Source organism: Balaenoptera acutorostrata, chromosome 3, assembly GCF_949987535.1.
Source record: "Balaenoptera acutorostrata chromosome 3, mBalAcu1.1, whole genome shotgun sequence".
NCBI classification, from domain to species: domain Eukaryota; kingdom Metazoa; phylum Chordata; class Mammalia; order Artiodactyla; family Balaenopteridae; genus Balaenoptera; species Balaenoptera acutorostrata.
Genome location: NC_080066.1, coordinates 12785783 through 12857871, shown reverse-complemented (window position 1 = coordinate 12857871; position 72089 = coordinate 12785783). Strand labels below are relative to the sequence as shown.

The window sequence follows — 72089 nt, the reverse complement described above, 5'->3', positions numbered from 1 at the left end:
AGTCTCTTAGGATGCTTTGTATATCTGTGGTGTCAGTTGTAACTTCTCCTTTTTCATTTCTAATTTTATTGATTTGAGTCCTCTCCTTCTTTTTCTTGATGAGTCTGGCTAATGGTTTATCAATTTTGTTTATCTTCTCAAAGAACCAGCTTTTAGTTTTATTGATCTTTGCTATTGTTTTCTTTGTTTCTATTTCATTTATTTCTGCTCTGATCTTTATGATTTCTTTCCTTCTGCTAACTTTGGGTTTTGTTTGTTCTTCCTTCTCAAGTTCCTTTAGGTGTAAGGTAGATTGTTTATTTGAGATATTTCTTGTTTCTTGAGGTAGGCTTGTAGAGCTATAAACTTCCCTCTTAGAACTGCTTTTGCTGCATCCCATAGGTTTTGGATCATCGTGTTTTCATTGTCATTTGTCTCTAGGTATTTTTGGATTTCCTCTTTGATTTCTTCAGTGATCTCTTAGTTATATAGTAACGTATTGTTTAGCCTCCATGTGTTTGTGTTTTTTACATTATTTTCCCTGTAATTGATTTCTAATCTCATAGCATTGTCAGAAAAGATGCTTGATATGATTTCAATTTTCTTAAATTTACTGAGGCTTGATTTGTGACCCAAGATGTGATCTATCCTGGAGAATGTTCCGTGCGCACTTGAGAAGAAAGTGTAATCTGCTGTTTTTGGATGGATGTCCTATAAATATCAATTAAATCTCTCTGGTCTATTGTGTCATTTAAAGCTTCTGTTTCCTTGTTAATTTTCTATTTGTATGATCTGTCCATTGGTGTGAGGTGTTAAAGTCCCCCACTATTATTGTGTTACTGTCAATTTCCTCTTTTAGAGCTGTTAGCAGTTGCCTTATGTATTGAGGTGCTCCTATGTTGGGTGCATATATATTTATAATTGTTATATCTTCTTCTTAGGTTGATCCCTTGATCATTATGTAGTGTCCTTCCTTGTCTCTTGTAACATTCTTTATTTTAAAGTCTATTTTTTCTGATATGAGTATTGCTACTCCAGCTTTCTTTTGATTTCCATTTGCATGGAATATCTTTTTCCATCCCCTCACTTTCAGTCTGTATGTGTCCCTAGGTCTGAAGTAGGTCTCTTGTAGACAGCATATATACGGGTCTTGTTTGTGTATCCATTCAGCGAGCCTGTGTCTTTTGGTTGGCGCATTTAATCCATGCACGTTTAAGGTAATTATCGATATGTATGTTCCTATTAACCATTTTCTTAATTGTTATGGGTTTGCTTTTGTAGGTCTTTTTCTTCTCTTGTGTTTCCCACTTAGAGAAGTTCCTTTAGCATTGTTGTAGAGTTGGTTTGGTGGTGCTGAATTCTCTTAGCTTTTGCTTGTCTGTAAAGCTTTTGATTTCTCCGTCGAATCTGAATGAGATCCTTGACGGGTAATCTTGGTTGTAGGTTCTTCCCTTTCATCACTTTAAATATACCATGCCACTCCCTTCTGGCTTGTAGAGGTTCTGCTGAGAAATCAGCTGTTAACCTTATGGAAGTTCCCTTGTATGTTATTTGTCGTTTTTCCCTTGCTGCTTTCAATAATTTTTCTTTGTCTTTAATTTTTGCCATTTTGATTACTATGTGTCTCGGCATGTTTCTCCTTGGGTTTATCCTGTATGGGACTCGCTGCGCTTCCTGGACTTGGGTGGCTATTTCCTTTCCCATGTTAGGGAAGTTTTCGACTATAATCTCTTCAAGTATTTTCTCGGGTCCTTTCTCTCTCTCTTCTCCTTCTGGGTCCCCTATAATGTGAATGTTGTTGCGTTTAATGTTGTCCCAGAGGTCTCTTAGGCTGTCTTCATTTCCTTTCATTCTTTTTTCTTTATTCTGTTCCACAGCAGTGAATTCCACCATTCTGTCTTCCAGGTCACTTATCCGTTCTTCTGCCTCAGTTATTCTGCTATTGATTCCTTCTAGTGTAGTTTTCATTTCAGTTATTGTATTGTTCATCTTTGTTTGTTTGTTCTTTAATTCTTCTAGGTCCTTGTTAAACATTTCTTGCATCTTCTCAATCTTTGCCTCCATTCTTTTTCCGAGGTCCTGGATCATCTTCCCTATCATTATTCTGAATTCTTTTTCTGGAAAGTTGCCTATCTCCACTTCATTTAGTTGTTTTTCTGGGGTTTTATCTTGTTCCTTCTTCTGGTACATAGCCCTCTGCCTTTTCATCTTGTCTATCTTTCTGAGAATGTGGTTTTTTATTCCACAGGCTGCAGGATTGTAGTTCTTCTTGCTTCTCCTGTCTGCCCTCTGGTGGATAAGGCTATCTAAGAGGCTTGTGCAAGTCTCCTGGTGGGAGGGACTGGTGGTGGGTAGAGCTGGATGTTGCTCTGGTGGGCAGAGCTCAGTAAAACTTTAACCCACTTGTCTGCTGATGGCTGGGGCTGGGTTCCCTCCCTGTTGGTTGTTTGGCCTGAGGTGACCCAACAGTGGAGCCTACCCGCGCTCTTTGGTGGGGCTAATGGCAGACTCTGGGAAGACTCTCGCCAAGGAGTACTTCCCAGAACTTCTGCTGCCAGTGTCCTTGTCCCCACAGTGAGCCACAGCCACCCCCCGCCTCTGCAGGAGACCCTCCAACACTAGCAGGTAGGTCTGGTTCAGTCTCCTATGGGGTCACTGCTCCTTCCCCTGGGTCCCGATGCACACACTACTTTGTATGTGCCCTCCAGGAGTGGAGTCTCTGTTTCCCCCAGTCCTATCAAAGTCCTGCAATCAAATCCTGCTAGACTTCAAAGTCTGATTCTCTAGGAATTTCTCCTCCTGTTGCCAGACCCCAGGTTGGGAAGTCTGACGTGGGGCTCAGAACCTTCACTCCAGTGGGTGGACTTCTGTGGTATAAGCGTTCTTCAGTTTGTGAGTCACCCACCCAGCAGTTATGGGATTTGATTTTATTGTGATTGCACCCCTCCTATCATCTCATTGTGACTTCTCCTTTGTCTTTGGATGTGGGGTATCTTTTTTGGTGTGTTCCAGTGTCTTCCTTTTGATGATTGTTCAGCAGTTAGTTGTGATTCTGGTGCTGTCACAAGATGGAGTGAGAGCACGTCCTTCTACTCTGCCATCTTGAACCAATCTCCTAGTCGATTATTTTTTGACTGTTGAGAAGAAACTTCTTATCAAATTCATCACATTTGCTATAAATGTCTCTAATGTTTGTTTGTTTGTTTTTTTAACAAAACAGAAATCTTCTCTGTTTTATTCTGGGGTAAATTGCAATTGTCATTCACAGTAAAGTTTAAAATATTTTTCTTCCAGTCTCTTCTTTTGTATTCTGATCATAGTATTAGTTTTGCCATCTCCATTCAATTCTGCATCAGTAGTCTGCTTCTGTTTTAAATTTTAAAAATTTGTCCATACTTATTTTTGTACTAAAATATAATTTCATTGTATTAGAATTAAAATATTAGCAAGTATTTCAATGTAATTATTAAGATTTACATAGTTGTCACAGTAACTGGAGGTGTCAGAATAAAGTATTCCAAGAAACACACACACACAAAAATAAATTAAAAATAAAATAAATAAGTAAATAAATAAATGTGCATGTCTTTCCTATGTTAATCTGAATTTTGCCAGTCCAATTTATAGGGTCCCTGCCAGAAAACCTAGGAAGGTAGTGTAAAAACACTTTTTCCTCCCTTGCACTGAACTGGGCTGACTTAAGTGGGTTTGCCCACCTTCTTGTCTTTATAGATTCATGCCATTGGGATATTTAATCACTAAAATCCTTAGACGTTGAAAATATTTAGATGACGGGCTTCCATTAGGCACCAGTATTCATTGGTATGCTATTTTTATTCTTGCGATTTGGGAATATGGTTTCCACAGGGAGTCATATTTGTACCTTACCTTCTCAAGCAACAGAATCCCTCACTCCCCAGTCTCCTAATTACGGATGTAAATTGTTAGCACATTATAATTAGCATAATGCCTGGAAAGGTATTCCATTATAATTATTTTTTAAGACTTCTACACACAGATGTAAGCAAAATTTGAAATGACCACTTGCAGACACCATGGTGGGAGACATTGTGTGTCATGGTCATAACTGAAGGCCATCACCGAACACCCAGGTTTGTATCCTGGCCCTGCTACTCACTGACTGAGTGGTCTCAGGCAAGTGACTCCCTGGCCCCCAGTTTCTTTGCCTGGAAAATGGCAATGACAGTGGCTCCCTTCTCACTGGGTTGCAGAGAGAATTAAGTGGATGAATAAACGTAAAGCAGTTAAAAGAGTGCCTGGCACAGAGGAAGCACCCGATAAACGTTTACCCTCCTCGGCTCATTCGTGCCATGCCCTGGGACCCAGATTTTCAGACATAAACAACATAAAGGGGAATGTGTGGATAGAAACAATTCACAGCCTCCTTTCATTCAGTGAGGGCTGCCCTGGATATAACGAGAACAGTCCATCAAACCACCTCCCAGACCAACCGGAAATCCTCCTTTCTCCCCTCAAGGAGGCTTGTAAGGGTGAGTTGGGGTGGGGACAGGTATGCCCTCTTGCTTTTGCATCTAAAAATGAGACTAGCAAAACCTGCTCAAATGGTTTCTGACAGCCCCAGGAGTATGATAAAAGGTGTCTTTTTTCTTAAAAGAAAAATCACTTTTAATCACTCAGGGTCAGGAGCTGGGACTCTCTGTTGTCAAACACCTGGAGACTCTGGCTTCCTTTTCTCCCCCCTGCAGAATAAGGACAGGAGAGGGTGAGAACCTCGACAGAACCCTTGAAGCTCGAGGGCAAGGGGGGTTGGCCAGAAAGTCCAGTGTTTCCTGATCTCTAGGGTTCCAGACAACAGCCAGGCTTCCCAGGAATTCAGCCCTGCAAAAGGGGGCGTGTCCTCACATTTGTACTGAAGATTCCCAGGTGCACCCCTGGCAAACCCTGTGGTGGGCAAAGCTGGTTTCCTTCCACTCTTTTCTCCTAGCCCCCCAGCCCTCACCCCTCATCAGAGCCTGCCCATCAATTCCAAAGTCTTCTTTCTAGAAGAATGAACTCCTCAGCCAGGCTGTAAAAGACGTCTTCTAGAGAATCTGCATTTTAAAAGCATAAAAAACTTGAAGCTAAATGAATGACTCTTTAATTGTGGAATTTCAAGTATTGGTGAATACATACAAAATGTATCATTTTGTTTTTAAGAGATATGCTCTCAGGACTTCCTGGTGGCGCAGTGGTTAAGAATCTGCCTGTCAATGCTGGGGACACGGGTTTGAGCCCTGGTCCAGGAAGATCTCACATGCCACGGGGCAACTAAGCCCGTGCACCACAACCACTGAGCCTGCACCCTAGAGCCGACTAGCCACAAATACTGAGCCTGTGCGCCACAACTACTGAAGCCCACTCACCTAGAGCCCATGCTCCACAACAAGAGAAGCCACCGCAGTGAGAAGCCCATGCACCGCAACGAAGAGTAGACCCTGCTCATCGCAACTAGAGAAAGCCCGCACACAGCAAGGAAGACCCAACACAGCCAAAAATCAATAAATAAATTTATTTTTTTAAAAAGTGATATGCGCTCGTTCTAGACAGTATGGAAACTATCGCAAAGAAGAAAGCATTTTTTTTATCAACCAGAGTATTTGTGCTTTGATATATTTCTTTCCAGTCTATGCAGATTTTGTTCCTACCCCCCCAACACAGAACACACTTATTTAGGAAGGATATTGGGGAGCAGGGCGGGGACAAGAGAGATCCTCCCAGCAGCAGGCAGTGTGGCATCCAGAAGTCCCGCTAGGATCCGCAGCTCCCTGACCTGGATGCAGCCGCTGTCCCTCCCCCTACTCAAGGGAGCGCTGAGCAGGAAGAAGCAAAGTGGGGAGAAAAGAACTTGAAAGTGGGGCTTCCCTGGTGGCGCAGTGGTTGAGAATTTGACTGCTAATGCAGGGGACACGGGTTCGAGCCCTGGTCTGGGAAGATCCCACATGCCACGGAGCAACTGGGCCCGTGAGCCACAACTACTGAGCCTGCGCGTCTGGAGCCTGTGCCCTGCAATGGGAGGGGCCGTGATAGTGAAAGGCCCGTGCACCGCGATGAAGAGCGGCCCCCGCACCGCGATGAAGAGTGGCCCCCGCTTGCCGCAACTAGAGAAAGCCCTTGCACGAAACGAAGACCCAACACAGCCATAAATAAATAAATAAAGTAGCTATTAATTTAAAAAAAAAAAAAAGAACTTGAAAGTGTTACATTTCCTAAGTCCTCTTCCTGTGCTTTCAGTCACTGGCCCCTTCTCAAAGGCCCTGGCTTTATGGAATAGCAGCCACAACCTGTGACAAGCTGGGTGATAAATAGGATATTGATGGGCAATTACCTGACACCAAATAGCTCTATAAATCAATGTGCTAGAAGCTGGTACCCCAGTCAAGGGCAGCTCTCAGCGAAGGCGGGCCCTGCAGCCCTGCGAGGTGAGGCTGGGGAGCAGAGGTGGCCTTCTGAGCACCTTGCGGAGGATGGGAGATTTGCTTGGTGGGGAGCAGACGGCCCCATCCCTGGATGCTGCAGTGTCAGTGTGTGCGGAGTCAAGGGCAGGGTCCAGCCCTAATGGGGCTGCACTCCTGCCTTGGTGCCTTCCTGCAATTACCAGCTCCATCATACCTCCTGACCTCCTCCAGGATGGGGAGCTTTAAAAATAATTACTGTTTTAGGATTCTGAGAGTAATACCTTCTCATTGCAGAGAACTTTTAAAATGTGGACAAATACATAAAGAAGCAACTGTCAGCCACAGTCCCACAACCACAGGTAAACTAATCACTCTTAGCAGGTTGTCCCCTTATAGGCTTTTTAAAAAATGATGTACCTGTCATCCTCGATGCTAAGAAGTGGTACATTTTCATCCTCCCCCCCTCCGCCAAGGACACCCACTCAAGGACAAAGCCTCTCCCCCGACCTGGAGCCAATGCAGCTTTTCCTTGCTCCAAAAGCAGGGAGCTCAATTTCAGGCAGCCACTTTCTTGCTAAAAGAGGGCCCAGAAGCTTCTAGCTTCTACCCTGATGCCTAAGAGGCTAAATCCTCCCTACTCAGTCTTATTCAGGTACGACAGGATGTGTCATCCCAGCCACAGAATATCCCCCCGACAGGAAATATATATTCCCACAAACAAAAACCAAACAGCTTGGAAATCTGGTCTTAAAGGTATACATTTTAGAAGCTCCAAGCAGAACTGTTTACAGAAGAGAATGTCGCCAGAGAAAACCTAGACAGACCTGTCTCCAGTGAACCTCCTTCCGGGTACGAAAAGAAGACAGAACAAAGGCCTGATTCCCTCGCTCCCATGGGAACCATATTTAGAAATAATAAATGAAGTAAGATTGTATGATTTAATAAAGTCCCCTAGTACAGTTATTTTGCAGATAATCACTGAAGGTTTTTTTAAATTCCTTTACAACAATATTTTAAACACATGAAAAGCAGGAATTGCCCCAGATGAACATTCCTTGAGAAGCCCACATCTTCCAGCCAGTCTATGTTAGACCAATACAGAGCACAGATATTTTGACTTGCTGTGGGGCAAGAGCTCATTTCTCATAAGGTTCCTTCCCAATTACAGCCGAGATGGAATTTACCCCTTGCGTTGATAGTCACGCAAGCATGTCTTAATGAAAAACACACCTTCTCGGGCCCTCTAACAAAATCAGTCCCTCAGCAGGAGAGTGAGAGCTTGTCTCCAATCCTGCATGGAAATGCACATTTGCATGCTAATTACCCAAAAAGCTCCTCCAATTCACTGAGGTGTTATAGAAATGCTAGGTCAGAATTCTAGAAGTCCCCACTTTGCCATCCACGTCCACGGAGAGGAACAGGAACTGAGGATGGTTTAGGTGGAAGCAACTGGGACACAGTTTATTTTTAGTCATTTAAAAAATCCACATTAGCTGAATTAATCATGTCCAGATTAAGCAGAGAACCCTCTCTTGGAGTTACTCTGATTGTGGATCAGAGCAAACAGCTTATTTTTTTCCCATCATTTACAGCTTAAGGAAGCCCTTTCACTCTGAGCCCGAATACAAGAAAATACAATTGTCAAAACTGGCAGACCGCTCCACAGAACCACTTGATCACGGCTCCAAAAGCTCTGTTCAATGGCTAAAAATACGTTGTTTTCAAATTGGGTTATAATCGAAAAGAAATATTTTTCGATGGAATAAAATGAAGCTGCATCTCTGCAGCAAAGTCAATCTGTGAATACAATTTGGAAACTGCCTTCTTTCGAGGAAAACAAGGAAAAGATGGGGGACCTACTTTTACTCACGCATATAAATGAGAAGTAAAAGGCTCTTTGGTCTTCTTTTCTTCATCCTCTATATTTGCAGGTATTGGGCAACATGTTTTCCTTTTTTTCCTTTTTAGAAAGGTGCTGTTACTTTTGTTCTCCATTTTTCTGTTTTGCTTCCAGAAGGCTTTGCAACCCTGAGAATGCCAAAGGGAAATGGACATTTTTCATACTGTTTCTTAGACTTTGACCATTGGTGATTTATGTTCTGACTTCTTTCCATTTGTGCCAACCTTTCTTCTGCTAAATGCTCTTTCACCCACTTGTGAGCCCCATGATTCGGTGCCTCTCAGAGCAGTGTTCCCATATTAAACAGAAATTCCTGGAAGGCAGAGCCAGTGTGCCTGCCTTCTCATCCTTATTGAATCCCAAACCAGCCCTACCCAAGCCCCTGGGGCCAGAGGCCTGGATGGAGGGCACAGGAAATAACAGATATCTGCTTTACTGACCCCTAAGTTCAAAATCTTTCTCACGAAATTGTCTGCATTTTCAAATCTTGAATTAAAATAGTGGATTAAAGTCCAGGAAAACATGTTCCCCTTTTTGAACTGTTTCATAGACAGTATCACTGAACTCCCAAAACCAAGGATCCTAAGTATACATGGGGATGGAGCAGTAACGAAGAGAGCAGGGTTTAGAAGCATACAGTGTAGACAGTGTGATATGTGTCTATACTGTGATATTCACTTAGCACTTTCTGAACACCAGTCAACAGTTCACAGGGTTATTCAAAATTTTTTCCCCTACAAAACGGTGGAACCGTGAGCAAGACAATAAATATTCTGACAGTTGTCTTTACATAGTAAACATTATGTAATGGCAGCTATTTTTCATAGAAGTGTAGGGTTTGACCTGGTCTAGGGAGTTGAGTCAGATGTAGTTTCACCCCAAGTCATGTAATCCAAGATTCCAAGCCACCTGCAAATATGAATGCTCATCAAACTGGTGATCTGAGGATTGTGTCTCATTAACCAAAGAGGAACCTATCCTTCCACTAAACCCTTGTCCCCTCCTCCATCATTTAATTTATTTGTAAAACAACTATGGAGAACTTATTATTGGATAATTATATGAAAAATTCACCTTAAAAAAGACTATGCTGTCCTAGAAATTAGATTATTTCTTCCCACTGACAAAGATTCTTTCCTTGACCAAACTTGAGCCTAGTCTAGTTGTAGCAAAAGTCCTAAGTAAGTTTAGCAAGAACCCCCCACCCTTGATTCATCTCCTCTTAAGTGATCCATTGACCCACTCAATCTGCTACTTAACTGTAACTCCCCAGCAGTCTTTACTGTATTGGGAGTTAAGCCCAATCTTTCTCTTCTATTGCAATTGTCCTGAATAAAGTCTTCCTTACCCCTTTAACAACTGTCAAAATAATTTTTTCCTAGCACCTCCCAAATACTCTTAGAGCACACCTTTATGAATTATCCATTGATAGTTCAGTGTTTTTACTTTTTCAGAAAGAACTTTTATGTATTATCTTCCTCACTGCACATAAACCACCATTAAAGATGGAAATGACATCCATAATATGCTTAGAGTAATCAAAGGGTCCCAGAGCAAATGTGTGTTTCAGATCTACAGTTAATAAATCAAAGACTGTTGCCCTAATTAAGTTCAATAAGATTATAACAATAGAGTTTTAAAGCTTGAAGAATTCCTAGAGACCACCTTGTTCAAACTTCTCATTTGACAGCAGAGAATAACTGAGGACCAGGGAAGCAAAGTGATTTGCCCAAAGTTTTTAATAAGTTCCTGGCAATGCTGACTTTGAATTCAGGTCTCAGTAACGCTGTAATCAGAAACAGCATCTTCTTTTTGGTGGCCTCCACCAGAGCCTGTTCCCCTATACACCAAGCCCCTCCCCCAGGAGTCAGCACCATTCTGGGTGCTGTGAGGGTGTCTGCTACATCCTGAGTGAGGTGGTGAGACCTGGGACCAAGTGCAAGAGTGAGGCTCTCGTCTGAGCACTGCAGGGGACTGATTTCCTCACTGATGCGATAAAAGGGCTGGCACACACGCCTGCAGGTGCTTTCTGGTTTACCAAGCTCTGTCATCTTGGGATTCACGTGATGGTTACAGAGACCTGGGGGGCAGAGTAGATGCTGCTCATCCCCATCCACACCTAAGAGAAGTGAGGCTCAGCGAGTTTGTCACCCGCCCTGTTTTCCATAACCACTGGGTGCCAGGAGCACAACAGCCCTTGACTCCAAACCATTTGTTCTTTCCTTTCTCCCATGTGGATACCACTCCAGGTGATTTCCAAGGTCTTCTAGTGCTAGAGACAGAAGATAGAGGAGGACGAGGGGTAGGGGAAAGAGGAGGAAAGAAAAGGGGATCGAATCTACGGCTTTGTGTGCGCACGTAACTCTCTACATCTCCTTACTAAGACGATTTATGAGAAACCCTCCTTATTTCATCACTGGCACAGTCGAAAGAAAATAATTTATAGTGATCCTAGTTAGACTCACGGCACTGTGTCTACATTATATATTTCCCCAAGGAGTTCAAATAATCCGGAAATCATGGCAGACGACTGGCCTTGAGCAGTAACCACAGTGGCTGGCCTCCTCTACTGAGCAGAATATCATGGGGTATGTCCTGGGGCCCAGCTCCTCTTCCTTGGTACCTTCATAGAAATTCTCCCACAGTCCAGCCAAATCAGAAACTGGCTGGTGTGAGGGAACTCTCTTAAGCCAGGGAGAGCGCAATTTCTCTCTGCCTGGAGTGTGTAAAACATGAACAACATAGCATACAGCAGCTCTTAAATCACTTATTATTTCCCCTTCTTATGACGCCACTGCAAATTAGCTATTCCTTGCGTTTGTAATTAGAGGCTAGAACAGATAGGGAGGCCGCAGTTCAGGGAGAAAAATCTACAGGCGCGCAATGGCTGTGCAGGACCTCCTCCCTGAAATTCACCCAGTGCTGCCTCCAGTGAATCCCTTGCAGCCCCACCCCTCCCAGTCGGGGAGAGTCCTGCCTGCCAATGAGAGCACCTTCCCAGCTGCCCAGCGGGGGCCTCCAAAGCAGAAGCTGCATTTCTCACAAAGCCCTTCCCCTCTCAACTTGATTTGGAGCAAGTCCCAAGAACTCTATCCATCACATGTAAACCCGGGACGTTGGTTTGAAAGTCACAAAACTAAGCATTTTCGAACAAGAGCTGATCATAAGTCAAGAAGCACTGGGGAAGGAAGTAGGGATCACTGCTCTTGTCTCCAATGTCTGGTTTTGCCTGGAAAACGAATTCTAAGGAAATAATGCAAACAGCTCCTGAGTGTCTTGTGTGGCTTCGTGTCTGCCACACAGGGGCGTCCTTAATAAATACTCGTGAAAGGATGCTTGGCTGGGGAGATAAAATATATAGGAGCTGAAAGTTCCTTTTGTTGTGCAAGGCTCTTCCTGGAGAATCCAATCAGCCCAGGGATTCTTCCCCCGTCTTGGGCTGAGACCTGGGCCCCGTGACCTACCCCAGAGCTGGGAGCCAGGCAGGGGCACACTACCCCAGGAAGGCTCCCACTCCCACTGCCCCCAGATGGACTGGCCACCCCGTTTCTTTCCCAGGCTATCTCCTCTGCCCTGAGAGCTCGTCCAGCTGCAACCAAGAAATTGGAAAGCCTCAGAAAATGAAAGGTAAACTTTCCAAAAGCCTCGGCCCCTTTTTCAACCCCGCAGGAAGCAGTTTACGTCTGGGATATTGGATAGCAGTTTGGGCCCAGTTAACACATCTCTCCCACCACAAATCACCCAGCCGCATTCTCAGATGACACTGGCCAAATAAACTCTGGGATCATAAGGCACTGCTGCCTTTTGTTGAAATGTAAAACGAGGGAGGGGAAACTGGATATAGGACACTGGCTTGAGAATCAGAAACTGTTCCGAAATCCACTTGGAATCCCTTTCCTGTTCTCTCTGCCGTGAAAATGCAATTTTGGTTACACAGCATATGGGTGATACCACTCTGCCCTCCATTACAATCGGTCCTGTCCAACTTAAGCCAGCCTGCAAAGAGTTGCTGACAGCCAACAGCTGAAGGAAGACGTTTTAACTGGTAGCGGTGAGCAAATGTTTGCATGCTGAAGTCTTGGATAGGTTATGGCATTTTAGGCTTGCTTTGCAAACTAAAACCCTCCATGTGTTACCATTTGGAGAAAACAGTATTATAAAGAAGGGAGTTCTAAGGAAGAATAAACTATGCTCAGGAATTGGTTTAAACTTTTTTTTTTTTTTTTAGTTTTTAAATTGAAATATAGTTGGCGTATGGCTTAAACTTTTTATTGGCCGCCCCTGCGCCTTGTGGAATCTCAGTTCCCCGACCAGGGATCGAACCTGAGCCCTCAGCAGTGAAAGCACGGACCCTAACCACTGGACTGCCAGGGAATTCCCTGACTTAAAAGTTCTTAAGAGCACTCTCCACAATACCCAGAGTAGCACGGAGAAAACTTAAGATTTGCCACTGTGGTTTGATATTTCTTTGAGGGTGATCCAGCATCTTTAGGATCATCTTTTGGCATCTTTCAGGCTCAAGGTGGCAAATTTCTGCCCTGCATTGCCTCCCACCCCATTTCTCCCCAAGATGGCATCTGGGTGGTCACAGGTCTGCAGAGCCACTGGGCCCTCTGAGGGGACCACTGTTGGGGAGCTGCTGGCATCTAGCTTTATTTTAAAGAGGGAGGGAATATTAGCACCATGGTCCCAGCTATTTGACTCTGGTCACAAATTCCACATGTTCTCTGGTTTCTCTGTTCTAACCTGTCTTCCATCAGCCCACTGACCTCTTCAGCCCCTTGCTGGGGCATGCAGTTAAGTTCCAGATTCCTGTCAAACACTTATGAAGACTGGGAGAGCCAGGAGCACCACGTGCCATGGCCACTGGCCCAGACACCTCCCTCTGCCAAAGCTGGATGATGGCTCCCTGGTGTCCTGTATGACAGACTCCTTCATGCTATACCCAGGAAAATTGGCCACTGAGTCCTGATGTTCTCAGGTTTTCCAAAATCCACAGGATGTTCCTCACCTTTCCAAACCCTGATACTCAAGAACAAGGAGAAAATAAGAAGCTTGACATTGACCTCCCCATCTTACTTCTCTGACTCCCCACATTCAACCAATGGAGGGAACAGGCTTTTCTTTTACTGTCATACCTGCCTGCTTCCTTACTCCAGCCTCATGATGGGTGAGTGTATCAGTTAGCTATTGCTGTGTAACAAACAACTGTGTATCTTAGGGGCATCTAACTTGTGAGCATTTATTTAGCTCACATGTTTGTGGGCATGCTGGATGTTGGCTGATCTATGTGTCTCTCACTCTCCTTCTCAGACCAGAGGGCCTGCCTGAGCCATGTTCTCAAGGAAATGGTCGAATCACAAGAGAGCAAGTGAAAACACACAAGTCTTCTTAAGACCTAGGTACAGAACTTGCGCCCTTTTACTTGCACCTTATTCTTTTGGCCAAGGCAAGTCATGTGGCTAAACACAAGGTCATAGGTTTGGGAAATACACTCTGTCCCTTTGGTGGGAGAAATTGCAAAGCCACAGGGCAAATGGAGTGAATAGAGAGAGGAGAAAAGGTCTGGGAGCAATGATAGACTCTACCACGGTACAGTAAGGGGGAGAAACTGGCTTGCTAACAATGGAATATAATTTGGGAATTCTTTCAAAAATATTAGATCCATTACATTCATCTGTACACTGGTGCCAAAAATACATGGTTACTTGACCTACTAGGTAGATTAATTTATCCTTGGGAAACATTTTTGCTTTTTCCTCATCTTGCTGGCAGGTTACAAGTGGGAATCTTCACCAGCCTGCCAAGGTGCACAATTGTTTATGAAAAGTGGTCCACTCCCCCAGCATTGTCCATCACAAAGAGAAGACCGCTTCTCCACAGTGGTGTCCTCCTGGCCTCTGCCCTCTTGTTGCCCACCCTTAGAGGATTTCTAGCCTCCAGACTGTGAAGGAGGCTGCTCATAAAGCTAGACTGTGCACCATTAACTTGTCCATTTAACGGACATGCAGTGATAAGTGCCCACCCCTTCCTCACACAGAGATCATGTATTCTAACCTCACCTCTATATGATAGAACACTAACAGGAGAAATACAGATCTTTTTCTGCCTAACCTGAGGATCCACAACATCTATGTCTTTATCAGAGACTCTGGTATGGAAAGAAAACTGCAAATGATAATACTTAGAATAGACATCATGATCTTCTAGAATTACATATTATACCAGGATGGGTGTTACCTCTGTCTCCAGAATTGCCTAATTATTTAAGATTAAACATACCAACATACAACAAATATTAAAGCCAAAATGAGCATATGATTTAATAGGGAATACATAGGGTGCCAGGAATCATTTAACATGGTGATAATACTAACATTTTGAATACTTACATTCCAGATACTATTCTAGGCATTTGTATACATTCCTCATTTAATCATCACTATAATTCTTTGAAGGTACTATTATTATCTCCCCTGTAGAAATGAAACCTGGGGCTGGAAATTTAAGTAACCTGCCCATTTCCAGGGTCACTTGGATAGTCAACGGCGGGGCTATGATTCCAACCTGTATATGCAGAAATATGAGGTCAAAAGTCACTCACTTTCCCCTCTAGGTCTTAGCTCAGCCTTGAGATATCCTACTCTGATTTTGTATAAATTCTTTAACTGTTGAGATTTAAGTTTACTATTTTTAGTGTCCGGAAGACACAATGTCTGGAATTCATAGTCTTTCCAGGAGGCTAGAACAATATACAAAAAATATTCACAGTGGTTCTCTTTTAGGTGGTGGGATTTCAAGGGATTTTTGTTTTTTTCTTTTCTCTGTGCTTTTCTTTATTAAGTTTTCTATATCAAATAATATTACATTTACATTGAGTAGAAAATTGAAATTTTCTTCTCACAGATTTTTTAATATAAATATAACTGGCATGGAACTTTATATTAGTTTTAGGTGTACAACATGATGACTTGAGATATCTATATATCTATATATCTATATATATCAAAATGCTCACCACAATAAGTTTAGTTAACATCCATCACCTCACAGTTACAAATTTTTTATTATTATTTAAAATTATCTCTAATTTTTAAATTACTTTGGAAACTAGTTATTTTTGGTAAAAATGTGTTATTTATACACATGAATGGGTTTATTACAGTTATTTTTTAATGAACCAATAAATAATTGAATTTCTCAGTTGTAATTTCTAGTACAGTAAAAGGTGATTAATATAACCTACAGAAACAATTACTCTTTAAAATCTTCAGTAATTAGAGTGTAAAGGGGTTCTGAAGCCAAAACATTTGAGGAATGGTGATGGATACAGTACAACAGGATTTGAAGATGAAGGTTCTAAATTCAAATTCCAGTTCCATCACTGAACTGACTTGGGTAGGCTCCAAAGTCAGACTGTCTGGGGTCATAATTTTGGCTCCACTGCCTGCTGGTAGTGTGACTCTGAGTGAGTCATTTTACCTTTGTAAATAGGAATGACTATAATACTCCTTCATCTGGTTGCTGTGAGGATTAAATGGCATTATCCTTCTTAAATGCTAACAACTGTTCCTACCACAGAGTAAGAGCAACTATTATAAGTCTCAAACATTTTCAAATAGGAAAAAGTTCCTTCTTTTTTCTTCATCTTGTGGCTCAAAATTGTCCATCATAACTACGTGCGATTCTCAAGGGCTGGAAGCTATAAAAAGAGTGACCTTCTCCATCTTCACCTCCGTCAGGCAGGTACGGAAGTCGAAACGGGTCGTTGTTATTTTCCAGAAGGAGGACGTGAGCAAAGCAAGTTGTGACTCTAAAGCAACAGAAAAATGATGGAGGTTGCAGGTTGACACAGGGGCTTGGAAGGACCCTGGGGAGACCCAGACAGCGAGGCCCCCAGGATGTCTGAGACCTCCTGTACCTGGGAGACATCCTGGTCCCCTAATTCAGCCCAAAGCTGGTTCTTTCCCTGTTCCCCCGCCGCACCATATGGTCCACAAAAACACCAAATCCCAATGTCTCTGGAGCTCCTCAGTCCTACAAAAAGCATCCTTCCCACCCCTCCTCCCTTCCCTTCTCCCTGACCCCGCTCCACACCCTCCCACCTGGGAGCTGGCAGCCCTCTTCTCTGTCAAATCCATTAATAGACAGATAAAGGCCTTCCCAGAACAGTTCCAGAGCCTCTGGAGTTAGAAGCCTCCCAGCACCAGGGCTGGCAGCCCGCCTTCTCTTTGCACAGAGGTGAACTATTCTGAGGCTCTCAGTGCCCCCTAGCGGGCCCTTCCTTTTACCAAATCCCACAGACACAGCAACCTCTTTATCCACAGGGGAGGATGCCTTTCGTTAGGAGCAAGAGGGTAACAAAATAATGATTCTATTCTAATAATACAACAAAACCCTAGAAACCTTCTCTGCTCCCTCACTCTCCAAAATATTCTTCTAAGAAGGTAGACAGAGGAGAAAGAAAGTTGTTAAGCCAAGAGCCGCCTCACTCTACAATAACGTTCAATTTGTCTAGAGGCCCTAGTAAGATTCCCTAACACAAAAACAGAGTAAAACAGACTATGGAGTAAACAGGGATGCAGAGATGGGACCGGAAAAAACAAAGGCAGGAGAGATGTGGATTCAGCACCAGCTGAGGCTTGACCCAGCTCTGATACTTTGAGCTGCTGGTTTATATTTGAATGCAAGTTCAAGTGTCTGTAAGTTCAAGACCAATGAATGGAAGTTCAAGAGCATTAAGAATGCCCTTTGGGGAGACTCACAAGCAGGACGGTCCGTGTCTGCTTTTCTGCAGTTGCCCTGCCCAGGCAGTAAAGCTATGAACCCCAGATTAGGAGAGAAAATTTCTCTGAGTATAACATCCTGTCTCTGAAAAGCCACACTTTTCCAGGCTACAGCTGCCTCAGGAGGCCCCGAAGGAGTCCCAGCCAGAGAGTCTGGCCCCCTCCACTGTCAGAGACCCCACCCTCTTTAAACGGCAGATTGTTCCAATGGAAAACCTCTTCTGTACATTCAACTCAGGATGAGAGCAGATTGCTTTCACTTGTAACTTTCAAGGTCAGGTTGTTATAACCTAGAACTCTGGGAAGCAGCGTCATGAAATCATAAGAGCTGTGTTTAGCCAAAGTGGTATGTTCTTATATCAATCATTCACGCAACCCTGTACAAATGCAATTTTAACAGATGTTAGTACGTACATGAGCTGGGAGAGCATCTCCATTAATAACTGTCTGCTTGTTCTGGGAGACTGCGGAGACCTCTTCTCAGCTACAGGCTCAAGTTCGGGGTAGGCTGGGAATAGTATCTCCATTTAGACATTTTTAAAGTAACATTAGTAGAGGCTTGAAAGTCCCCGACAAATGGCAGGACATAAATATGTGACCAGTGTGACTGTTTTTTAACCCGTTCATGCAGGGAGTAATTACTCCTTGGTCTTATTTGATGCATGCTAATTGCTACCTTTTTCAAATTGATTTGATTTGAGGTCCCTGGTCTCTTAGTGACAATAGGGAAATTAAGAGGAAAGGTGACATTTACTGAGAAAGAACAGCAATTCCCATATGAAGAGGCTGCCACTGGGGCCGGGTGGTGGCAGCTGTGCCCCCGGCACAGGGACAAACCGAGGGCAGGTGGGCAGGGGCTGAATATCCTGGAGCCAACCTTTTCCTTGGCAATTGCCCATCTCACTAATAGAAGAAAGCTCATGGAGGGGGAAAGATTCTTTCCTGGTCAGGCTGGGTATAAACACTCTTCTGACTCTTCCTAAAGTGAAGGCCCAGGAACATCTGTTAAGTAGCTGATGCCAGCACTTATCTTTTTGATGCAAAGTTCTTGTCATAATGTTATAGGAACCACTGTAAAATGCCGGCATGGACATATGTTTAAAGTGAGAGCCAGGGAGGCTGTGTCAGAAAAATATAGAAGAGACAGAGATTGGGTGATTCAAGAGCTAAACTACCTCTCTCTGCAGTATCGCGTTTACTGCAGTTCAAGAGATAATTTGTGGGACTTCCCTGGTGGCACAGCAGTTAAGAATCCGCCTGCCAATGCAAGGGACACGGGTTCGAGCCCTGGTCCAGGAAGATCCCACGTGCTGCGGAGCAACTAAGCCTGTGCGCCACAACTACTGAGCCTGCACTCTAGAGCCCACGAGCCACAACTACTGAGCCCGTGTGCCACAACTACTGAAGCCCACGCGCCTAGAGCCCGTGCTCCGCAACAGGAGAAGCCATCGCGATGAGAAGCCTGCGCTCGGCAACGAAGAGTAGCCCCTGCTCTCTGCAACTAGAGAAAGCCCGTGCGCAGCAACGAAGACCAAATGCAGCCATAAATAAATAAATAAATAAATAAATAAATAAATAAATAAAAATTTGCAAGGAAAAAAATATATTAAACTTAAAAAAAAAAGAAAGAGGGACTTCCCTTGTGGCACAGTGGTTAAGACTCTGTGCACCCAATGCAGGGGGCCTGGGTTCAATCCCTGGTCCGGGAACTAGACCCCACATGCATGCTGCAACTAAGAGTTCACATGCCATAACTAAGGGGCTGGCGAGCTGCAACTAAGGAGCCCATGTGCCGCAACTAAGGAGCTGGCAAGCCACAACTAAGACCTGACGCAACCAAATAAGTAAATAAACATTAAAAAATAAAAAAGAAAGAAATAACTTGCCTGACAAGATCTGGTTGTTTGTCACCTGTCAGAATGGCTATCATCAAAAAGAACAGAAATAACAAGTGTTGGTGAGGATGTGGAGAAAAGGGAACCCTCGCACACTGTTAGTGGGAATGTAAATTGGTGCAACTACTGTGGAAAACAGTATGGAGGTTTCTCAAAAACCTAAGACTAGAACTACGATATGACTCAGCAATTCCACTTCTGAAAAAAACAAAAACACTATTTCGAAAAGATACATGCACCCCAGTGTTGTAGCAGCATTATTTACAGTAGCCAAGGTATGGAAGCAACCTGTGTCCATCAACAGAACACATGAATGGATAAAAAAAGATGTGAGATATATATATAGATAGATACAGATATAGATATAGATATAGATATAGATACACACAATAGAATACTACTCAGTCATAAAAAAAAAATGAAATGTTGCCATTTGCAGCAACATGGATGGACTTGGAGGGCATTATGCTAAGTGAAATAAGTTGGACAGAGAAAGACAAATACTGTATGGTATCACCTGTATGTGGAATCTGAAAAATACAACAAAGTAGTGAATATAACAAAAAAGAAGCAGACTCACAGATATAAAGAACGAACTAGTGGTTACCAGTGGGGAGAGGGGAGGGGGTAGGGGCAATATAGGGGTAGGGGATTAGGAGGCACAAACTATTATGTATAAAATAAGCTACAAGTATATATTGTACAACACAGGGAATAGAGCCAATATTTTATAATAACTATAAATGGAGTATAACCTTTAAAAATTGCGAATCACTATATAGTACACCTGCAACTTACAAAATATTGTACAGCAACCATACTTCAATTAAAAAAAAGATTTTGTTCTTTATCGCTGATGTGCCCTTGGTCATGGCTGGGGAATTAGCTGTGGGATGTGCCCACATTTAGGCATCTCTCCAGAATACTGGCTACTAACCAGTCAATTTGTTGACATCGTTGTCTAACTGTAAACAGTTAAGTGATTACTGACACCATTAACTTAGGCCAAGGAGTTGTGCCTCCCCCTAAACCACAAACCACTTTAAAAGAAAAGTAATCCTTTATGTTCCATTCATTAACTACTACTTTGCATTGGCCAAACCTGGACATACTCCAGTACAAGAAGGGAAAGTGAGTTCACTGCTCTCATAGCAGGATTCGATTACAAGCACTTGTTCTCACTCTAGACTCAGAGCAGTGGTCTCAAACTTCAGTGGCATCAGAATCACCTGTGCTCTGGCGATTACTGGGCCTCACTCTCAAAGTTCCTCATTCAGTAGTTTTTGGGTAAAACCTGAGCATCTGCATTTGCAACAGGCTCCAGGTTGTACTGATTCTGCTGGTCTGGGGCCACCCTTTGGAAACCACTGACCTAGAACCGGAAGAAATCTCCCACTTAGGCTAGGCTGACTCTCTCCCAATATATGGAAACACAGCAGATGCTACTCACTTCTGAAAAGTTAACTACCATTTTGACTTATAAATGAAGGAGACACGCAGTTTTGAGAATTTCTAAATTAAAGTCTTTTCGTTAATAACCCATGGGGATTTCGATTTTAATCTTCTTCATGCCCTGGAAAGATTGCCACTAGAAACAAGGAAAACACTACATTCAGAAATGGGTCACAGCTGCCACCACACTGAGGGCATTTGAGCCGAATAAAGGTACACTCAACTATTTTTTCCCCTATTCTTTACACCAAATATATTCGAAGTCAGCAGAATTTCTAAGATGTCTAGGACTAAGAATGAAAAGTAAAGAGTTAAGATCTAAATGCAACAATTCAAAAGCAAGGAAAGAGATTCAGAAGCACCCAACAGCTTTATCATTTTAAACTGCCCATTTTAGCACAGGATTTTTAAATTGGAAAAGAGATAGCAAATTCTACCTACAACTGCATCACAATGACTCTTCATTCACTCCTTGGCCCTCAGCTTTGCAGATTTGTAGATTGATGATACAAATGGGCTATTGTTTAATTATATGTGTAACTAATGAGTAACTGTATGCTCAGGGTGCAGCTCTAGCTGAGTCCTTTGTGTCAGGAAGATGCCCTCAACCATGAACTCTGCAGTCAGGGTTCTGAAGGTTTGACAACCTCAGCCAAGAGCTTAGCCCCAATCTGTGTTCATTCATTGATAATTTCCATTGTCATAGTTAATGATGGTGACAATATACCAAAGACCACCTCTATAACTGCCTAGATGGGACTCGGTGATTGGATTGTTTAAAAAGAATGACAGAATGAACACATCCAAATTCAGCTGGAGGCGTAAGTTCCAGTGTCTGTTAAAAATTCTGTCAAACTATTCAGTACTTCACAGTGAAACGTTATATTGTTCCACATATTTAATTACATCGTTGCTATATTCACATGGTGAGATTGGGTTTTTAGGGAGGAATGGCCATGTTTTCCTTGAGTTTCAATACTGTGTATGTCATGGGCTAGTGAGATTATGAAGTCTGGGGTCCTGCTCTTCAGAGCTGAGAGGAGGAAAAGGAAAGAAGAAATCTGAGATTGCAGGAAGAGCATGGACCTCCGAGCTGGGCGTTTTCACGGGTGCAGGCAGGAACTGGGAGCAGAAGACAGAAGGGCATGGAAATCCACAGATGAAACAACTCTGGGTGCTCCTTCCCCAAGTAAGGTGGTTATTTGGAAAGGCCAGACTTACACCTCTTCCCAGCAGGAATTTTCTCAGTATTGAAGGGAACGATGCTTCCTGTCTGAACCCAAAGAACATGAGCCCATCTCTAGGCACCCCCAGCAGTTTATACAGCACTCAATAAAAAGCAGTTGTTATAATGAAACTTTTGCCAGGAACTGATGCTCCAGTGCTTTGCAACATAGCTAAATATAGCTGGATATTCATCCAAGTGCAGGTGAAACAATAGATGGGGTAGATGTTGTTGGACTCAGAACGATGGCTCTGGGGCTTCCCTGGTGGCGCAGTGGTTAAGAATCCGCCTGCCAATGCAGGGGACACGGGTTCGAGCCCTGGTCCTGGAAGATCCCACATGCCATGGAGCAACTAAGCCTGTGAGCCACAACTACTGAGCCCGCGCTCTAGAGCCTGTGAGCCACAACTACTGAGCCCATGTGCCACAAATACTGAGCCCGCACTCTAGAACCCGTGCTCCACAACAAGAGAAGCCACCGCAATGAGAAGCCCGCGCACTGCAACGAAGAGTAGCCCCTGCTCGCCACAACTAGAGAAAGCCTGCGCGCAGCAATGAAGACCCAATGCAGCCAAAAGTAAATAAATTAATTAAATTAATTTTTTAAAAAATGAAAAGAATGATGGCTCTGCCTCCAGAAACCTAAAGCTGTCAAATGCCACAAATTTGCTCTTTTTTGTTGTTGATATATTTATATCCTACCTCGTTCCACAAATAATTTGAAGAGGCTTATAATATGCATGCCACCTTAAAATACGAAAGTGTGAATAAAAAAGGTGAGGAATAATATAGATAGAATGGAAAGACATGATCAGAAGGCCTCATGCAATTTCCAAAATAGGAGACTAGGCCAGAAATTGGGCTCTGAGCTTTACAGCAGCCAAAATAATTATAATTATAATAATAATAGAAATGCAAAATTCATATTGTCTATCAAAAGGAAACATAACAATTCATCAGAAGAAAGGCTTTTTCCCAATTCTTGGGTTGAAAGTACATTCCTATGGGAGATGGCCTGGCCATAGTGCATTAACCTCACCCTTCCAGTCAAGCCCATCAGGGAAAGGACACTGGAATTGATGTCAGAAAACCAGTGTCTGAGTGGCTGTTCCAGTTGATCTTGGGTTAGTCATTTGCCTCTTATAAAGCAGCAAAACATACTCCACAGCTGGCGTGAGAATTAAGATCTTGAGATAAACGAAAATCACAAAGTGCTGTTCAAGGAGAAAACATTTTAAAATCATGTTTTCTTTATTAGTCTTTTAGTTTCCCTTGCCATACGGTCAGGCATGCCCCGCACACATCCTCCTGGGTCTCTGAGGTCCACAGGTGCATCTCTGGATTCAAAACCAGCCGCCTACATCCTGGAGAGCTGATTTACTTCGGGGGCTTGCTCTCCATAATCAGTAACTGTGAACAGTCCCTGATTTATTAGTCCCTTGAGCCCTTCTCAAGCTCAATCTCTTGACAGAAAGTCAGAGATTAATCTAAAAAAACTGTTCTGTGTTCATTTGTCACAATTTCTACTTTTTGCCCAGCTCACTCCATCGTCCTTTCTCACCATCCTTTCTTCATGGTGAAGACCTAACACACATCCCAGGAAACCTCTGCACTTACATAAAATTAAGGCAGAACACTGGCAATGACTACAATTTCATTTTGTATATTCATTTCTTTAAAAGTCATTACCCTTTGTTCCTAAAGTCACATAAGAGATGACATCAAATGCTTAATTTGAAAGGTTCAATATAATGAGATTGTTTTTAATCCCAAATTCTCAAATACCAAAGATAAAATACAAACTACAGAAAAAGTGTTACAAAGCCAAGATGAAAATTTTACCAAATGACCATTAAAACAGAGGCTCAGACTTGTAAGTAGTATGCTAACATTATGGGAATTTGTCTATTTTTACTTTGGTATTGGTGGTGGTGACTGGACCTCTTAAGATGATAAAATCTCTTTACTCAAAGCAAAGGAACTCATACAAAAGGAGAATGGGTTATCCATTTCTTGTTATGTAATTTTTCAACAGTTCTGCTTCCTCTTTGTCATGACATATGGGGACAGGTCCTCCAGGTGAGAGAGATTCAATGGCTCAAGTTTGTAAGATGCATGAGTGCATTTTATCTATGAGGTCACCATGTGGAAAACTGCTGTTTCAAGGCACTAATCATAGGTGAATGAATAAAAGTGGTACTTTCTTCATACTTAAAGAGATAAGATGTCTTCTAATTAAGGAATTTATTTCATTTATGATAATATCCATCCCAGAGTCCAGTAATTTCCCTGTATTTTATTTTTTAAGACAAGGGATGAAATAAGAAGTATATTAATACTTCATCCAAAAAAAACGTTGGTAACTCATAAATTAATTTTCTAGATAGAGTAACCTTGCTTCTTTAAAATCCCAAACTTAGAAAAGTATCTGCCACCTTGGATGGCAATCTTTCTAAAATGAACTATATATGTAAATGATTTACCAAGGAATTTCAATTCTTTGAGAATGTAAAGGCAGCATTTTCCCCTCAGTCATGACTTTCAGTGGTGCTATGTCAAATGAGTTTTTCCATTCTCCTAATGATGTCTTAGGCAGAATCTATAATTTCTGATTACTTTCAGTTATTAGAACCTAGCTAAATTCAAAGCTCCCTCTGTACCTGACACAGGCTAGGTTTGGGGGCCAAGAGCCAGGAGTGGGGTCTGGGCCATGGTTTGCTTATTCATTCTTTCTGCCACCCTAGTATGTTGATTTGGTAGATGGTAGAGGGGGATGCTGGCCCCACTGCTGGGTCCAGCTGCTCTCTGGTGGGAAGGTAGAGGAAGGACAAGGGAAGTACCACTGAAACACTGTTGTGCTCACAGCACTTAATAAGCAGCAGTTGTTATGATAATAAAATGTTTTTCAGGAACTGATGTTTGAATGTATATAGCTGGATATTTATCCAAGTGCAAGTGAACAGATGGGTTTGACATGCTATTTTATAGAACTCAGAATGGCGGCCCTCTGGCTTGCCTTTGGTTTGGTCTAATAGTTGGTGACTTAGACTGATGGGGTAGACTCCTCATAGGTGGCTTCTCCCCTTTGGTTGGGTGGTGTTCAGCTCCATCTCAGCCCCCTCTGTCACTGAAGACCACTCAGAGCAATAGTCTAAGCTCCCTCTCTGCCTCTCTAGTAGTCCACACGTCCAACCCTTTCTCAGGATGGACCACCCCATCATTTGACTTGGGGGGTCTCCTGGAAAGCCCCACAGCTCTTACCCTTTCTCTGGGTTCCATACTCCTTCATGTGGAGCCATGGGTATGACTAGGATACTTCTCCCTTCTCTCAGGGAGCAGAGAGAGTTTGGTTGGGGTGGAGCTGTACCCTACTTCTTCCAGGCCACTACCACGGTTCAAGACTTGCTGGTACAGAGTACTCCACTGGGCACTCCTGACCAAAAACTGACGACAGCTCCCTTGTGCTTGTATGCCCCCAATTCCAGAGAACCCACATCAAGTACTCTTAAGAATCCTCTCACCACCCTCTGCTCTAACTTGTTAAGCCTCCAGCCAGGGGATCAGAAGCAAGTCTCTTGCAAGTACTGCAATTTCTATAAATAATTATCCTGGGGAAAAGGAGAGAATTAAGTTAAAGAAAAGATAAAGGAGTCAGAGTTTGCTTAAGTCCTCTTCTGGAATACATTTGACTGGATCAAGAAGTGGAATAGAACCACAGTCCTCAGGGAAAGAACTAGAATGTTGTTTCACTTCTCTTAGAAAGAGTAACTCCTAAAAAATTCACTATACAGAAGAAAAAGAGACACTTGTGATCTTCAGATTTCCACTATTTATCATAAGGTATGTGCTGTGGTTTTCTCTTTCATCGTCTCTTAGCCCTAGAGAAGAAAGTTCTTTATGCATCATGTCGTATGACACAGGAAAATATTGCCTCATGGCCCAAAGAGAACCTTCAACTGCCTTGACTTGTCAGGCATTAGTATGTCAGGATTGATGGAGTGTTCCTCAGGGGGAAATTAATGAATATGCATTCGTGACTAAAGCTTTTCATTAGTGCCCTCTCTCTCTCTCTCTCTCTCTCTGTGTGTGTGTGTGTGTGTGTGTGTGTGTGTGTCTCTCTGTCTGTCTGTCTGTCTGTGTATGGTGGTGGTTTAAAAACTTTGACTTATACAGTTTGGTCAATGACTCAAGTCTAGTTAGAAAGCTAAATAACAGAACTTTCCATTGAAGAGATGGTCTAACAAACCAAAGTTAATGCAAGCATTTTATATCAACTACTGAATATATATACCTCTCTCAGTATAGGATGGCACCCCAAAAATGTTGCTGACATTATTAGTCCACATGGATACTCTTATCTTATACTTTCTTAGAGAAAAAGGCTTTTTACTCTTGTATGTATGTACCAGGAAAATTTTACTTCCATGAGTAAATATCCACAATTTTGGTGGATTAAAGTAACCAATGTATTGCCTTTTGGAGATTAATTAAATACTGGTTAGTATGTTGATATTATTTGCTGGCAATCTCATTAACCTCAGATATCCCTTCTGAAAGTTTAATGTTCTTTGTTTATATATAATGTGACACATCTGCAAAATACAGGTAGAAATTCAGATGTGATCACATCTCAGGTTTTATTCTTTATCATAACAGAGTAAATCAGGGCAGTAGAATTCTGCTGAAGCCAAACTTTGGCTGCAAAGGACTTCTGACCACTTAATCAGAAGATATGACTTCCAACACATATTAACCTAGATGTAAATTTGTACAATAAACTAGAAATTTAATGCCAGCAAAAGGATTTTTTGTGCAGCGGGTCCAACCAATGGTTTTTCTTTTTAATTGAAGTGCAGGTGATTTACAATATTATAATAGTTTCAGGTGTACAACATAGTAATTCAATATTTTTACAACCAGTGGAGTTTGATGAGGGTTTTCCTTCATGCCTGTAATGCTAATCAATCCTTCAACTTGACTTCTTCAAGACCTGTTTCAAGTCTCACCTCTTCTATGAAAGGGAAATTAGAAATTCAAAATTGGAAGCTGTAATAATCATGGTTATGATAAAACTTTATCCACAACGAAATAGTAATCTTAAAATAATGCAGGGCAGAGGGCAGAGCTAAGGCTGGAAACTGGAGTGAGGCTGAATTTAAGGCACTTCCCATTGAGTGGAAACTGAAATATACTATTAAATGGGTGTAAATCTTCACAACCTTCTGGTTTGCAAGGCAGGTGAAAGCATACAGGGTTAGTGCTATTTGCAAAATCCTAAATCAGAATCAGTCCCATAGTCTCACACAGTTAATAAGAATAGATACTTGATTGCTATTATACCTAATCCCCCTTGTGGAAGCAGTATGAGAGCACAATGGTTAAGAAGAGCACAGGAAGTAGAGCCAGGCATTCGGACCATCAAATTCCCACACCCCTCCCCCACCACCATTGGCTGTGGAGCCTGCAGCATATCACTTTTATCTGTGAACTTCAATTTCTTCATCTACGAAAGAGGGGCAGGAATGATATCTACCTCCTACAAAAGTCAGTTAACGACTAATGCCTCATCCTTGGGGAAGTTAAACAAGATAGCATGTACAGGTATGGGTAGAGTGCTTGGCTCTGTGTCTGTTTGCTGTGCTACTCTTGCTTTGAATGCTTTCCTTCCAGCTTCCAAATTCTCTCTCCATACCTACTTCAATCTCACTGCTATAAAACTACCCGTGATTTTCCCAGCTTCTCCACAAGGATGTTTCCATTCATGTGGGTGTGCTTCTTGCCTGCCTAATTTGGTTAGAGGCATCATGAAGACAGAAATACTATCAAGTCCTTTATTTTATGACTTTTCACAAGCACTTACTAAAGACTTGTTGACTTAAGTCCTTAAACGAGGTAGCAGTTATAGTATTGAGCATCTACACATGATGCCTCTTAAATCATAATGTGAACACATAAAGTTCTAGAAAATTATAAATACTAAGGAATCAAGAAGCAAATGATTTTTATTCAAGGGAAGATTATTTATTTACAAAGGCATAAAAATAGATGACACCCTGTGTAGATAATTATGAGATTTGTGTGAACTTGGCTTTCAGAGAAATGGCGTGTGATGTTCTGCTTTTTAATTTGCAATTCAGTTATCCGAAAGCCCAGACAGATCTGGGTAAGCAGAGAGAAGCAAGGTAAAATGTAGTGAAAATAGCCTGCAATGGCCTGCTTATTCAGCTGTGAAGATATGCAGTAAAATGGATACTTTAAATAAAATGTATGCATTCATTATAACAAAAATGAGTATGTTCAATTAAAACATGGGCCTTTAGAGCACTACATCAAGAATTAAGAAGGTTAAAAAGCATCAAGATAGTCAAGACAAAATAGATATGATCATCTGAGTCATTTCTATTTCATCATGGCTGTCTACAGAGTTCTCCAGTGAGTAGAACTTATTGAAAATCAGATCTACCTCTGATAAGACAAGGGAACCAGAATAGGTGAATCTTTCATTTGCATAGTGAAACATAAAGAGTCTACACTATAAGTCAGAAAACACAAGCTGTCAATCTGCTTTTGATCCCACAGAAGAAGAGGAAAGAAGGAGACTGAGGCAGAAAAAAACATTAGAAGACATAATGGCTGAACAATGTGGAAAATTTTCAACCCAATAGTTCAAGAATCTCAACAAACGTCAAGTAGACTAAACATAGCAGTAACTATATCTAGGCACATCACTGTCAACATGCTGAATGCCAAACCTTAACATCAGCTGGTGGGGATGGCAGGAGGATTACATTAGAGGTAGGAGAATAAAAATTACCGCTGACTTCTCATAAGACCCAATGAAGCCAGAAATAAATGGGATGACATTTTTACTGTGCTGGTGTTTAGTGAGGGGGGTGCTGGAGGGACTGTCAACCTAAAATTCTCTAACTAGCAGAAATATCTTTCAAAAATGAAGGGGGGGAGGGATAAATTAGGAGTCTGGGATTAGCAGATACAACTACTATATATAAAATATTTAGATAAACAACAAGGTCCTCCTGTATAGCATAGGGAACTATATTCAATATCTTGTAATAAACTATAATGGAAAAGAACATGAAAATATATATATGTATAACCAGATCACTTTGCTTTACACTAGAAACTAACACAACATTGTAAATTACACTTCAATTTTTTTAAATTCTTAAAAAAAAAAGAAATCTAATTCTTCAAAAAAAATGAAGGTGAAAAAAGAGATTTTAAAAAAAAAAGTGATTTTATTGCCAGCAGGTCTGTACTACAATAAATATTAAAGAATGTTCTTCAGGCTGAGGGAACTATTATCAGTTAGAAACTCAAATCTACACAAAGGAATGAAGAACACCAGAAATGATACATTTAGAAACTTTTTTTGGTTGTTTTTAAAATTTTTACTTACAGGTTAATTGACTATTTAGAGCAAAAATAAAACAATGTGCTTTGGAGTTTATACTGTATGCTGAAGATGTATAACAACAATAGCACAAAGAGAGGGTGGTAGGTGGATGCATATGGTTTAAGAATTTATCTGGGAGGGGCTCCCCTGGTGGCACAGTGCTTAAGAATCTGCCTGCCAATGCAGGGGACGCAGGTTCGAGCCCTGGTCCAGGAAGATCCCACATGCCACGGAGCAACTAAGCCTGTGCGCCACAACTATTGAGCCTGTGCTCTAGAGCCCGTGAGCCACAACTACTGAGCCTGCGTGCTGCAACTACTGAAGCCTGCGCGCCTAGAGCCTGTGCTCCACAACAAGAGGAGCCACCACAATGAGGATCCCGCGCACCACAACGAAGAGTAGCCCCCGCTCGCCACACCTTGAGAAAGCCCACACGCAGCAACGAAGACCCAGCGCAGCCAAAAATCATTTAATTAATTTATTTTTTTTAAAAAAAGATTTTATCTGGGAATTGGTATAATGGGCTGTGATAAGTTAAGGATATATATGGTAATCCCTAGGACAACCATTAAAAAAATAAATAAAATAAAAGAGGTATAACTTAAAAAGCCAACAGAAAGGGGAAAATGGAATACCAAAAAACTCAATCCAAAAAAATTCAAGGACTGAGATTAAAAAAGAAACAAAAACAGATGGAGCAATTAGAAAACAAAAGCAAATAATGCCCCAGGCCAAGTGTAATGGTTCTTGGGGGTAGCTCAGTTCCTGTGGGAAAAGACCTTACAAATCTGTTATATTCACTAAATCACATAAGCATAGCTGCACACAAAATCAATAGTGATATCTATGATAACTTATACATACTAAATTAGTATGAATGCATCCTTAATAATTCCCACTGACTATATTGCACTCAAGAGAAATTTTTAGGACCTTGTTTCCTAGCAGTTTCAACAAGAAGCTTGGAAATCTGCCTTGTGTCAGATAATATATCTTAGAAATAAGAACAATTTCCCCAATCATTGAGGTATTTCTGATTCTATGACTGGGAGTTCCAGTGGCTGCTTGAGACAAAAAGCTTTGAGTATCACCTTTTATTTAAGCTGCCAGGCTTAGCGATTCTGATGTTCCAGCCTCCTGAAGGGGGCAGAGGAAGATATTAAACTTGGGAGCCAAACAGACCTGCAGCTAGGGTGTCGAACAGTCCCCTGCATGAACTCAGGTCACCCAGCAGTGGGGCTGGAAAGACAGACAATGGGCCAGGTGCAAATGTCCTCAGTGAATGTGGGAGAGTGATCTGAAGGTTGACAGATGGCAGGACTGAGGACCAGGTCACGGGTGTTGTAGACATAAGTAACGTGAGCCTCACAGCAGGGGCTTGTTTATGGTAGAAAGAGTTCCAGAGGGCACATTGGAAGAACTTAAGTGGAAGGGGAGCCGGGGGAGGGAGGGGGGGGTCTGGGTACAGTGAAATCAGATTGTGGGAGATGATGGGTGAAAGGAGGAGGCATTCTGTTCCAATGAGGGAACAGAATTCTCTGTTCCTTCTGATTTTCCTTCTGCATTTCTCACATTCTTTAGAAATTGCCCTTCTGCCTGAGCTGTGCTAAGGGGAGCCCAACACGTTCTTTTGTTGTTGTTGTTTACAGCAGAGCAAGACAAAGGGGGCAGGCCACATCCAATGGGACAAAACTGAGACTCATGTGTGGGCTTGCTCCAGGTTGGGAGATATCATTTCTACAGCTCTTCTCTGTCAAAACACTTAGAGGGCTTCTGGTTTCATATAACGAGGCAAATTCTTCCGTTACAGATAACATCTCGGATTTAATCCCGTCACTGCTATCGTAATGTGAACACGAACAATTTAACATCCACATGCTTTGTAATCTCCATCTATAAACCATGGAATAGGAGAATGACAACGTTCCCAACTGGTGGGGAGTCTCACGACACAAAGTCATTACAAACACTTTTGTGTCATGTGTGATAAAACAGAATTAGAAATCCATTTCTCCAGCTTTTAAAAATAATGTGTAATGAAGTCAATGCACCATTTTACAATGACTAATAAAATCTAATTTAAATACAAACTTTAGTAATTTATAAAATTGAGAGAAATGCCAAGGACTTACTAAGCTTTTTTTTACTTTAGTCCAAACACACGAACCCTGTTTTCTTGTTCTCTCATGACCTGTTGATAGTCATAAAAGCCAAGCTATTACCTACATCAAAAATGTTGTACATTTCTTATAGTGTCCGGAAGTGAATTTTTACTCCATCATCTTGGTAGTGTATCTAAAGAGGCATTAAATAGAAGGATTATTCTCTCCTTCATCTGCTTTGTAACTCTGAATTTCTTGTTTTTCCGGTGGAATTTAGGAAGCTTCACTTTTTTAACCTCGCAATAGCCATCAGATTAAAGAAAAGCATATATTCAACACCTAATTTTTTTTGAGTAGAACTTTCTTTTTGGTACTGGAGTATAAGTTGGACCTTTATGACTTGCTGAAGGTGCTCTCAGTTTCCATTGCAGAGTTGTCCCTATAACAAGCTCTGGAAACATCTTGTTTCAGACTGCCTCATACCAGAAGCCAATCAAGCAGGAAAAGGCGAGTCCAGTTATGTGATTACTTCCCATATCCAATGTTTTGATGCTTTCGTTTTGCTTTCAGAGTGGCCAATTCCAAATGCCTCTGGACTCATGAGCAAAATCAAAATAAATACACACACTGACGCAGAACAGTGGGCAACCTCTCTCACACTCAGATATAACACAACTCAATCAGACTCAGCTGTCTTCATGGCAATGGTCCTCAAAGAAGGGCTCTGTACAAAGCTTTTGAGGTTGAGAAACCCAGGGCTATGTGGAATAATTTGCTCTTACTTTTTTTTCCATGGTTCTGATTTTTAAGTGTAGGGGATTATCCATTGCCTGTAGCTCATTAATCATGGTTGGCTTTTTTTTTTTTTTTTTTTTTTTGGCTGTGTTGGGTGTTCGTTGCTGTGCACGGGCTTTCTCTAATTGTGGCGAGCGGGGGCTACTCTTCGTTGCGGTGCGTGGGCTTTTCATTGAGGTGGCTTCTCTTGTTGCGGAGCACAGGCTCTAGGCACGCAGGCTTCAGTAGTTGTGGCACTCAGGCTCAGTAGTTGTGGCTCATGGGCTCTACAGTGCAGGCTCAGTAGTTGTGGCGCACGGGCTTAGTTGCTCCGTGGCAATGTGGGATCTCCCCGGACCAAGGCTCGAACCCGTGTCCCCTGCATTGGCAGGTGGATTCTTAACCACTGCGCCACCAGGGAAGCGCCTCATGGTAGCTCTTGATTATGAAAAGTGCAATCCAAAAGACAGTACTCTGAGGACTTGGCAGAGAAGTTCTATGCCCATCCCTGAAATGTGCCAGAACACCCTGCACTCTGCCAACTGTGATTACACTTGGCATTAATTGAAGATGCTGAGAGCTATAAGCCTTCCTGAGTTTAGCCACCTGGAGCAGATTAAAATCTGGGTCCCGCCGGTGAGGAGGTTTGAGGGATTGGGAATACAAGGCTGTTTTAATCTTTTCCAAGTCCGGCTGTTTAGAAATATCCATACATCAAATGTTCATGGATCTCATACAATTTCCTTCTCACAGGAGAATTCAATCACCAGTAACACTAAGCGGGATTAACTTGTGGTGGAGAGCCATCTGGAGAGAGAGAATTCACCTTCCCCTGTAAATATGTTCAGAGATTTACCACCATGGTTTTGAAGAAGTTGCTGAAGGTGCTCAAAGCTACAAATGATGTTTCCTCTGAAAGCCTTGTTCAGCTGACCCAGTGAAATTAAAATGCAACTGAAGGAAAATCGAGTCCTTCCTTTGTGCTTCAATATTCCTCCGCCGCAGGAGGGTGATACCAGGATTTCAAGGACTGGCTTGAGGTCTTGCAAAGATATGACGAAAAGCCAGTGGAAACTGTCCTGAAACTGTATTGCCTAGATAAAGAGAAGGGCTCATGAAAAGGAAAGTGAGCAGAGGGAGGGACTAACAGGGAAATTACTAGGAGTCAGAATTCAGCTCTCTCTCTGGGCATATACCCAGAGAAAACCGTAATTCAAAAAGACACGTGCACCCGAATGTTCATTGCAGCACTATTTACAATAGCCAGGTCATGGAAGCAACCTAAATGCCCATCAACAGACGAATGGATAAAGAAGTTGTGGTACATATATACGATGGAATATTATTCAGCCATAAAAAGGAACGAAATTGAGTCATTTGTTGAGAAGTGGATGGATCTAGAGACTGTCATACAGAGTGAAGTAAGTCAGAAAGAGAAAAACAAATATCGTATGTTAATGCATGTATGTGGAACGTAGAAAAATGGTACAGATGAGCCAGTTTGCAGGGCAGAAGTTGAGACACAGATGTAGAGAATGGACATATGGACACCAAGGGGGGAAAACTGCGATGAGGTGGGGATGGTGATGTGCTGAATTGGGCGATTGGGATTGACATGTATACACTGATGTGTATAAAACTGATGCCTAATAAGAACCTGCAGTATAAAAAAACAAACAAAACAACTAAAAAAAAAAAAAAAAAAAAAAAAAAGAATTCAGCTCTCTGGATCATGCTAGAGATAAGGGCTGCTCCCTTGAAGAACCCAGAAACGAATATAGATTAGTCTTAGAAAGTAGAGGACCCAGAGAAGCACAGAAGGCAGAGAAAGCCTTCATATTTTAATGGGAGAAAATGAATTAGCATAGTCAGAGGATAGAGAGAAGATGGCCCAGGAGGTCAAAGGCCAACCTCAAGTTCCCTGGGCCAACCCAGGTCATCTGAAATGATGCCAGTCTTCAGAGCCGTAAGAATGTCAGTCCTCTGGAAGAGGAGCTGAACCTCAGTGAAAAAAGTAAGTGCTAGCCATACTAATCTGACCTCAAAACCTCTGTGATATGGGGGCAAAATCAGATCAGGAAAATAACAGATTATTTAAAAATTGGTTTTATTAAATACTTACTATCTTCACTATTAAAATTACTGACAAACTAGACACATAGTATCTTCTTCAATTTGTAAGTCTATTATGATACAAACAATAGTGAAGCCATTAAAATTACGATACATTGATTTTGAACAATACCCATAAGCCTCTAGACTCATTTGGTGAGGCTAGCGTAAGTTTGATATTTAAACCAGGCCATGGCACCGTGAGAAAGGAAAATTATAAAGTCAACTCAGTTTTGAAGATAAATGTGAAAATCATAAGTTAAATATTGGCAAACTGTCTAAAAATGTGTAAAAAAAATACATAATGACTAAGTTGGGTTGATCTCAAGATTTCAGTGATGGCTTAACATTAGTAGAAAGTCTATTAATATAATGCTCTACATTAACATAGTAAAAGAGAAAGGACATATGGTCATCTCACTAGATACTGGAAAGCCAACGAATAAATTTCAACACTCATTCATGACAAAAACTCTTAGTAAACTAGGAATAGAAGGGAACATCTACATCCTAGTAAAGATTACCAAAAATCTACAATAAATATCATGCATACTGGAGAAATGTTAGAAGCATTTCCTTTAGAGTCAGGAACAAAAAAAGGATGCCTGCTTTCACTACATCTATTCGAAGTTTATTGGAAGTCCAAGCCAGCACAATAAGAAATAAAAAATATAAGAACTGGAAAGAAAGAAAGATGATCTAATGATAAGATTGTTTTCATAAAAAATTCAAGAAACTCTTCAAGACAAACTGTGGAATATAAGAGGAGGATTTGTCAATCTTACTGGATAAAATATCAATGTACTAAAACAGCATTCAAATACACCAGCAACAAATAATTAGAAATTAGAACATGAAATGAAACACACACAATAGCAACAAAAGTTACAAGTTTTCTACGAATAAATCTAACAAAAGATGGGCAACTCCTTTCTCAATAATAACATAAAACTGAAGAAAAATATAAAATAAAACCTAAATAAATGAAAAGCTACATTACTTTAATAAATATTATCAAAAATAGAAATTGCTCTTTAACTTGTAAATTCAATAATTCAACGCAATTTCAACCAACACTTCAATAGAGGTTTTTTTCTTCTCCTTTTTTGGCCATGCTGCGCGGCATGGGGGATCTTAGTTCCCTGACCAGGGATTAAACCCATGCCCCCTGCAGTGGAAGTGTGGAGTCTCAACCACTGGACCACCAGGGAAGTCCCATCAATAAAGTTGTTTTTAATGCAACTAAATTTCACATGTAAGGTGAAATTTATTTCATTTGGATGAATGAAGAGCCAAGAAAAGCCAATACATTTTTGAAGAAGGGAGAATTATATTTGCCAGATAGTAAGGTTTAATATAAAATTATAGTATTAAACCAGTGTGGTATTGGTACAGGGATAGACAAAGAGGCTAATGGAACAGACTTTTAAATAAATAGTTTAATAAATGGACATTTAATAAATGGTTCTGACAATTGTCTCTCCATGTAGAAAAAGACAAAATTAGACCCTTACCTCACACTATACACAAAAATTAATTTCAGGTGGACTAAAAACTTAAAAGTGAAAATAAAAACTGTAAGCTTTAGAAGATAACACAAGAGAATATCATTATTATGTAAAATCCATTAAAAGAAATAAAATAGATTTAAAAAATCCATACAGGTAAAATGTTAAAACCGGGCTTCCCTGGTGGAACAGTGGTTAATAATCTGCCTGCCAATGCAGGGGACACGGGTTCGAGCCCTGGTCCGGGAAGATCCCACATGCCACGGAGCAACTAAGCCCGTGCACCACAACTACTGAGCCTGCACTCTAGAGCCCATGAGCCACAACCATGAAGTTCGTGCGCCTAGAGCCTGTGCTCCACAACAAGAAAAGCCACCGCAATGAAAAGCCCGTGCACCGCAACGAAGAGTAGCCCCCGCTCGCCGCAACTAGAAAAAGCCTGCACGCAGCAACGAAGACAGAACACAGCCAAAAATAAAAACCAAAAATTTTTTAAATGAATAAAATCTATCTTTAAAAAATGAAATGAAATAAAATAAAATGTTAAAACAAAATATTGAGTAAGAAAAGCAAGTTGGAAAGAATGCATACATTTTGATGATAATAGTGTGTACTGTTTGTACAAAATTATAAACACACACATATGGGAACAAACACAGTAAAAGAACATAAGCAAACTGTAAAGGTAGATAAATCTGACTACTTAAAAATTAAAACTTCTGTACAAAAGATATCATGAGCAAAGTAAAAATCAAATTCACATAATGGGAGAAAACAATTAAAACCCATACAATCATCAAATAATTGGTATGCATAATAATAAAGAATTCCAACACAGCTGTAACAAAAAGAGAAACATCTAAAAGAAAAAGAGACAAGAATGCATACAATTCACAAAAATTGTGAATTGGTGGCTATTAAGCATCTGAAAAGATTCTCAACCCCATTAACAATCAGGGAAATGAAAATTAGAAATCAGTGAAACCCTATTGTGCATCCATCATATTGGCAAGAATTGGTAAATCTCATAACATTAAATATTGGTGAAGATGTGGGGAAATGGACTCATGCACATTGTAGGTACCACCACTTTGAAGAGCAATTGATGAAGTCCAAGGAAAGCTGAAGATGCATTATTCTTTGATCCAGTAGTTCCACTTCTACATGTCTATTCTAAAGTAATCTTGGGTGAACAAGGAGGTTTGTACAAAGTCGTTCATCTGTAGCATGGTAACATGGTTTGTAACAGCTGAAGAATGAAAACATCCTACTGTCTCTAAGTAGAATAATGGATATCCTCAGGTTTGTCAATACAATGCATTCTACACAGCAGTTAAAATGAATGAAGTAGATCTAAACCTGTCTATCTGTCTATCTATCTACGGCAATAAATCTTTAAAAACCAAAATACTGAATAATAAAATCAAGTTGTAAAAACATACTGACAGATTTTAAAACACAGTAAACAACACTTAAACTGTTTTAGAATACAGTCATCTGTATCCTATCAGTGATTCCCCCCAGGGGACATTTGGCAATGTCACAACTGGAGGAGGATGCTACTGGCATCTAGTGGGTAGAAGCCAGAAATGCTGCTAAACATCCTGCAAGGCATTGCCCAACCATCCCCTCACCCTCAATAAAGAATTATTTGACTCCAAATGTCTAAAGGACTGAGTTTGAGAAATCTTGCTCTAGAGCCATCCTATCCAAATTATATAAATGAGAATGGGGGATTGAGGCAGGAGTGTATTCTTCAAAAAAAAAAGAAAGAAAGAAAGAAAGAGTATAGTTCAGGGAAAAGGGAAGTAATTAAAACATATCAACTACAGTATGTGTGAAAAAGACGGAAAGAATACACATCAAAACATTCTCAGTAATGATTTCTGAGATAGTGTTCAAGAATTGTGTTGTGTATACTTCTATTTTCTAATTTATCTAAAAGGAATACGAAGCATTGGTGAAATTAAAAATCATTTGAAGAGAAAAATACAAAAAAAAAATCTTTCACCAAAAAAGTTTTCTTCCAAAATTTTATGCTTCAGATCAGTTTCATAGCGCATATTTTTACGTTATTTTTCTTAAGTATTAACTATTTTGTGTTCTACTTTTTCCCACTGGCATTATTTCATATAGATCATTCCATAAACCCAGATAATCTTTATATTTGAAGTTTTAATGGCTATATGATGTTTCATTGTATTACTTTGTCAAGAGTTACTTAGCCATTTCCTAGCTGCTAATGATTTTGGATCCTTCTATTATTATGAAAAGCATAAACATCTTTGCAAAAATCGAGTGTTTCTCTTTATTGAATTCTTTCCCTGGGATTTGCTCCCAGGAGTGGATTTGCCACATGGAAGGATATAATGAATTCTGTGATGCTTGGTACATGTTGTCAGATTTCTTTCCAGAAAAATTATTCCACTATTTCTACAAGCAATGCATGAGTATACTTGAGTCTCCAAAGCACTGTTAACTTTGGTTTAAAAAAAAAACAACCTATTATTAATTTAATATGTAGGAGGTAGTATACTGGACTCTTAATTTGCAATTCTTTAATTATTAGGGAAGCTAAACATTTTCCCAAGCGATTGTACACTATTTGTAGTTTCCCTTGTGCAAACCATCTCCTCATATCCTTTAACCATCTGTCCAGTCAGACTTGAGTATTGTCCAAATAGATAATATTAATTTTCCTTAAATTCATAATAGTAAATGTTTGTAGGTTATTACAGTGTTCCCCCTGTTGTTTTCCTATTTATTCAATTTGGGACTGTGATGGTTAATTTTACGGGTCAACTTGACTGGGCCACCAGATACTCAGATAACTGGTTAAACGTTATTTGGATGTATCTGTGAGGGTGTTTCTGGAAGAGAGGAGCATTGGTGGATTCTGTAAAGCTGGTGGTCCTCCCCAGAATGGAAGGGGAAACCACCACTTTGGAAAACATTTTGGTAGTTTTAAAAAGTTACACTTACCTTATGACCTAGCCATTCCATTTCCAGTTATTTACCCAAGAGAAAGCAAAGCACATGTCCATGTAAATGAGGCAGGCTGGGACCTGGGACCCTTTGCTGTAGTGCTTGCACCTGGACAAACTTTCTCCTCCAGAAACAAAATACAAAGAAACTATAAGGGAGTAAATTTAACTGTGAGTTGGGGCAAATTATGAACAACACATACAAAAAGACCAAAAACACAACTGCCACTTCTGAGGAGCTGGAAGCAAAAGCAGGATGCTGCACAGGCCCCCTGCACACAGCACCACCAAAGGGGCGGCCAGCCCACCCAAGCCACCCCTCCAGCACAGCCCGTGGACCCGCCACCTACCCTCACCCCATATAAGGAAACAGCTTGCCCTGCCTCAGGAAGCGAGCAAGGGAACCTGTTACTTGTTTTCGCTCCCTCATGTTGCAGTATGAGTCCCAATAGAGCCTTGCCTGAGTTTCTTGTCTGGCCTCTTATCAATTTCTATTGATTAAGGAGTCCAAGAACTCTGGTCAGTGACACACAGATTTGCAAAGAAATGTTCCCAGCATGTTTACTTCTAATAAGGAAAAATTGGGAATGATAATGTCTATCAACAGGTGACTAGGTAAACACATTGTTGTATATCTATAAATGGAATAGTACTCAGCACCAACAAGGAATGAACAGTTGTTACATGCAAGAACAGGAAGGGCTGTCAAATTAGTTATTCTGAGTGAAAGAAGCCAGACAAAATAAAAAATGGTTCCACTTATGTGCAACTCAAGAAAAAGCAAACTAATCTATAGTTCCATTTATAAACAATTCTAGAAAATGCAAACAAACTAAAGCAGATCAGTGGGGTGGGGGGAGAGGGCGTGGGGAGTAGAGTGGGAATGGGTACTGTGAGGTGGGACCAGGGGAAGAGCCTGCAAGGGGAGAGCCAGGTTTGGGGGAGCAGCGCAGGGAGGTAGGCGGTACATGGGCCGAGGGGGCCAAAGAAGGCCAAGAGGAGGCGGTAGGGGCAGGAGCAGGAAGCGGTTAGGAGGAGGAAAGCGGGAAGGGCAGGAGTGGGGTAAGGAGCACAGCGCAGTGTGGTGCTTGGAGACCGGACAGGAGGGGAGGTGAGAGGAGGCGGAGCGGAGCATCGAAGACGTGGGCGGGTCCTGCGGGCGTGGGCGGGTCCTGGGGCGTGGGCCCCGCCGGGTCGCGTACAGCGTCATGGCGCGCTTCCTCTGTGCGCTCAGGAGCCTTCCTTTCCGAGAAGTGCCCGGGTGGGGGTTGCGGGGCCGAGCGGGCCGGGGCGGCCTCGGCGCGAGTACCGGACCTGGGGACGCAGGTAGGACGCGGGCCTCGCAGGCCCCGCCGCCACCTCCCGGCTTTCGGTTTCCATTCACTTGCCAGGACTTGGGAGCCCGCCTGCTGGTTCTGGACCTGGCGCTTACTTTCTCGGGAAGCTCCTTCGGGACGCCCCTGCCCGCCCACCTCCCGCCTTCTGCGACAGCTGGTTGTAAATTGGCAGGGGCGGGGAGTGGGGGGGGGAGGTCACTGACCCCTGTAAGGATTTGTGTAAAGGTATTGGTCCTCTCTCCAAACGTGCACACACTTCTTTTTTTTTTTTTTTTGCATAAAATGTTATGCTCTAGAGCCGGGCCTCAAGGTGTTGGGTCAGCAGCCCACCCCGCGCGCTCTCTGCTGCAGTGGCCCCTGCTCTGTTATACTGTCCCCCTTCTCCAGTTATGTCTGCTGCTTTTCGCGTCTGAGAAGCAGGCGGTTCAGACTTTGCATGCCTGTGGATCTGCTCCCTGACCTGCTCTATTTCTGTGTTTCCAGGACCCAGGGAAACGTGTGGACTAATAATCCACACCTCCTTTAACCTGATAACCATCGTTAGTCAATGGCTGTGATACAGACTAGGGAAAAGTGTGTGTATTTTCTACAAAATGCCTTTGGCTGCTCTGTGGGACTGGGGCACGTTTACATTTCATCCTTTAGTACGGAGTCACTTGTGGAGACGTGCGTTAGCTGGCACTATATTTCAGGCCTATTTCAGGGGAATCTAGTGCCTCGTGTCCATTGGCTTTCTGGGCAGATGCCTAGCCATCCCATCTCTGAATGCATTTGTTATGTGTCTATTGAAGACATTTAAAGCTACATATCTGTGCTGAAAATGTACCCAGTCACTTGGAATTCTTTTTATCCCCTTAAGTTTTCAAAATGCTGTTAAATAAATAAAAGCCCTGGAAGTGTGCAGTGGGAACTGATCCAACATGACTTGGGGCCATGGCCTTCAGAACCGCTTGGTGTCTCTAGTCAGCCAATCTCATTATTTGTTCTGTGCCTACTCTGTGCCAAGCAATGGTTTCCTGAGAACCACAGGTGATGGAAACATCACAGCTGTGCGCTGGAGCTCTTCTCATTCCCGTTTATAGGGTGGTGGTTTCAGCAGAAATTTGTCCTTCATGTTTGTACTTGGTGCTGTCAGAAACAGCCTAATGAATCGCCCTGGAATCTGAGGTCCTTCAGCAACGTTAAAATTTGGCCAGACACCCATACAGTAACTGCTAACTTATCAGACACCCCCTCCTGGGAATTCCTTCTAAGGAAATAATTCTAAAGAAGAACAGAGTTATATATGCAGAGATGTCTTTAACAGTACTCTTAAGAACTAGAAACTGGCTCTAACCCAAACGTCCATCAGTTAAGGAATGCTTAAGTAAACCATGAAAGTTCAATTCAACAAACTAGTAGGCAACCACTGAGAATGACGGGCAGGTACTAGTTTTGTGGTTAAGGGGGTTTCAGAGTCGACAGTGTCAATCACTGACCCTGTGTCTTTGGGCACGTCTTGAACTTGGTACGCTGAAGCCTGTTTTTTTCTTCCATAAAATAAGGATAGTGATAATGGTAGGGTTGTTTTACAGAATAAATGAAAAAAAACCTAAAAACATTTTATCAAAATATTGGTGCTTAGTAGGTATACAATAAGCATTTGTTATAATTACATAAGAAATGGAAAGGTTAAAAGTGCAGCTGCATTTAACCCTGTGTTGTGGACTTGGGGCCTTGTTTATATATTGGCCTAGTTATCCACGTTGTGGGGAGGACTAGTGAGACATAAACAAGTACAGAGGTTTGCTGACGGGGAAACATTTTATAGGCTATACATTTTATCACTTATGGCCAATTATCACACAAGCATTGTACATGTGCTTTTAGCAGTAAACTTAAAGCCAGCAGTGACACACCTCATAAGTCATTATACTCTGTGATAACTAGGCAATTTTTTCCATCCTGAACATTGGGGTCAAAAATGTGGTTTGAAGCAAAACAGTAGCTTTCCACTAGAATTCTTTAAATTTCTTACCCAGTTCAGCAGTATGATCTGAAAGTTACCATACGTTTTCCATATAATTTAACATGCTAAATAATCCTAGTTACTTTAATATTTCTTCTGAGATGTCTAGGGGCCCTTTGGAATACTCGAAGTTAGCTTGAGAAGGAAACTTACAATCTGTTATCAAAAGCACCTCAATATTCCTGGATAATTTTGTTCTCTTAACAGGGAGAAAGAAAACCTAATTCCAGTTTTGTACCAGCTTACTATTAATAACAAAGGTCATTTACCTAGTTAAATCCAATCTAATCTTTTTTTTTTGGCTGCATTGGGTCTTTGTTGCAGTGCACGGGGTTTCTCTAGTTTCAGCGAGCGGGGGCTACTCTTTGTTGCGGTGCGCGACCTTCTCATTGCAGTGGCTTCTTTTGTTGCAGAGCAGGGGCTCCAGGCGCGCGGGCTTCAGTAGTTGTGGCACACAGGCTTCGTTGCTCCGTGGCATGTGGGATCTTCCCGGACCAGGGCTTGAACCGTGTTCCCTGCAGTGGCAGGCAGGTTCTTAACCACTGCGCCACCAGGGAAGCCCGCAATCTAATCTTAATCACTCCTTCAATGTACGAAATTCTTTTCTCAAAATTCCCGTTTTTCACAAACCTTTTATCACTTTTTGTATCCATATGATTTGTCCCTTTTTTTTGCCCATCCAAAAACAACCAACTGTAGGACAAATTATTATTCTCATTTTTCCTCAACAAATATATCTCCATTCTTTATACCTTCTCTTGCCGACAACACATATCCTACTTGCTTTCCACACTGAAATGCTTCCCTTATCATTTTTAGTAGCTTTAATTACATATTACAATTTTTAACCCTTAAAAGCCTTAACAAAACCAAGAAACAAGTAATTGAACTGTTATACCAGCATTTACTGATTGGCAAACTTAAGAACATATTCCATAACCTCTAAAAACTTAACATTTTTCTCATAGCATAATTTCTCTTTAATGTGGTACAAGATGTGTGTTTAATAAACCCAAACATCTTTTGAAGTTTTACTATTTAACCCAAGGCTGAAGTCTCAGGCAAAGTGGGCTGTGTTTGTATTTCAAGGACATGATAAGAGTTAACTTCAAGCTTTCTCCTATGCATATTTTTGTTCTCTCAGGGTCAGAATTCTGAAAACAGTATTTTATCAAGCCAGCTTTCTCTAACTGCATATGCAAAAAGAACTGGTTTTGGAATTTCAAAAGAGTTTCATCTTATCCATTCTTCTCCAGAGTATAAAGAATACTGTTGTCATATATTGTTAAAAAAATTATCTTCCTTTTTCTTTAGTCGTAATCTCATAGCTAAAATTTTTCTAATGAATTGAACCTGACCTTCCCATTTTACAAAAGACAGCAAAGATACCAATCACACAAATGAAATACACACTCACATACCAGAAGACAGAACTGTCACAATCCTCCAAGACAGTGACCCATGTGGAGTCCCAAACAAACACTTCCCCAACACAAAGGGACCTCGACAGTAGACACACGTCAGAACCAACTGGCAAAATGCCCAAATGACACACTCAGTGCTCACAAATAGCCCTCAGTGTCAGACACGTCAGAACCAATTGGCAAAATACGCAGATAGCACTTCGTGCTCAAAAGAGAAGTCGGCCCGGCTGCACACCCGTGGACTTACTTGGTCATGGAGCTCGTTTGTCCAGCATGTTTCCGTTCCACCAAGGAAAAGCGTACGTTGACAGCCAGTGCCGAGCAGGGGAGAAACAGGGAGGATCCCCCAAACACGTAGTTTCGGCAGCTGCTAGGAACGTCCCCCCAAACCCCCCCTCTCGGGGCCAGCGAGCCTCGAGCAGCGGCTCCTCACAGCCATCCCGGCGCGTCGTCATGGCGGCTCTGCTCGGGAAAACCCCGGGAGCCAGATGTCGCGAGAGTACAGCAGCCCCAGGTTGAGAGCCAGAAACTGTAACCGAAAGTGGGATCGGGCTGCTCGCCGCTCTAAAGCCAATAAGGAGGCCGGGTTGGTGGGAAGGAAAGTTTGCTTTATTTCAGAGGCCGGCAGCCTGGCGGGGGAGGGGGCAGAGGCCTGTCCAAAGGCCGACTCCCCCCACTGACAATCAGTGGGCAAGAGCTTTTATAGATGCGGGGAGAGGGCTACACGCAGAAACAGCGCAGTCAGCTCTGACAGTCATCTTGACGTTGGTCATCGGTGGTCTGATCGGCAACATCTTGATTGTTTTAAGTACAGTTAATCTTCAGTTCCAGGGTCAATTTGTTCCCATTTCTTTGAGGCCAGCTCTCAGAATTGTGGCAGCTTATGTCATGGTTACAGTCTGGTCATCATGTAGTTAACTTCTTCCACCTGGTGGAGGGGGTTTAAGTATCTGTAAGACAGCTCAAAGGATATGGCTCAGAACGTTATCTATAGCCCTTGAGGAGGAACTAAAGGTCCTTGACTATACTTAATGACAAAAGTATTATTATTTAGTCTTGTTGGACTGTTTTCCTTTGTTTCTGCATTTTCTCACTTCTCTGATTAAACTTATTCTTTGGCTAAAGTTTTTCCACAGACAAAAGGCAGACTGAGGACATGGGGGGCAAGCACCATAGGGTCCTGCTCCATTTCACTAGGACACTGCGTTCTTGTGGTTTCCTTCCCACCTCTCTGCTTGTCCCCATTTCTTCAACCTGCATATTGCGGAGAGCCTCAGGGTCCAGCCCTCAGGCCTCTCTGTTCTGTCTACACTCACTGACTTGGGGATCTTCCAGTCCCCAAGATAAATAACATCTAAAGGCTGAGGGGTCGCAACGTTATATTTTCATCCTAGACCTCTCTTGGAACTCTAAATCCATGTATCCAACTGCCTACTTGACATCTCCACTTGAATATCTGATTGGCATTTTTAAAGTTAAGAAATTCAAAACCAAGTTCCCAAACCTACTCCTCCTGTAGTCTTCCCCCATCTTTCAGAGCCCAGAAGCTGTGGAGTATGACCCTTGGCCCTTTGCTTTCTCTTACCTCCACATCTGACCCATCAGCAGATCCCCCGGCTCTACCATCAGACTGTGTCCAGCGTCTCGCTACTTCTTAGCCACTCTCCTGCTGCCACCCTGATCCAGGTTTCCACGTCTCAGCCAGATTAACGTAGCCTCTGTAATGGTTCCCCTGCTTCAGACTTTACCCTGCTTCAAATATTTTTTTAGTATATCTACCACTGATCCTTTTAAAATATGTTAGATCATGTCATGCCTCTGCTAACCTTCCAATGACTTCCAAACTCACTCAGAACATAAGCCAGTGTCCTTACAATAGCCTTCAAGGCCCTAAATGATCTGGCCCCCATCATCTGTCTGCTGTCCCTTGTACTAACCTTCCCTGCTGACTCCACCTCCGTTGCTCTGGCCTCCTTGCTGTTCATCAGACACGCCAGGCACACCCAGCCTGGTGCCCCTCTTGCCTGCAGTGCTCTTCTCCTAGGTATTCACGTTGTGTGTTTGTTCATTTCCTTCAACTCTTTGCTGAAATGTCGCCTTCTTAATAAGGCCTTCCCTCATTATTTTAAATTGTGTGTGTGTGTGTACGCACACATAAATACATACACACACATCCTCACACTCTCTAATCTCCTTTGTGATTTTTGAAAAAATCATCTAAAGTTTTACATTCTTACTTTACCTCAACTCCATAAGGGCGGCGATTCTTGCCTGTTTTCTTTACGTTTGTATCCCCAGCATCTAGAATAGTGTCTGGCATATAGTAGGTGCTCTGTAAATATGACCAAATGAATGAAGAAATGAATATTTATCAAATGCCAAGGCACTGATAAATAGGGGTACACTGAACAAAGACACAGTTTTTTCAGACTTTCAGCTTCTAGTTGAATGAGACGTCCAGACAGATTAACCTGCGATTGTCGTGTCTATCATGGAAGCACTGAGGGCCGTGAGAACCCAGAGGAGGAGCTTGCAACCCAGACTTAGGGGATCAGGGAATATTTCTTGGAGAAGATAACATGTAAACTGAGACCAGAGATTGGAGACTTCGGTTTCTGTCCTGGCATGTAAGGATCTTAGAAGTCTTCACTCCATCTTAACAAGTAAAAAGCTAAACAAACTATGATGTCTTCTGGGGGAACTCAGAGGACCACAGTTGAGAGGGACTGGAGCATAGTAGAAGGGAGAAGTTGGAAGTGGTAAGCAGGGCCAACCATGAAGAGCCTTGGAAGTCACATCAAGGAGTTTGGAATTTATCTTGAGGGTATTATGTCACATTGAACAGTTTCGGGCAGTGAGGAAAAAGAAGCAGTCGGAATAGGGGAGGGCATACAAATTAGAAAAAAATCTGTAATAATCTGTGCTGGAGGTAATGGTGGCCTGATCCAAGGTAGTTGCAGAGGGGTGAGAATGAGCAGATCCTAGAGTTATTTAGGAAGTAGAACCAACAGGCTTGGTGCAAGGGCAAGGGAAGAGTCATGGATGATGGTCTGGCTTTCTGGTTTGAAACATGGAATTGATGAGCTGGAGCACATGAGAAGAGGACCAGATTTGGGTTGGGGTGGAGGAGATACATGACATTCTTTTGTTTGGGACGGGCCTAGTGGAGATATCCGGGTGTGGATTGTGTATGGATCCGGTACTCAGCAGAGAGATCTAGGATGGAGGGAAAAAATAGGTTGGGAGTCTCATCATGTAGATGGTACTTTAAGGATAAAATCTCCCAGGGCCGGGGAGGGGGTGTGGAGGGATGATAGAAGAAAGCCTAAGACAGACAGACTCCTCTAAAGAACACCAGTATTCAAGGATGGCTTGAGGAAGGGGAGCTGAGAAAGGATGCTGAGAGGGAGGAACTGGAGAGACAGGAGGGTTTAGTGTCATGGAAGCTGAGGGATTAGACTCCACCAGAAAGAGAGAATGTCTAGTGTCACTTCTATGGAGAAGTAGATGGGATGAGGATGAAGTGTTCCTGGGTGTCCCTAAGAAGTCCTGCTGAGCTCTCTGAGAGCAGACCAGTGCAGCGTGTCCCACCCAGAGGCACATGATGTCAGCTGGCCCCACTGTCAGTGATGCTAGCCTTGCTTACTTGGTTGAGGTGGTGATTTCTAGACTTTTCCATTGTAAAGGTACATTTTCTTACTTGTAAAATCAATAATTTGAGGGATCACATTTTGAAAATGTGTAACTATTCCATTCTTCAACAGTCTTTTTACCCAAGGGTTTTAGAATTCCCTGATGATTCTTGCTTGAATCCGTCTATTATCTTAGTGATTGCAAAAATGGTGATTTTAAAAATTTCATCATTCCTTCTCCCTTTATTACTTGGCATTCTGCGTAATAACTCTGAAAGTCACTAAGCAGTAATAATTATCACATGAATACATTTTGCTTTGCTCCCCAGGACCTGAGTTCCTGAAAAATTTGTGTGTAACTGAGCAATATTTCCATAGGAATATCTCAGAGGTATATTTCCATTGGAAAAAAGAAATCCCCGTGGCCTTATAAAAAGTATTTAAGAAAGGACACCTTCTAATATATTTAACAGATAAAAACCCTTAAATAAAATGTAGACAACCATAAGCAGTCAATAATATATAATACTGAAAATACCATATTGTGCAGTATTATGAACTCGTGATGAAGACACAAGTCTTCTCTTGCTGAGAGATTATTTAGGACTTTCTTTTTTGTAACCAAAAATGAAATTCAGCTACGATTTTCTGACATGTTTGTTATGTGGGTGGTGACATCACAGGTTTTTAACATTTCATCTTCAGTGCTGTGGTCAAGTTACTAACCCTTTGGGCCTTATGTTCTCCTTTGTAAGTTGAGGTGTAAGCAGATGATAAGGTCCTTTCATAGTCTTAACGTTGGATGATTAAAACGTTTGGATGATTAAAATGTTTATTTATTATAATATACATTAGGCTTCCTACCTCCCTTTGGCTAAAGTTATTTTGTTTACACTCACTGGAAAAAAAGTTGTAAGATAGAAGCTGAAGGGAGCAGAAGAAAGGAAGACAAAAGTGGAAAAAAAAAACCTGAAGCATGATAATAGATTATGGTAGGTCTCAGTTTCCCGTTCAGGAGTATGTGCTATAGGAGTCTCTTATTTTTTCCACACAAAAAGAATTTTTAATAAAAGACCTCCTTTGACAAACAAAATCAGAGATATCTTTATAAACCAGCAAGGAAGAGGGGTTTAATAACCCACTGGCTCCACGATCTTTTCTCTCCAATCACTCAGCTACTCCCAGCTGTATCCTGACAGGAAACACTCCTTTGAACGTAGTAATAGAAGAAAGATGAACGTCTACCCTTAGTAACCCAAGGAGAATTTATTCTACCTTATTTCACATTTCAGCTGCATCTTATCTTCTGTGCCCCAGCAGGACTGGAAAACTGGCTCTCTACTTATTACTCATTTCTTATTAAACTAATGAGTCAATTACAGTATTTTGTACCTGAGCTTTCTGGTCTCTGTGAAGAAGGAAGGGGTGGAAGGGGGAGGGGAAGGGATGGCGTGTTTTGCTGGGAGATGGTGCACTTTAGGAGAGAGGCTAGGGAAGAAAAGTTCATTGTGCCTTACTGGGTTTTTTCCAAGCAAAATATATTTTAATAATATAGAAATATATAAAAGTCCTTAACTTGATCAAAGACATCATTTGAAAGTCAGTAGCACCCATCTTATAATTTGCAATTTGTCGACCATTGCCATTAAATAAATTCTTATACCGTAGTTATTTTGAGATCCCAAACAATGCAATGAAATACGAAAAACAATTAAAAATATAAATATTTGTAGTAAAGGCATGACTCTAATTCTTTGGGGAAATAACTAAATTTTCTTAGACAAATCCAAGGAAGTCAACCTCAGCACTCTGGGCCTTGCTGTTTTAATTTTTTTTAATTCCTATTTAACAACACAGGGTCCCTTACAAAGCGGAAGCCGGTTCTCTCCAAGAGTGAGTGGCAGAAGAAGCTGACTCCAGAGCAGTTCCATGTCACAAGAGAAAAAGGGACGGAACCGGTAAGCTACACCAATCGACAGTTTCTGAGTAGATGTGTTGGGGGCAGGGCAGGACAGGTTGGAATCTATCTCGCTACAAAACCTAACTCATCCTCTGCTCTGAGAATCTGATGCCTTTCATTGCTCTCCTTCTTCGGCCATGAATATCCATCCAGTTGTGCAAACCAGAATCCTTCCTCTGGACACACTGCCCTCCGTCGCCTCGCCCACCCATTCTGCCTCCTAAATGACCTTCCCATCACTCGGCTTCTCTCCGCTGCTCTCACCTGCAGGCTGGTCCAGGCTCCCACCAGCCCTGGCTTGCGTGCATTTGCCTCCAGCTGCTCTCCTCACAGCTGCCCTTGCTCCCCACCTTGCCATTCTCCGTATGGCTGGCAAAGAGATCTTTTGAAAACAGATCTGACCACATCACCCCCTGCTCGAAATTCTTCAGTGGCTTCCCACTGCTTTCAAAGTAAAGAGAAAAGTTGAAAAGTGGCTAATAAGGCCCTAAAGGCTCTGGCCCCTACCTCCCACCCCTGTCCTCAGATCCGGCCACTTTTCCCCCTGGTCACTGCACTCCGGCCACACTGTCCTCTTTCAGCTCTCAGACCCTGGGCTTCCCCCTCCGTTCAGGCCCTTTCACCCTGTGTCCTCCCCCACCACCAACACCCCGACCCATTCAAACCTACCTTTCAGCTCTCAGCCCCACTCTCACTCCCACAGGGAAGCCTTTCCTCAGCCCCGATGGGTTTGCTTTTACCAGTACTTTCTCTTCTTAGCACTTGCCATCCTTGGTATACCCCAGCACATAACATGGTGCCTGCAGATAACAGGCACTCAAAAAATAAACCGTGGTGACTGTCGCATGACTGCAGGCCACGAGGGGGACACATTATTGACGCTGCCTTCAGTAATCTCAGCTTTCTTTCATTTCCTGAGAGAACAGCCCTCAGTGGTTCCTCATTATAGTATGTACCATGTTTACTGTGCTGCATTTCCCAACAAGTAGTCTGTCTTAGTCCCAAATATGACCACTGGAATATAGTTATTGAACCAGGTTATTAGATATTTTCATTGGTGAAGCAGACCCCACAGAGTGGACCACAGCACAGCGGTTTCAAAAGTTGTAGAATATTTATATCTTTGAACTTAGCAGTCCCTGCAAAATTCAGGTAAGCTGTCCGTGTGCTATGGCCGTATAACCGTGGTCTCACCCTCAACTTCGCCACCGATGCTAAAGCCGTTAGACAGGCCAGCAGATCCCAATAGATTCTGGTGAAATACTGTTATTTTTGAAAACTTCCTGTGGGTGGGATTTTAGTAAAGGCTTCCAGCATTGGATACACACTAGGTTTTCAAGTAAATACTGGAATGAACAAGTGAGAAGCCCTAAATAAGTGGTAGGACTTGTATAAAACTGGGGAGGAAGGGTAAGAGGGCAGACAGAGGAAATCAGGTGAGGAGGCAGAGGAGAGATGTCATTTCATAAAATACGTCGGCTAAGCATTCTTTTATGGTTGATTTTTTTTTTTTAACTTACTGTGCTACCAGTTCCCTGTCACTTCCTCTGCCCACTGTCCCTGCAATGACAGAATTATATTTTGAATATTATCAGGCTGTCCAGATCGCATGAGTAGGCTTTTCTAGATCACCTTCAGGTCTGGGCAGCCCTTTGGCATGTGTGTCTCATCAGCCCAGGTAGGGAGGATGCGAAACTTCCTCTTCATTCCAGATGCCCATTCGTGCCAGCGTTGGGTACAGGTCTTCGAGGGGACAGGCCAGAAAAAGACCAGCTCACCACTGTTTGGATGTCTGCAGCCAAGTTCAGGGTGTTTAAAGAGGGAAAACATCCTAGTGTGCTGAGATGGTGGGCTCAGTAGGCTAATTTGAAATTGTCCATTATGCAGCTCCCTGAAAATGTGCTGTTAATCCTACCACGAGGAATGTGAATGTTTGACCTGTGGATTTGTCGAGGTGGGACGTCTAGAGAGGACCAAGGGGGCTGCTTGTTTCCTGAGTCAGCTCTGGGACTCGGTGACCCACCCGGTGCCTCAGCTTCTCTCCATAAAATGGGACGGCGCCTGCCACGAGCCACTGCTTGTAGATTTTCACACTAGGCTCGTGCAAGAGTTTCTTTTTCTTGACATTCCTTTGACAGAGGAGATGACGAAAGGAATTGGGCAAAAATAGCCTTTTTTTTTTTTTCAAACAATGAGATCAGTTTACAAAATAACATTTAAAAAAATTAGTCTTGGCTCACTCATTGCCTCAAGTCTCCTTGTGTTCCTCTCGGAACCTGCAAACTCCTTAAGCCACGATTAACGTGGTAATTTCATCTAAGTAGTAATTTAGGCCCTGCGAGAATCTAGCTCATTATTTAGCATTTATTAAGTATGCAGTGTCCTAAACACCACGTGAAGCATATTAAAGGCACAACCCTAATCTCACTGAGCTTTGCTTTTTATGTATCTAAATCCTGTCTTTAATTGGAGATTTCAAAGTGTTTTAGACAGTGGACTAGATTCCTGTTGTATTAACTCTTTTGAAATGGTGACCGAGATCTTACACAATCCAGAGGTGCGGTTCTCTTGCTTTTTCACAGGCTTTGATGTTCTTGGGTGAAATGTGCTATATAAATACAAAGCATTATTAATGTCATAATTTGAATATTTGGCACAATAAAGGCCGGTCGTAAACAAGCCTGTAGGCTTCTTCACTGGGCGCATTGTAATTTTCTCTCCAGTGATATTTGCACTTTGTCAAATTAGTACAATAATTCCTTTATTGGGAGACTTAATCTTGGATTTGGATCTGCTGTATCATGTCCTGCCGAAATTATGAGAAACCTGAACCTGATGTATCTCATTTACTTTTCAGCCTTTCAGTGGGATCTACCTGAATAACAAGGAATCAGGAATGTATCACTGTGTGTGCTGTGACAGCCCGCTCTTCAGGTGAGATAAAGATCAAAAGGTACCGAAGGAGAGTAAGCCTCTAAATTCATACATCTCTGTCTCCTGGGGCCTTGGATAAATACATACCCATGATGTTTTTAATCGCCCTTCTCATTTGGCCTGGTTGCTATAAGTAGGGCTGTTCATTTAAGATTCTTGCCCATCTTGATTATTTCTAGCGTTTAGAGCATTAACTTCTTAGCCTATATTCTTTCTTTCTGTATCCGCAAGAAACAGCTAAAAACAAAACAAACTTGGTGGGCACCTTAAGATAAAGCTATTAGAGTTTTTTTCCTGGGAAAGTATTTAAGTAAATCTAAACCATAATGGTATTTGCTTGGCCATGTGATTAAAACTGTATCTCTCCCAGGGAGAAATGGGTTTATAATTTAATTTAGAAAATGTAGAATTTTATGAGGATAGATTCCCCACAGTGCTTGACAGTAGTGAATGCCATGCCCTCTTCTATGTAGCTAAAAGTAAATTTAATTGTCCCTTGATTTCAAAGCCTCTTTTAAGTCAATCAGGATCTGAAATCTCTCCACAAAGGCTTTTTTGTTTAGACATGCAGGCAACAGTCTAAAAAAAGTAGATTCGTTGAAGAAGAAAGGAAAACATCTTTGAAGTCCTGTTTTTCAGAACTTCAAAGATGTTTTCCTTTCTTTTGCATCAACCCTAAATTGGTTTAGAATAAAATATAAATCAAGCCAGCTCTGTGAATCTTCCATTAGGCAGTGCTTCATTATGTGCTTTGGGCTTTGAGCAGACTGGGCTTTCCTAGGCTGCTAATGTGGGCTGAATTTGGAAAGCCAGACCCCGCCTGCAAGGATGAGGAACAATTAGGATTGATTTTCCTTCATGCTCACGGAAGGGCAGGCCTTTGTCCGGATTCATTCACTCTGTCGGTGGCTGGTGAGGAGATAGCAGAGATGGCAGTCAGGGGAATTCCCTGGCAGTCCAGTGGTTAGGACTCCTTGCTCTCACTGCCAAGGGCCCGGGTTCAATCCCTGGTCGGGGAGCTAAGATCCCACAAGCCTTGCGGCATAGCCAAAAAATAAATAAATAAATAATAAAATAAATCTTTAAAAAAAAAAAAGAAAGAAAAGACAGCAGTCAAGCTGAGATGGCCTGGGGGAAGCTAGGAACAGTAAAATGGTTGCATATTTCTGAACCATTAGTTATTTTTTGACCTTTGGTTCTATTAAAAGGGAGAAATGGGACCTTGAGATGGCCACACTGCTTTTAGCCAAAGAACCCGTGTTGTAAAAGTATAAAGCACGGCCTTGTGACTATGCATTAACCAGCCAGATGTTCTGTTTCCATCTTTCGACTGTGAAGGCAAAAGATGTGAGGTCATCTTTGCAAGAGCATGTTCCTTCCTACATTGGAGTCTTTGTTTTTTAACTTCATTGGTGTTCCAGTTTCTGTACCTGTAAAGATGACATTCTCTTCCTACCCAATGCCCAGCCAGGTTCTGTCAGGAAATCACAGAATGTTGGGGGTAGGTAGGGACCAGAGAGACCAGAGCAAAAAACTCTGTCTAGTAGAACTTTCTATGATGATGGAAATGTTCTGTATCTGTTCCATCCACTTCGGTGGCCACCAATCACACGTGGCCGTTGAGCACTTGAAATGCGGCTGATGCGGCTGAAAAACTGAATTTTTAATTTTATTTCATTTTAAATAATTTTAAATAATTTAAACTTGAAAGGCCACATGTGACCAGTAGCTACTGTATTAGCACAGTGCTCGTCCAAATTAAGGAAGCTGAGTGACCATCCCCAAAGCAGCCAAGACTAATGAGAATACCAGCCAGTTCCCCAAAAGCCCTTTCATCAAGTGGCCAGTTTAATGACCTGCCAACCTGTTTGTTTCTTTTTAATCATTTAGTTTCAGTTGCAGTTTCCATTTTCATTTCTTAAGGACTTTTGAGTTTGTTCCATTTTTTTTCCTCCCGCTGCTGCTGCTGCTGCAGCTGAGACTGAGAAAAATAAGAATATATTCATAAGAATCTTTTATGTTCCAGAATGTACTCTTCTTAAAGATGAATTTATTTATAGGAGAGACAGTGTAGTACAGTGGCTAAGTCTGTAGATGTACATCCTGGCTTCATTGCTGTGTGACCTCAGGCAAGTTTCTTAACCTCTCTGTGCCTCAGTTTCCCCACCTGTAACATGAGCACGCTAGTAGTACTGAATTCATAAAGTTGTTGGGAGGATTAACTGAGTTATGAGTTAATACATGTGAAAGCACCAGAGCAATGCTTCACACATGCCAAGCACTGGATACATGTTAGCAATGAGACATTCTTAGAGACAGATCCTTCTTAGGGCCATATACATGAATGTGTCTTTGATAATGAGGAACTCTTGAGAATTTCTTCTAATTAATGAGAATCTATAAATGAAGACTATATTCCTGACGGTGCTTCCCATTCAGGAGGGTGGCTAGCTGTAGGGATCCTTGTTTGACCTCTCATTTTCCCTCTCTCTTCTGTCCCCAGTCTCCAGCCTCAGTAACAGAGAGCAGGAGTAGAAAAGAAGTAAACATTCCTTCAAATGCTTGTACAGAGTCAAAACCAGGTGAAAAGTCAACTAAACAGTTAAGGAATCAAGTGGATGAGGGATCACTGTCTCTTGGCTGCTGGGCTCCTTGCTGCCTGCATACTTCCCTTCAGGCCAAACCAGTATGGTGCACATTCTGGGGGAGACAACTCAGAGACATTTAATCCAGGGTTTCCAAGTCAAGAGCGCTCTCTGGATTTTATCACTCCCCTGGGGACTCCAGGCTGTTGCTTCCTTAACCTTGGAATTTTGTGACTTTGCCCCTCCCCTGCTTCCTCTATTCCCCTCCCTTCTCCTCCCCCTGCCCCCCCCACACTGATTCTGAAAGTGTTTATTAAAATCTACTGTGAGATCACATGTTTCATGGTCATAAATCTTGGAACAGAAGGAAACTGAGAGCCTGATGTTAGTTCCCTTTTTACAGAATATCCTGACATCCTACGTGTTAATAGGAACTAAGTAACATTGTTAACCTTTTGTGTGCTCCCATTCCTTCAAAGGAAGGAAAATTCTTCTACCATGAGGGTTGTCAGTTATCACCAAGTGCCTCTGCTGCTGTTTTGGGGGCTGTGGAATTTCCAGAAATGAAGATTAAAAACAAAGCAAATAAACATATAACAAAACTAAACAAAAGAAGCACCTCTAAGAGTACATGACTAAAGATGGTCCAGAATGGTTTTAGTTTCTCAAGGGAGGGCCTTACAATCTGCTAATTATTTAAATGTGTATATTGGAATTTCTAATTCACCTTAATATTTAAGTTTTCACTCTTAAATGATATATGATGGGCCTCTCATATTACCTGGTAAATCTCCAGATTCTGTAAATTGCATCAATAAAACTTTTATTGTTTCCCATAAAATGTTTTAAGTGACTTTTTATTAGTCTTAGATTCATTCATTAAAAAAATTATTATATTCATAATTCTCCATCAAAATTCCTTTAATGATCACTAGTTTATATATAACGTTCAGTGTGGAAAAGCTATGATTAAAAGATACTTAAAATGTTTTTCCCTGGACCAAAGTAGCTCGGATGAATATTTTTGAACCCTTGGAAAACAAAAAGGGTTGCAGAGAACCCAATCTGAATGTGCAGACACTTCTAATTGGACCCACAGCTGCTCAAATTTCATGGATACCTGTTACTACTAATAATAATGATATTTAAAAAATAATAGCTACTGACTTAAGTACCACGTGTCTGACACTATGCTAAAAACAGTAAACGTAGAAAGCATCTCAGTTAATCCTCTCAGTAACCCCATGAAATAACAATGCCATTACGATTCCGAAGATCAGGACACAGAGGCTTTACAAGATTAAATAACTTGCCAAGGTTGCATAGACATAACAGACAGAGCCTGGCTTCACACCCGAGTCTCTCAGAAGTCAACCTCAGAGCTATACCTGAGTTCCTGGGATCTTTTCAGGGCTCTTCGAGGTGCTCCCTTTTGCAACTGCGTATCCGTGAGACCACATGCTCTTACTACACTTCAGTCGAAACAGCATTGCAGCAGATTGAATGCACGAGCACATATAAAGAGTCAATTGTCATTTTTTTTAAGCTAGACAGAAAAGAGATTTACAAAGTTATAAAACAGTGCAACTCTTCGCACTAAATGTTTGTTTCAGTTTGGAAAATAGAATTATTGTTGCAAAAATAGGTTATTTATGTTAGCATGTAATGAATTTATTATTTTTAAAAATAATTTAATGCATATGTTTTTAAAATTCTCACTTATAATTTCTAATTTGTTAAGTATTGATAGACAAAACTCATGTAAACAAAAGTTCTCAGAGATCCTCAGTAATTTTGTAGTACAGAGGGGTCCCAAGACCAGAACGTCTGAGTCTCTGTCTTACATTAGACTCTGCTGGGGTTCGTGCTCTAAACTGAGCTTCCTTCTGTGCTCATAGTCTAGGGATTTGATTATTTGCCACTTTTCCCCCCTCTTTACTCAGTTTTTGGTGTTTTTGGTTATTTTTGCAGAATTTACAATTCATTTCTTGTCTCTCCTCCTCAGATAGTGCCATTTCCCTGCCATTTAAAATTTGTTTTCCTAGTGTGATTTAAGGGAGTCATCTTTCAAAGCACTTAGAGAGTGAGTCTCTGATGAGTAGATTTGCTTGTTGCCCTCCTCCTCCTCTTGCCGGCTCCTCTGCCACCACCCCCCCCCCCCCCGCCCCAGCATCATTCGTCCCTGTGGCGCTTCCCCAGGAAGGTCCCTGCACTGCGGTGATGACTCTGGGTGCCCAGGCTTATGTATCACCACTTGCTCCACAGCACAGCTCCTTAAACCCTCAGAGCATCTCTATAACGTAGATGTGATTATCTGCATGTTACAGATGAGAAAACTGAGGCTTGGAGAGAATAAGCAGCCTGTCCAATTTCACACAGCTAAGAAGTGACAGAGGCAGCTCTTGAACCCCTGAAGGCAGTCAGGCTTTGAATTTAGATAACCCGAAGTTCCGGTGGCTGAAGACGGCTGTTTCATCAGTTCTCACGCTTCTCTGATACGCTAACCTCACAATGCCCTCCTTCGACCACTGTTATTTCGATTTCCCCCTTTCCTACGTTTAGAACACAGGGATTTGATCTGTTTCCTAACGTGCAACAGTTCACAAAGCTCCTCATGTTTTTAGTCCTTGAACAGGATGACTTCGACATCCCATCATCCCATTGAGAGGGATGCCTTCGACATCAAAAGAACAAGAAATCTTTGACCTAATAAGACAGCGTCTTTAATAGTGGAGATGCAGTGGGCAGATTCCTGTGGAACCAGTGGTTCACGGAACTGGCCTTGGGATCTGGCAGAGGAGAAGGGAATCGAATCGTGCTTGGTAGAAAAATGATTCGGGGCATAAAATGTTCCTTGTATGGTAATAGCAGCCTTCACAGCTGTAGTGTCATGATGTCTAACACAGCTCTGAGAAAAAGTACTGCTCGGGCACTGGATGGCCTTCGTTTTCTGAGGCTCACGGGACGTCTGGCTCTGATGAGAGTGACACAGGGATCCTGCGACGTGTGGACACCTCGTTGGGACCAGCTCGCACAGAGGTCGTCTGCAAGCAGGTGGGTGTCCTTGTTTTCTCTGATTTGTTTTCCCCAGTGCCGCCCCAGATGCCGCAGAGAGCTCGCTTGTCCTTGCATATCTGGTGTGACGGCCCGGAGCACTTTTGTCACGGAAGCACCTTGGGTTTCTCCTGTGCTGCTGGTCCCTATCTCCCATCACTCCGGGCACTGCAGACCCGAGAAGGAGCCTTTCCTGGTTCAAGCCTTGCAGAGATGGGAGCAGAGCAAGGGTCTGAAAGAGAGAGCTGGCCCTTTACATTCTGTTGCACAGGGACAATCAGCAGGAAGGCCGAGCCTGGCTGGCATCCCTATGCCCCCTTCTCACTCTGCAGCGTGTCAGCAACCGGCGGAGCGGCGCTGCAGGTGACATCAGCGCGTTATTCCTCCTGTGAGCTTGGTAGGAGAGAGTGGCTTAAATCCAGACAGCATATTCACGTAGATATCCTTGGGTGCTCAAATGTTCTGGTTTTGTAAGCAGATAAATATAGCTTAGTCTTGTCTTCAGTAAAAAACAATAATAATACACTGGCTACAAGATTACCGAGTGCTCACCCAGGGACAGTGTTAGTGCTTTAAATGTGTCGTATCAGTGAATCATCACATCTCTATTACGTAGGTATAATTATCATCCCCATTTTATAGATGAGTAAATCAAGGCCTAAGTTAAATCACTTGCTCATATTCTCACTGATAAAGGAGAGAGCTATTTACCACTACTGTGCTCTGCATCCTTTCATTTCTTAATCAAATTCTGGTACAATAGACTTTTTCCCCACACCAGTGTCAAAAACTCGAGTGGGGCGGCCATGTGGGATTCGTGTGTCTGGTTTTACATAAAGAGCCTTGTCCCAGTTGAGGAATGACAGAGGCTTCTCTCCTTGCAGTGCGAAGCTCACCTTGGCCATGTGTTTCCTGATGGACCTGGGCCTACTGGTCAGAGGTTTTGCATCAACAGTGTGGCACTCAAGTTCAAACCAAGCAAACACTGACTACCCACAAGAGTCCCCTTCCCTCGCCACTCCCTCATTTCCAAACTCAATTTTCATAATTTATGTGAATGGCTAGTTTTATTACCTACTAAACCAGGCTAAGTTTGCTGCTATCACCAAGCAAGTCACACCTTCTCTAACTTACTACCTGGAGTCAGCTCAACCCTGGCTCTGGCTTTGACTGGAATTTCACAAGATGACAGAGGGGCAACCGTTTCCATTAAATCGACTTCTGTGGGCTTTGCTTGGACCAGAGGGCATGACTCTTTGGGGACATTTGGAGGCTGATGGACAAACCAAAGAATTCCTACAAAACCACCCTGAACGTTCCATTGCAGTTAAGTTCTTCATGGACATATATAGGTGAGAGATCAAGTGGAAAGAGGAAGGAAAATATGGGGTAGACTAATTCACAGTCCCAGCATGGAAAGAAGCAACGAGGAGGAGGGTTGTGGATGAGCCATGCTTTGGGGGATCCACGGGATGCATGATATTTTTTTTCAAAACTTTAGACTGTCTTGAACATTCCAGTTGCAACTTCTCTACTGGCAACTTAAGTTTCAATGGGAGTTTGCTAGATTTCAGTGATAATGGATACAAGTGGCTACAAAGTTAAACTTTAATTTAGTTCAAATAAAATATTTACTAAAATCTGTTTGCTTTTTGTCTAAGTCTGTGAATTTGCTCTTTTATAAAAATGACTAAATCAAATGCCAAAAAATAATTAGGTCACGTGGTAGTAGGTGTTTGGTTACACCAATGCTGATAGCAACTCAAGTGTTTTTTACAAATTGAGAGTCTTGAATAATTTGTTACTGGAAGTGTTTAAATCATTTTCTTTGAGACTTTATGGATAGAAAGGAGGCTTAAGTATTCTATTTTTCTCTTTATTACTGTGTTATGCATTATGAACTCTTCTTCTAGTGCTTACCCTGGAAATCACAACATCCATCCTTAACCTATTACAGTCATACTAAAATTATTAATTTTTTCTACTTTTCCAAGAATGTTAACCTTAGAACACTTTAACTTCATTAACATCCTCCCATATTTTGTGTTACTATTGTCATGTATTTAATTTAATTTTATACACGTATAAACCCCACAAATCATTGTTAGTGTATATGTTGATACTCATTTATGTTTACCTACATATTTGCTGTTTCTGTTGCTCTTTATGTCTTCCTGAAATCCCATGTTTCCTTGTGAGATTTATTTTTCTTCTGCTTGAAGAACTCTTTTTCTTTTAGTTCATGATTTCTCATGATGAATCTTCTCAGTTTTTATTGGTAAGAAAATGTATTTATTCGCCTTTCATTTTTTTAAAGCTTTATTGAGGTACAATTGATATATTTAAAAATTGCACATATTTAATGTATACCTTTGGGTCTCCTTTTATTTTTGAAGAATCCTTTTCACTGGACATAGAATTCTAATTTGGAGAAATTTTATTTGGACATTTTACAGTTTCATTCAATTGTCTTATGGCTTCTATAGTTTCTCCTGAGAAATCAGCTGTCAGTGCAATTGTTGCTCCTCTGAAGGTAATGTGTTCCCCTCCCCCCACAACTGTTTCTGTGATTTTCTCTTTTTATTTGATTTTCAGCAGTTTGTAATGTGCCCTGGTGTGGTTGTCTTTGTATTTATTGTGCTTGGGATTCACAGAGCTCTTTGAATCTTAGGTTGATACTTTCATCAGTTTTGTTATTATCTCTTTCTTTTTTTCCCTAGACTCTCTCCTTTTGAATTACACAAATTTTAGACCATTTATTGCACCCCACATATCTCTAAGGCTCTTTTCTGTATCTTCCCGTTCTTTTAAATGTCTGTATTTCTATGTGGATATTTTCTGTCAACCTCTTCTCTTATTTACTAATCTTATCCTTTTGCTTGTCTAGTCTGCTGTTAAACACATCTTATGCATTCTTAATTTTAAGTGTGGTACTTTTGTAGTCCTAAAATAACCATTTGATTCTTTTTTATGGATTCCAGTTCTCTGTTAAAGTTCTCCGTCTTCAACAGACAAAAATAAAATTCTATGAGGCCTTTCCTCCTGAAATAGTTTGAACTTTTCATCTCTGCTCACAAAACTGATGAAAAACAGTGCTCTGCATTTCAGAGGCTTTCCACTTAGGGTTTTAGCACCCTGACCTACGCAGATCCCATATTCATCAAATGTGCTAAGATGAAAAGTAGCCATTTACTTAGGGTCCCCAAGTCTCTGTTATAAATGCTCTGCTCATTTCTGTGTACCCTAGCAGATGCCCTTTGTGGGTACAAACCCTAAATTCTCAGGCTCTTGGCAGAGTTTAGAATTGGCAAATGATCCCAGGATAAAAGGGGCTCTGTGGGGTTCTTCCCTCTCTGGAGTTGTGGCAGACAGAATAATGGCTCCCCAGAGATGTCCATATCCTAATCCCCAGACCTGTAAATACATTACTTTCATGGTAAAAGGGTCTTTTCAGATGTGAAAGAATTAAAGACCTTGATACAGGGAGATAGATTATCCTGGATTCTCTGGATGGGTCCATTCTAATCACATGAGTCTTTAGAAGTAAACCTTTCCTGGCTGGGGTCAGGGAGAGATGTGATGATGGAAGAAGGGTCAGAGAGATGCTGCATTGCTGGCTTTGAAGATGGAAGAAGAGGACCATGAGCCCAAGAATGTGAATAGCTTCTAGGAGCTGGAAAAGGCAAGAAAATGGATTCTCCCCTAGAGCCTCAGAAAGGAACACAGCCCTGCCGACATCTTCTTTATCCCAGTGAGACTCTTTTCAGACTTCCGTGTAACCGCAAGGTAATAAGTGTGTTGTCTTAAGCCACCCAGTTTGTGGTTGGTTGGTAACAGCAGCAATAGAAAACTAGTACAGGAATCTTAGCCCCTTTATTTCTTGTTACCTCAGAACCTTTCTGTTGTCTACAGAGATAATAATTTGTAATTACTTAATAATTTATAAATTAATAAATGTAATACATATTTATAAATTAATAAATAATTTCTGTATTTTGCCTAGCTCTAGTTGTCCTGGATGAGAGTGCTGGTATGCTGCTAGCTACTCATTGCTCCTGGATAATAGCTCACAGTTTTAGTATCCAAAGACTTTTAACTTTGCCCTCACAAATGTCCCTGTGAGGAAGACAAAGACAGTATGTTTTTTTGCTATTTTGTATTTGGAGTGGAAGCTCAGGAAGGTTAAGTGAATTATTCCAAATTAGATAATGCTTAAGAAGCCAAGTCAAGCCTACAACACAGGTCCCTAGACAACACGACCAGTCCTCTTTCCATTATTATAATGTCTGTGACCCACAATCAGAATCAAGCACTCCTATATTTTACATTATTTACATACAGTTACTTTAAGTGAAAAATTTGCTGAATGTTAATAATTTCAAACAATCACGTAACCTCTACCACAATCAAGATACAGAACAATTCCCTTACCCTAAAATTAATTAATCCCTCCCCCACCCCGACCCCAGCCAACTACTGATATTTCTGTCACTAGAGCATTGCCTTGTCTAGCATTCTATATAAATGGAAATATATAGTATGCAGCCATTTGTATTTGAAGCATTTCACTTGGCCTAACAGTTTTAAGATTCATCCATGTTATATTGTGATTTGTTCCTTTTTGTTGCTGAGCAGTATACCATAGTCTATCCATGGGTAAACAATTTATCTATTCACCAGTTAACAGATATTTGGGTTGCTTCCACTTTGGGCTGTTACAAATAGTGCTGCTATGAACATTTATATACACACTGTTGTATAGACTTACGTTTTCATTTCTCTGGGAGTGAAATATATATTTAACTTCATAAGGTACTGTGTATGTTTTTCCACAGTGGCTGTCCTATTTTGTATTCCCAACAGCAACAAATGAACATCCAGTTGCTCCACATCCTTGTCAACACTTCCTTTTTTTTCCCCTACAGATGGCCAGTTGCCCCAACACCATTTGTTGAAGACTTTCTTGAACGTCCTTGACATTTTTACAAAAATTAATTTACCATATAAGTGTGGGTCTATTTCTGGACCCTCTGTTCCATTGATATGTCTATCCTTATGGCATTATGTTGATTAATAATTGCTTTATAGCAAGTCGTAAAATCAGATCAATATGGGTTTCCAGCTTTGTTCTTTTTCAAAATTGTTTTGGCTATGCTGGTTCTTTTGCATTTCCATATAAATTTTTAAATTATCTTGAATTATATTAGATCAGTTAGGGGAGATTGACATCATAATAATGTTTGGTCCCCCAATCCATGAGCCTGGTATATCCCTCCATTTATTTAAGTCTTCTTTAATTTTTCTTTAAATATTTTGTAGCTTTCAGTGTGTGATTCTTATTTTGTTAAATTTATCCCAAAGTTTTAATTTTCTTAATGACATTATAAATTGAGTTGTTTAAATTGTTTCTTGCTGTTATATAGAAATACAATTAGCTTTTGTGTTTTGACCTTGTATACTGCAACCTTGCTAAATTGACTTTCTTAGCTTTTTTCTGAATTACCTAGAGTTTTCTGCATTCACAATCATATTGTCAACAAATAAGATAGTTTTACTTCTTCCTTTCCAATCTGCCTTTTATTTCTTTTTCCTGATTTATTCACTACCTGGGCCTTACAGTACAAAGTTAAATCAACATAGTGAGAGTGGATATCTTTGCTTTGCCTTGTTTCTAATTTTAGATAGAAAACATGAAATCTTTCACCATTGAATATAATGTGAGCTGTAGATTTTTCATAGATGACATTAATCAGATGAGGAAGACTCCTATTCCTAGTTGCTGAGAGATTTTATCATGAGTGTTGATTTTTATCAGATTTTTTTCTGCATCTATTGAAATAATTATGTGGTTCTCCTATATTTTATTAATGTGGTGAATTACATTGGTTGATTTTCTAATGTTAAACCAACCTTGCGTTCTGAGATGAACCTTACTTGAACATGATGTATAGTAGTATACTTTTTGAATCCTGTTGGGTTTTATTTTCTAATATTTTGTTGAGAATTTTTGCATCTGTGTTCATGAGTGATATTGCTCCGCATTTCCCTTGTGATGTTTTTGATTTTGTAATCAAGGTAATGTTAGCATCATAAAATGAGCTGGGAAATGCTCCCTCTTCTATTTTCTGAAAAAGTTTTTTTAAGACTGGTATTATTTCTTCCTTAAATGTTTGATGGAATTTACCAGTGAAGCCATCTGGATCTGAAGTTTTCTATGTGGGGAGGTTCTTAATTGTGGATTCAATTTCCTTAATTTATATAGGTCTGTCAAGTTTTCTTAAGCCACTTTTGGTAAATTGTTTCTTTTAAGGAATGTGTTTATTTCATCTAGATTGTCAAACTTGTAGGCATTAGATTGTTCATAATAGTCTCTTATTATCCTTTTAGTGTCTGAAGGGCATGTGGTGAGGCTCCTTCTTTCATTCCTAATACTGGGAATTTGTGTCTTCCATTTTCTTGATCACTCTAGCTAGAAGTTTTTTAGTTTTCTTGGATTTATTTCAAAGGGTAGGTTTTGGGTTTACTGATATTCTCTATTATTTTCTGTTTTTAGTTTTATGGATTTCTACTCTTTAGTCTTCCTTTTGTTTGCTTTGGGTATAATTTATTCTTCTTTTTGTAGTTTCTTAAAGTAGAAGCTTAGATCATTGAGTTTTAGACCTTTTTTTCTTTTCCCACATAGGCATTTAAAATTCTGAATTTCCCTGTATACCCTATTTTGCCTACATCTCACAAATTTTGATATGTGTATTTTCATTATCATATTTATATGATATACTATCAACATATTTCCTAGTATTGCCATGACACCGCCCACCCCGACCCCCGCCACTGCCTCTGAGTGCACCGCAGGCTTCTCTTAGCCCCGGGCTAAAATCTGGGCAGATGAGACCAGCTGCTGTGGTTCCCTTGTGCCTTCCTCAAGCAGAGCTTGCATTCTTCACTGGAGGTCATTTGCTTCTTGTTACTCTCCAGTACTTTCAGGTAGTTGCTCTGTGTATTATGTTCAGTCTTCTGGTTGTTTTCTGCAGAAGCACAGTCATCCGGAGTCACCTTAGTCATTGTTCTTGGAAGTGGAAACGTAAGACTCTCAGTTGCCAGTACTTTTCTCAGTGGTGTGTCCTCCTTTCTGGCATGGTCTCCAGAGCTTTAATTGGAATTTTATTCAATGATGTTGTACATTCTTCTGGTGATATACATTCTTCCTGGCTCGCCAGGAAGCTATACAGATTAAAAATCAATGTTTTAGAGGCTCATCATTGAGAAATTTTTCTGAAGCCAAAAGCTATTGGCCAAGTCTTCATTTAAATTTTTTCCAACCTATAACTCATGGCTCTGCTCTGTGGATTCACTTCTTAATCTAGGATCCTTTAATGGGCTTGAGGGGAGCCATGAACCCCTGAAATTGTTTTTTTAAAAGTGACTTACATGTGGTTTTTTTTTTTCTGGGGAGAGTTTTTTAACTTATCAGATCTTCAAAGGGGCCCTTTGCCTAACACTGATTGAAAACCACAGTGCATGTCAGTGGAGTTACGGGGCCTTGAGTATTGTCAAAGATGAGGTGGACAAGACCCTTGTTTTGACTCAATTTTCATAAAAGATTGTCATCCCTAATTTTGCTTTATTGCTTTTTCAGATGTATATATTGGCCTTATAGAACACAGAAATATGTAACAGGTGGTCTTTAACAGAGGAATTTATATTGTGATTTCCTTGATACCCAATAGCCTTTTTTTTTTCTTTTCTCATAAATTCCTAGGGAATAGGTTCCAGCAGCTCAGATGCCTCTCTGCTGGTTCCCATACAGTGGGCTTCTCTGGGTGGAGCAGGCTGGGCTTCAGTTGAATGCAGGTACCTTTGTCTTTATCTTCCTTCTTTTTCTGGTCATTCTCCTTCACGTGTTTTGGAAAGCTATCTCAGGTCTGGGAGTGCTTCATGTGCGCAGAATGTACATTGATTCTCTTGGCAAAAATCTTGCCCTTGTTGGTTTTCAACGACACCAAAGGCATGCCGATGGGAGCAGTGGTGGGGCATGCGTTTTTAACCGTGCCCTTCCCTTGACATCTGCAGTATCACCTTTCTGGCAAATTCGCATGTACATGGCCAAAGAAACAACTCCAGGCTTTCTAAAGGCCTAGAGAACATATAACACGTTCCTCTTCTCTTTCCCTTGTGCCTGTAATTTTGGTGAATTACTGGAAGATGGAGGTTCCAGCCAAAGGCCTTTTAACTCCTCTTGTGGTATGCGATGAATCAAGATATTTTGTGCTGGATACTGGCTATGAATACAACTTATGTGCTGTAGTCTGGCTCCTAAACTTTTGTGGGTTTTAAAATATATTCATTATATTACAGCCAGTTGAGATCATGTTGCAAAAATGTAAATCACCGTTAATAGCTGGTTATTATCATATTATAAAAAATATAAATCATTATTAAGGACCACAGATTCCATTTGCTGGATGTTATGCTGTGGGTTAAAAAAAGAATCGCTGGTGCCAATTTCATTAGCCTGTCAGTTGGGTTCTAATATTTTATTTTTTAATCCCTGTATAACTGTTTGAGGAAATGTATTTATTCTAGAAAAGAAAGAATTCCAGGAAGAATAGTTGTATATTTATATGGTGGCCATTTTTCCTTGATATTAGATGTTGATTTCCATTTTTGTTTTTTTATTTCCAGAGGGCCCACTCTGCTTGTCTCTGCTCCTTTTCTTTTTCTTTGCACCTCTCACAGCTTAAAGAAATTGAAGTTGCTCTAATTGTCAGCGACTATGATTCAGGCTGCTGGGTTCTCATAGCATCTCAGATATAATCTCCCAGACTAAGAGGGTGGGAAAGACCCATTCAGAAAATAATGACTAATCAGACAGGATCCTTCGCCCCATTCATTGCCTACCTTTGGAGCACTCTTTCTCAAGGTGATTTGCCTGATTTCAGGTGTGCTTGCCACATCTGTTACATTTCCACTCTGACCATATTTTCTTTTAAGAAGGACCTTTCCTAAAAAATAGAAGCATCGATTGCTGCACTAGTCTACCCTGCTTTCTGGAGGCCTCTGCCACTCACTCCAACCAAGTACTTTGTGAGCATTCTCACACTGAAGCACCGAGTAATGCATGCAGAGGAATAATAGCAATTTAATAGAAAATGGTTTTCATCTGCTCTCCAGGCATGTCTTTCTTTGGCCACAGGAGAGAACCTCAATCATTTTTTATTGAATTAACAACTTTATAGATTAACCTCATATCCAGGAACTTCATGCCTACCATCAAATCAGCACACATACACACAGTGTAAAAAATAAAGGAGATATAGTCAGAAAGAAGTTGAAACCATGACTTGTTTGAATAACTACAGAGAGTTATGACTGATGAAATGATCATTGGATTATGTACTGGTGGATTGGAGCACCTCTGCCCCTCTTTGTTCACAGCAACAGCAAGCAAAAAACAAAACAACACCCCATAATTGTTTTGAATTATATCTTAAGATCTAGAAGGAATGTCAAATGACCAGAGCAAAGAGATTGAATTATATACTTGTGTTAAAAAAAATAAAATATTAAATAACATATAAACTGCAGTGCTGCAGTGAATTTCTGACACAAACCATCTGGAGCTGCACCCTCTCCACAGGTTTGGGGCATGATCCCCAACAAGACTGCCCTCGTGTCAGATGCCAGGCACATTTTGGGGGTCCCTAGGCCACCTGTACTTCTGACCAACTGGCTACAATCCAGGGGTGCTCTTACGACCCCCTCAGCTTCAATAATTCACTGGAATGACTCACAGAACTCAGGAAAGTGCTATGCTTACTATTACAGTTTTACTCTAAACGATACAAATCAAGACCAGTCAGTGAAGAGACACGTAGGGTGAGGTCCCGACACAGAGCTCTGGCGCCCTCTCCCTGTGGAGCCAGGATGCACCACGGTCCCGGCACAGCCACCAGGAGGCTCACCCAAGCCTCAGCATTCAGAGTTTTTATTGGGGTTTCATTACCTAGCATGATTGATTGCATTGCTCATGTGATTGAACTCAATCTCTATTCCCCCTTCCCTACCTGGAGTCAGGAGGTTGGGCTGGCTGATATCTCGTGGCTCAAAGCTAAAATCCTCTGACCACATGGTTGGTCTTTCCAGCAAGACCAGCTCCCACCTGAGTCACCTCCTTAGCATAAACTCAGGTGTAGTCCAGTGCTCATTAGGAATAACAAAGACTCAGACATCCCTCGGGAACTTCCAATGGTTTAGAGGCTCCATCCCAGGAACCCAGGACAAAGACCAGACAAGTTCTTTATTATATGACTTTTAGAAAGTAACACTACATATAAAAAATTATAGGGTGTTTTTAATACTATATTCATAGCCTTAAATGCTTTTTTTATTTATAAGAGAAAATAAATGAAGTTAAAGATTCATTTAAAGAAGGTAGAAAAAAAGAATAAGGTGATCTTAAGGAAAATAGAATAAAGAAATGACAAAAGGAGACATTAATGAATTAGGAGAAAAATATAGTAAAACATCAAAGAAATGGGTCTCTGAAAAACAACAGTATAAAACAAACTTCTAGTAGTTAATCTAGAAGAAAAGAATATTTATCTGAACTAAAATTACATATGAAATGCAGGGTATAAAAACAGATACAGGAAATTTAAAAATTGCTAACATGCTCTTGTAGAGCTCAACTGAAAAAGATGGGTGAAGTGTATGATTTTTGCAGAAAATATTAAGTGATCAAAATTACTATAATAAAATCTGTAATGCCCAAATAGACTAATGTGCATAGAGGACTAGAAATTATTCATAGTTGCCTGCAAAAATGACTCTGGGCCTGGAGAGTTTCATGAGCGAGTTCTTTCAAACCTCCAGTAATTCCTGTGCCATGACATAGTTCCTGGGTTGGTGGGATGAGGGAAGGGGGAGAGAAAGTCAATTTAATAGTTGGGAAAATAATGTAACAATGAACATTAAATCCCATCCAAGGTAGAGGATAACACAAAAGAAGGAGATCTATAAACCAATTTCACCCAAGAAAATAGATGTGAAAACATTAAGCAAATTTCTAACAAAATAATTTCATTGGGATATTAAAAGAATCATTCGGCTTTTACTCTGGTCAGTATGAAAAATTAAGATTCTTTGGAGGTCACTCCAGTTCAAGACAAAACAAAAATAGAACCTGCATGAAACACTCCTGTTTCCAATTACATTGCTTGGCCTGCAGGACCTAAGAGAAATGGTCAAGGCATGTTGTGGGCAGTGGAGGTGGGACTCTAATAGGAAGTGAGACAGGAAGCATTCAGAAAAGGCTGGGTCTCCTGGGGGTGGAGGGGGGTTAAGCCAACATCACTCATCCATTCAGTCGTGTATTTAACAAGTATTTAAGGGGTACCTGCCCTATGCTGGGCTCCCTCCTAGGTACCAGAGACCCAGCCGTCAACAGCACGACATCTGAGTCCTGTCCTCATTTGGAGCATCCATTCTAGTAGGGGAGACTGGCAACAGAATCAATTAATAAATACAGTAAAATTGTAGGTGGTGCTACGTGCTATGGAGAAAAATTAAGCCTGGAAAGAGGATAGGGCACGTTGGGTGGGTTACAGTTTTAGATAGGGTGATCAGGGATGCCTCACTAAGAAGGTACCATGGAAAGACTTGGAGATGAGGGAAGCTATTCCAGGCAGCAGGAACTGCACACTGTAAAGGTTACGTGGAGGGGTGTTCTTCAGAAACTGAGGAGACCTGTGTGGCGGAAGAGGAGCCAGAGAAGAATGACATAGGGTCTGAATACACACAGTGTCCGTCTGCTCTTTCCAATATGGTGCGTTAAGTGGAGATGAACTGGGGACGCCACCCCGTATCCTTTAAGTCTTTAAGGTGGTACTAATTCCCCTAATCTTTCCGCAAGGGGACACAGAGCCCTGTGCTGTAGTCACTGTACACTGGAGAGGAGAAAACCTCGAACTTTGAGGTCTGTTGGATACGGGATCTGAGCTGTCACTGACTCCAGGGACCCCAAAAGCACCGTGGTCACAGTGGAGATACACAGAGCGCGTGGGCCTGGCCCAGATTCATTCACCAGGGGATCACTGAGCCCATAGGTCAGTTAGCCGGCCCCTGAGTACTTAGGACGCATATACCTCCCAGCCGGCAGGACCCCATCTATGGAGCAAGGACAATCGTGATACAAAGGTTCAAGCAGAAGCCTGAAACTGTGCCCCCCACCACACCCCAACCAAGACACTGAACCAGAAGCAGGGCTACATCCCAGGGAAAATGGCAGAGATTAGTTACATTTGGAAACAAATAATTAGAATAAAAAACAAAACAGCAGCGAAGCCGAGGATGCAGGACTGCTTTTTGTAGAGAGCTCCTTCTTGCTGCTCTCTGACTTTCTTCTTGGTTTGTGTATGTTCCTCTGAACTCTGGTTTCCTTTGGAGCGATGGAAGGATCTGAATAGTTCCGTTGCCTGGTATTGGACTTAGGAAAGGGTGGGGCAGACAGGTCACATTGCCACCTGCGTACACATCTTGTCCTGAATCATGAAGTTAGGCTTGGCTAAAAAACTGAGTTTAAAATGTGACCCAGTGGGCACTCATGCCTTAAAAAGGTATAGACCTCAGTCTGAAGGCTGGTTGATGACTCTGGAGGGCTTCTTCCTGTATGTTGGAGCTCACCGTTGCTCTGAGGGGTTTAAGAAAGCCTGTCCTTAGGAATAGCCCAAGGATGTTTCTCAAGGGTTATCGTGGCTTGATTCTGCCCTGGCATAGGCCGTAAACACCATTATCCATCCCCCATGATGCAAGGACAATCTGAACACATTATATCACCAGTGACCTTGAGTTTCCCAGGTCTGTTGACCCACTGACATTGTAAGGTGCCCCGAGAGACATCACTGGAGCCTCAGGACTCCAGGAAAAGGCCATTTTCTCAATACACCAGCAAGAGAGGAATTCTTCAAAGAACCGGGGCTTGCCGTCCACATCGGTCCAATTTCCTGTCCTCATACTTGCTGACCTTTCTCCCATATTAAAACTCACTATAGAGGGGCCCCCGAGTCTAGTTCTGGGGAACAGGGATGGGAGACAAAGAGACTTCTGCTCATTTCGTCTGAACTGGGGGCATCCTGCGAGGCTGCCTCCCTGCCTGGGTCAGGGAGGGACGTTTGTCTCAATGAAGTTACCCCAAGCCTGGGTCCTGGAGTCTCTCCTGAGAGTCATGAACAAAAGAGTAATTCCTGTTGCATTTAGATGCTGATTATGGGGGAGGGGTGGTAAGATGAGGATGGGGCGGGATATTCTTAGTAATCGGAGTATTTGACTGATTGGTAACTGCTTACAGCTTGTTTCTTTCTAGCGTGTACCCCTTGAAATCATTTTCTTTGTAAATGTTAAAAGCCATATGAAAAAAACAAAACTAACCTTGATTACCCTTCTTTGTACTTCAATCAGCAGCATGTCAGCCTGTGAATAAACTGTTAATTCCTTCAATGTGCCTGTGAGGAGAACATTTAGGCCACATTAAAAAAAAAAATCTTGGTAGGCGTCTCAAGAACAATTAGCAATTAAAAGCATCTATATTCTACGCGTTACTCCATAAGCACCGCTGCTTGATTGATTTCAGCCTCGGGCACTGCTTCGCTCGGGGTCCCCATCTTCACCGATTGCCAGCTCTTGGAGTCACTGGAGGCCTCTCAAGTGTCGAGGAAGCTCTTGGTGTCCGTGAATCTCTTAGTGCATCGTTAACTTGAGAACTGGACTTGATGCCTATTCCTGGCGTGCTTGTGGGGGTCACCAGCACTCCCCTCCAATCTCCATTGCTGGGGACTAATGATAAGAAACCAACTGCCGGGGCGAGTGCTGGCGGAGAGCCTGGGACACCTGTGCTCTCCCTGGATGCCGGCCACAGCCTGCAATGAGCTTTGCCTACAGATAACATCCTATTATCAGGACTGACTGTTCCCAGAGTAACAGACTCCAAACACCGTAAAATACCACAGAGAGAAGAGAATGAAAAGGCACTGGGTCCAACCCCTGTGCATTTTACCGTTAGACCGAATCCCAGAGAGACTGAAGTAGCTCATGACGATAGCGACACCCGAGGTTCCTGAGTCCTCACGCCAGCCTCTTCCCTAGGCGGTCTTCATGGGTGGAAATTGGGTTAGGTGGCTTCTCTAGGATGTTAAATTTGTACAACAGTTCAGGTACAATCCTGATTTCAGGCAGAGGAATGGACTTGAGGACTTTTCAAGGCCACAGTCAGGACCAGGAGTCTCTGAGAGCTGCAAAAACTGTGCTCTGTCTTCAGCAGTGTTCCACGTTAAGTGGGTGGCCATCCTGCATCGCCTCAGACCCACCCATTTCCCCGGAGCCCGAACACTGCGGATTGGGGCCAAGACCTGCAGCAGGGCCAAGGCTGTACGAGGTGGGAGAGGGCCCACACTAGCCAGGAGACACTCACCCTCAGACCCCAAGAGGCAGCCGATGCTGAAATTTCACATCTAGGTGCCTCTCTGGCCTCATCCTTGTCCCTATGGGTACCCCAAAAGATGTAAGAAGAGGGGGACGAAAACGGCAAGGGGCAGGGTGACCTGCACAGGGG

The 72089-nt window shown here is 41.7% G+C and overlaps 1 protein-coding gene across 1 annotated transcript; it reads left to right on the top strand.

Annotated features, from left to right (window-relative positions):
- Positions 1 to 39736: 39736 nt before the first annotated feature.
- Positions 39737 to 59128, top strand: MSRB2 (methionine sulfoxide reductase B2). Its single transcript, XM_057544637.1, has 5 exons — positions 39737 to 39876; positions 48809 to 48909; positions 51769 to 51845; positions 57337 to 57484; positions 58369 to 59128. The coding sequence occupies exons 1-5, from the start codon at positions 39759 to 39761 to the stop codon at positions 58471 to 58473; spliced, it is 549 nt and encodes a 182-aa protein (XP_057400620.1). The 5' UTR covers positions 39737 to 39758; the 3' UTR covers positions 58474 to 59128.
- Positions 59129 to 72089: the final 12961 nt, after the last annotated feature.

What these genes read in the sequence shown, in the direction of transcription:
- MSRB2 (XM_057544637.1), top strand. Translation starts at nt 39,759, where the DNA reads ATGGCGCGCTTCCTCTGTGCGCTCAGGAGCCTTCCTTTCCGAGAAGTG. An exon ending in TACCGGACCTGGGGACGCAG is followed by an intron (nt 39,877 to 48,808) that starts GTAGGACGCGGG and finishes TTAACAACACAG; the next exon opens with GGTCCCTTACAAAGCGGAAG. An exon ending in CAGAGGTCGTCTGCAAGCAG is followed by an intron (nt 57,485 to 58,368) that starts GTGGGTGTCCTT and finishes CTCTCCTTGCAG; the next exon opens with TGCGAAGCTCACCTTGGCCA.